At 45.9% G+C, this 71,360-nt stretch overlaps 1 protein-coding gene and 1 long non-coding RNA gene across 2 annotated transcripts; both read left to right on the top strand.

Moving 5' to 3' along the window:
* Positions 1-1,417: 1,417 nt before the first annotated feature.
* On the top strand, positions 1,418-13,153 carry LOC130277002 (uncharacterized). The gene is made up of 4 exons (XR_008845330.1): positions 1,418-1,929; positions 10,911-11,009; positions 11,981-12,079; positions 13,053-13,153. It is a non-coding gene; the product is annotated as an uncharacterized LOC130277002 (long non-coding RNA).
* A 14,600-nt stretch (positions 13,154-27,753) lies between these two features.
* Positions 27,754-69,687, top strand: PRDX5 (peroxiredoxin 5). The gene is made up of 6 exons (XM_056527153.1): positions 27,754-27,970; positions 29,109-29,243; positions 39,177-39,308; positions 64,698-64,736; positions 65,475-65,539; positions 69,453-69,687. The coding sequence occupies exons 1-6, from the start codon at positions 27,773-27,775 to the stop codon at positions 69,556-69,558; spliced, it is 675 nt and encodes a 224-aa protein (XP_056383128.1). The 5' UTR covers positions 27,754-27,772; the 3' UTR covers positions 69,559-69,687.
* The last annotated feature ends 1,673 nt before the right edge of the window (positions 69,688-71,360 follow it).

Here is a 71,360-nt window from a genome sequence, read left to right as displayed (position 1 = left end):
TCTCCAGGGGAAGATCCCCCAAAAATGTACTAACCCATTTTTTTGTGTTTTTCTTCTCGTTTCAGATATGTGAATGCGGAGGACTACGTCGGATTCGGTGGACTACGACAATGACCTGCATTTTTTCTTTTGTTTAAATAAAATGGTTAACAAGCGCTGTGCGGGAATGTGTTTTTACTAATAAAAATGTTTTAACTTGTGTGTGCTTTTTTTAAATTATTACTTTACAGGCTTAGTAGTGGAAGCCATCTTGTAGATTGAGTCCATTACTAAGTCTGAGCTTAGCGTTAGCCCCAAAAACAGCTAGTGCTAACCCCCAATTATTACCCCGGTACCCACCGCCACAGGGGTACTGGGAAGAGCCGATACCAACAGGCCCAGAGCTCCAAATATGGCGCTCTTGGGCCTAGGCAGTAACAGGCTGGTGTTATTTAGGCTGGGGAGGGCCAGTAGCGATGGTCCTCTCCCACCCTGGTATCGTCAGGCTGTTGCTGTTTGGTTGGTATTTGACTGAAAATGTTTTTAACAAAAAAGAAAAACGTGTGGTTCCCTGTCTTTTCAATTTCAGCCAAATACCAACCAAACAGCAACAGCCTGACGTTACCAGGGTGGACGAGGACCATTGTTACGGGGCCCTCCCCAGCCTAAATAATGCCAGCCTGTTACCAGCTAGGCCCAAGAGCGCCATATTTCACACTCTGGGCCCTGTTGGTATTGGCCAGTATCCCTGTGGCGGTGGGTATCGTGTGGTAATAATTGGGGGTTAGCACTAGCTGTTTTTGGGCTAACGCTAAGCCCAGACTTAGTAATGGATTCCGTCTACAAGACGGCTTTCACTACTAAGCCTGTAAAGTAATAATAAAAAAAAAAAAAAAGCACACACAAGTTAAAACATTTTTATTAGGAAAAACACCCCCCACAGCCCTCGTTAACCATTTTATCAAAACAAAAGAAAAAATGCAGGTCATGGTCGTAGTCCACCGAATCCGACGTAGTCCTCCGCATTCACGTATCTGAAACGAGAAGAAAAGCACAAAAAATGTGTTAGTACATTTTTGGGGGATCTTCCCCTGGAGAGCCTAACTTACCACCCCCGTTCCAGCTCAGTCATCTTCCTGCGATGCTACACGTCCAGTGACGGAGCAGGAACGGAGGTGGGTAAGTGGCCTTCTGATCACTGTATCCAGCCATCTATACAGAGGGCTGGATACTGCATTAACGTAGCAGAGCGCAACTGCCTCTGCTACTTTGACATACAAGGACGTACTCGCCTCTGCTACCTTAAAGTAGCAGAGCCCAATGGCCTCTGTTACTTTAATGTAGCAGAGCGCAAGTGCCTCTGCTTCTTTTGCAAAACTACAACTTCCATCCTGCCCGGACGGCCTTTGGCTCTCTAGGCATGCTGGGAGTTGTAGCCCCTTCACTTTAGAACTAAGCTACACTCTCTAAACCAGTGATTCCCAACCGCGGTGCCGCGGCACACGTGTGTGCCGTTCGCCACTGGCCGTGGTGCCGCGGGATTTTGCTGTGATTTTTATTTTTTATTTTTTTTAAATATCCCGCCCCGGCCTGCGCGCTTATGACTGGCGGCGCAGGGGGGAAGGGAAGCCTGTGTGCGCACTGCGCACACAGCGTCCCCCTCCCCACTGCGTCCACTGCGTCCCCTGTGTCCCCCTCCCCACTGCATCCCCTGCGTCCCCCTCCGCACTGCGTCCCCTGCGTTCCCCTCCCCACTGCGTTCCCTGCGTCCCCCTCCCCACTGCGTCCCCTGCGTCCCCCTCCCCACTGCGTCCCCTGCGTCCCCCTCCCCCTTCTACCTTGCAGTGCAGTGGGACGAAAATGGGTCCCTGGGGCGGAACGATCTTCACCTGCGCCGGACTCCCGTGCCTGCCATGGACCTGCAAAGCTGCGCGGACCGGCTTGCTTAAGGTATTGTACCCATTCCACCCCTCTGTTACCCCTTCTGAACCCTGTCCAACCCCCCCCCCCCCGCCATCACCGGGGTCCACCGTATACCCCCCCCTGTCACCCATGTCCGCGCCCCCTGTTACCCATGTCCACCCCCCCTGTCACCCATGTCCGCGCCCCCTGTCACCCATGTCCACCCCCCCCGTCACCCATGTCCACCCCCCCTGTCACCCATGTTCACACACCCCCTGTCACCCATGTCCACCCCCCCTGTCACCCATGTTCACACCCCCCCTGTCACCTATGTCCACCCCCCCTGTCAGCCATGTCCACCCCCCTGTCACCCATGTCCACCCCCCCTGTCACCCATGTCCACCCCCCCCTGTCAGCCATGTCCATCCCCCCTGTCACCCATGTCCACCCCCCCTGTCACCCATGTCCACCCCCCCTGTCACCCATGTTCACACCCCCCTGTCACCCATGTCCACCCCCCCTGTCACCCATGTTCGCACACCCCCTGTCACCCATGTCCACACACCCCTGTCACCCAGTCCACCCCCCCCTCCTGTCACCCATGTTCACCCTCCTGTCATCCCTTTCACTCCCGTTCACCCCCTCCTGTCACCCATGTCCACACCCCCCCTGTCACCCATGTCCACACACCCCTGTCACCCAGTCCGCCCCCCCCTCCTGTCACCCATGTTCACCCTCCTGTCATCCCTTTCACTCCCGTTCACCCCCTCCTGTCACCCATGTTCACCCCCTCCTTTCACCCATGTCCACCCCCCCCTGTCACCCATGTCCACCCCCCCCTGTCACCCATGTCCACCCCCCCCTGTCACCCATGTCCACCCCCTCCTGTCACCCATGTTCACCCCCTCCTGTCATCCATGTTCACCCCCTCCTGTCACCCATGTTCACCCCCTCCTGTCACCCATGTTCACACCCCCCTGTCACCCATGTCCACACCCCGTCACCCAGTCCGCCCCCCCTCCTGTCACCCATGTCCACCCCCCCCTGTCACCCATGTCCAACCCCCCCCTGTCACCCATGTCCACCCCCCCTGTCACCCATGTCCACCCCCCCCTGTCACCCATGTCCACCCCCCCCTGTCACCCATGTCCACCCCCCCCTGTCACCCTTGTCCACCCCCCTGTCACCCATGTCCACCCCCCCTGTCACCCATGTCCACCCCCCTGTCACCCATGTCCACCTCCCCCCTGTCACCCATGTCCCCCCCCCTGTCACCCATGTCCACCCCCCCTGTCACCCATGTCCACCCCCCCTGTCACCCATGTTCACACACCCCCTGTCACCTATGTCCACACCCCCCTGTCACCCAGTCCGCTCCCCCTCCTGTCACCCATGTTCACCCTCCTGTCATCCCTTTCACTCCCGTTCACCCCCTCCTGTCACCCATGTTCACCCCCCTCCTGTCACCCATGTTCACCCCCTCCTGTCACCCATGTTCACCCCCTCCTGTCACCCATGTTCACCCCCTCCTGTCACCCATGTTCACCCCCCCTGTCACCCATGTCAACACCCCCCTGTCACCCAGTCCGCCCCCCCTCCTGTCACCCATGTTCACACACCCCCTGTCACCCATGTCCACCCCCCCCTGTCACCCATGTCCACCCCCCCTGTCACCCATGTCCACCCCCCTGTCACCCATGTCCACCCCCTGTCACCCATGTCCACCCCCCCTGTCACCCATGTCCACCCCCCCTGTCACCCATGTCCACACCCCCCTGTCACCCATGTCCACACCCCCCCGTCACCCAGTCCGCCCCCCCCCTCCTGTCACCCATGTTCACCCTCCTGTCACCCATGTTCACCCCCTCCTGTCATCCATGTTCACCCTCCTGTCACCCATGTTCACCCTCCTGTCACCCATGTTCACCCCCTCCTGTCATCCCTTTCACTCCCATCCACCCTCCTGTCACCCATGTTCACCCTCATCCACCCTCCTGTCACCCATGTTCACCCTCCTGTCATCCCTTTCACTCCCATCCACCCTCCTGTCACCCATGTTCACCCTCCTGTCATCCCTTTCACTCCCATCCACCCTCCTGTCACCCATGTGCACCCTCATTCACCCTCCTGTCACCCATGTTCACCCTCCTGTCACCCATGTTCACCACCCTCCTGTCACCCCTGTTCACACTCATGTTCACCCTCCTGTCATCCCTTTCACTCCCGTCCACCCCCTCCTGTCACCCATGTTCACCCTCATCCACCCTCCTATCACCCCTGTCCACCACCCTCCTGTCACCCCTGTCCACCCTCCTGTCATCCCTTTCACTCCCGTCCCCCCCCCTGTCCACCCTCCTGTCACCCATGTTCACCCTCATCCACCCTCCTGTCACCCCTGTCCACAACCCTCCTGTCACCCCTGTCCACCCTCCTGTCATCCCTTTCACTCCTGTTCACACCCCCATCACCCATGTCCACCCCCGTCCACCCTCCTGTCATCCCTGTCACCCCCGTCCACCCTTCTGTAATCCCTCTGTCATCCATGTTCACCCTCCTGTCGACCCATGTCCACTCCTCTGCACCCCTGTCCACTCCTCTACACCTCTCTGTCCACTCTTCTACACCCCTGTCACCCATGTACGCTCCTCTATACCCCTCTGTCCACTCCTCTAAACCCCTCTGTACACTCCTCTACACCCCTTTGTCACCCATGTACGCTCCTCTACACCTCTCTGTCTGCTCCTCTACACCCCTGTCACCCATGTATGCTCCTCTACACCCCTCTGTCCGCTCCTCTACACCTCTCTGTCCGCTCCTCTACACCTCTCTGTCCACTCCTCTACACCCCTGTCACCCATGTACGCTCCTCTACACCCCTCTGTCTGCTCCTCTACACCCCTGTCACCCATGTACGCTTCTCTACACCCCTCTGTCCGCTCCTCTACACCTCTCTGTCCGTTCCTCTACACCTCTCTGTCCACTCCTCTACACCCCTGTCACCCATGTACGCTCCTCTACACCCCTCTGTCTGCTCCTCTACACCCCTGTCACCCATGTACGCTTCTCTACACCCCTCTGTCCGCTCCTCTACACCTCTCTGTCCGTTCCTCTACACCTCTCTGTCCACTCCTCTACACCCCTGTCACCCATGTACGCTCCTCTACACCCCTCTGTTCGCTCCTCTAAACCTCTCTGTCCACTCCTCTACACCCGTCACCCATGTACGCTCCTCTACACCCCTGTCACCCATGTACACTCCTCTACACCCGTCACCCATGTACACTCCTCTACACCCCTCTGTCCACTCCTCTACACCCCTGTCACCCATGTCTGCTTCTCTACACCCCTGTCACCCATGTACACTCCTCTACACCCCTCTGTCACCCATGTACACCCGTCACCCATGTACACTCCTCTACACCCCTCTGTCACCCATGTACACCCCTGTCACCCATGTACACTCCTCTACACCCCTCTGTCACCCATGTACACCCCTGTCACCCATGTACACTCCTCTACTCCCCTCTGTCACCCATGTACACCCCTGTCACCCATGTTCACCCCCTCCTGTCACCCATGTTCACCCCCTCCTGTCACCCATGTTCACCCCCCCTGTCACCCATGTCAACACCCCCCTGTCACCCAGTCCGCCCCCCCTCCTGTCACCCATGTTCACACACCCCCTGTCACCCATGTCCACCCCCCCCTGTCACCCATGTCCACCCCCCCTGTCACCCATGTCCACCCCCCTGTCACCCATGTCCACCCCCTGTCACCCATGTCCACCCCCCCTGTCACCCATGTCCACCCCCCCTGTCACCCATGTCCACACCCCCCCCTGTCACCCATGTCCACACCCCCCCCCGTCACCCAGTCCGCCCCCCCCTCCTGTCACCCATGTTCACCCTCCTGTCACCCATGTTCACCCCCTCCTGTCATCCATGTTCACCCTCCTGTCACCCATGTTCACCCTCCTGTCACCCATGTTCACCCCCTCCTGTCATCCCTTTCACTCCCATCCACCCTCCTGTCACCCATGTTCACCCTCATCCACCCTCCTGTCACCCATGTTCACCCTCCTGTCATCCCTTTCACTCCCATCCACCCTCCTGTCACCCATGTTCACCCTCCTGTCATCCCTTTCACTCCCATCCACCCTCCTGTCACCCATGTGCACCCTCATTCACCCTCCTGTCACCCATGTTCACCCTCCTGTCACCCATGTTCACCACCCTCCTGTCACCCCTGTTCACACTCATGTTCACCCTCCTGTCATCCCTTTCACTCCCGTCCACCCCCTCCTGTCACCCATGTTCACCCTCATCCACCCTCCTATCACCCCTGTCCACCACCCTCCTGTCACCCCTGTCCACCCTCCTGTCATCCCTTTCACTCCCGTCCCCCCCCCTGTCCACCCTCCTGTCACCCATGTTCACCCTCATCCACCCTCCTGTCACCCCTGTCCACAACCCTCCTGTCACCCCTGTCCACCCTCCTGTCATCCCTTTCACTCCTGTTCACCCCCCATCACCCATGTCCACCCCCGTCCACCCTCCTGTCATCCCTGTCACCCCCGTCCACCCTTCTGTAATCCCTCTGTCATCCATGTTCACCCTCCTGTCGACCCATGTCCACTCCTCTGCACCCCTGTCCACTCCTCTACACCTCTCTGTCCACTCTTCTACACCCCTGTCACCCATGTACGCTCCTCTATACCCCTCTGTCCACTCCTCTAAACCCCTCTGTACACTCCTCTACACCCCTTTGTCACCCATGTACGCTCCTCTACACCTCTCTGTCTGCTCCTCTACACCCCTGTCACCCATGTATGCTCCTCTACACCCCTCTGTCCGCTCCTCTACACCTCTCTGTCCGCTCCTCTACACCTCTCTGTCCACTCCTCTACACCCCTGTCACCCATGTACGCTCCTCTACACCCCTCTGTCTGCTCCTCTACACCCCTGTCACCCATGTACGCTTCTCTACACCCCTCTGTCCGCTCCTCTACACCTCTCTGTCCGTTCCTCTACACCTCTCTGTCCACTCCTCTACACCCCTGTCACCCATGTACGCTCCTCTACACCCCTCTGTCTGCTCCTCTACACCCCTGTCACCCATGTACGCTTCTCTACACCCCTCTGTCCGCTCCTCTACACCTCTCTGTCCGTTCCTCTACACCTCTCTGTCCACTCCTCTACACCCCTGTCACCCATGTACGCTCCTCTACACCCCTCTGTTCGCTCCTCTAAACCTCTCTGTCCACTCCTCTACACCCGTCACCCATGTACGCTCCTCTACACCCCTGTCACCCATGTACACTCCTCTACACCCGTCACCCATGTACACTCCTCTACACCCCTCTGTCCACTCCTCTACACCCCTGTCACCCATGTCTGCTTCTCTACACCCCTGTCACCCATGTACACTCCTCTACACCCCTCTGTCACCCATGTACACCCGTCACCCATGTACACTCCTCTACACCCCTCTGTCACCCATGTACACCCCTGTCACCCATGTACACTCCTCTACACCCCTCTGTCACCCATGTACACCCCTGTCACCCATGTACACTCCTCTACTCCCCTCTGTCACCCATGTACACCCCTGTCACCCATGTACACTCCTCTACACCCATGTACACCCCTGTCACCCATGTACACTCCTCTACACCCCTGTCACCCATGTCTGCTTCTCTACACTCCTCTACACCCCTGTCACCCATGTACGCTCCTCTACACCCCTCTGTCTGCTCCTCTACACCCCTGTCACCCATGTACGCTCCTCTACACCCCTCTGTCCACTTCTCTACACCCGTCACCCATGTCTGCTTCTCTACACCCCTCTGTACACTCCTCTACACCCCTGTCACCCATGTACGCTCCTCTACACCCCTGTCATCCATGTCCGCTCCTCTACACCCCTCTGTCCGCTCCTCTACACCCCTTTAACCCATGTACGCTCCTCTACACCTCTCTGTCCACTCCTCTACACCTCTCTGTCCACTCCTCTACACCCCTGTCACCCATGTACGCTCCTCTACATCCCTCTCTCCACTCCTCTACACCCCTCTGTACACTCCTCTACACCCCTGTCACCCATGTACGCTCCTCTACATCCCTCTCTCCACTCCTCTACACCCCTCTGTACACTCCTCTACACCCCTGTCACCCATGTACGCTCCTCTACACCCCTGTCACCCATGTACGCTCCTCTACACCCCTCTCTCCACTCCTCTACACCCCTGTTACCCATGTACGCTCCTCTGCACCCCTCTGTCTGCTCCTCTGCACCCCTCTGTCTGCTCCTCTACACCTCTCTGTCCACTCCTCTACACCCCTGTCACCCATGTACGCTCCTCTACATCCCTCTCTCCACTCCTCTACACCCCTCTGTACACTCCTCTACACCCCTGTCACCCATGTACGCTCCTCTACACCCCTGTCACCCATGTACGCTCCTCTACACCCCTCTCTCCACTCCTCTACACCCCTGTCACCCATGTACGCTCCTCTGCACCCCTCTGTCTGCTCCTCTACACCTCTCTGTCCACTCCTCTACACCCCTGTCACCCATGTACGCTCCTCTACACCCCTCTCTCCACTCCTGTAAACCCCTGTCACCCATGTACGCTCCTCTGCACCCCTCTGTCTGCTCCTCTACACCTCTCTGTCCACTCCTCTACACCCCTGTCACCCATGTACGCTCCTCTACACCCCTCTCTCCACTCCTGTACACTCCTCTACACCCCTGTCACCCATGTACACTCCTCTATACCCCTCTGTACACTCCTCTACACCCCTGTCACCCATGTACGCTCCTCTGCACCCCTCTGTCCACTCCTCTACACCTCTCTGTCCACTCCTCTACACCCCTCTGTCCACTCCTCTACACCCCTGTCACCCATGTACACTCCTCTACACCCCTGTCCACTCCTCTACACCCCTGTCACCCATGTACTCTCCTCTACACCCCTCTGTCCACTCCTCTACACCCCTCTGTCCACTCCTCTACACCCCTGTCACCCATGTCTGCTTCTCTACACCCCTGTCACCCATGTACACTCCTCTACACCCCTCTGTACACTCCTCTACACCCCCCTGTCCACTCCTCTACACCTCTGTCACCCATGTACTCTCCTCTACACCCCTCTGTCCACTCCTCTACACCCCTGTCACCCATGTCTGCTTCTCTACACCCCTGTCACCCATGTACGCTCCTCTGCACCCCTCTGTCTGCTCCTCTACACCTCTCTGTCCACTCCTCTACACCCCTGTCACCCATGTACGCTCCTCTACACCCCTCTCTCCACTCCTCTCCACCCCTCTGTACACTCCTCTACACCCGTCACCCATGTACGCTCCTCTACACCCCTGTCACCCATGTACACTCCTCTACACCCGTCACCCATGTACACTCCTCTACACCCCTCTGTCCACTCCTCTACACCCCTTTAACCCATGTACACTCCTCTACACCCATGTACACCCCTGTCACCCATGTACACTCCTCTACACCCCTGTCACCCATGTCTGCTTCTCTACACTCCTCTACACCCCTGTCACCCATGTACGCTCCTCTACACCCCTCTGTCTGCTCCTCTACACCCCTGTCACCCATGTACGCTCCTCTACACCCCTCTGTCCACTTCTCTACACCCGTCACCCATGTCTGCTTCTCTACACCCCTCTGTACACTCCTCTACACCCCTGTCACCCATGTACGCTCCTCTACACCCCTGTCATCCATGTACGCTCCTCTACACCCCTCTGTCCGCTCCTCTACACCCCTTTAACCCATGTACGCTCCTCTACACCTTTCTGTCCACTCCTCTACACCTTTCTGTCCACTCCTCTACACCTCTCTGTCCACTCCTCTACACCCCTGTCACCCATGTACGCTCCTCTACATCCCTCTCTCCACTCCTCTACACCCCTCTGTACACTCCTCTACACCCCTGTCACCCATGTACGCTCCTCTACATCCCTCTCTCCACTCCTCTACACCCCTCTGTACACTCCTCTACACCCCTGTCACCCATGTACGCTCCTCTACACCCCTGTCACCCATGTACGCTCCTCTACACCCCTCTCTCCACTCCTCTACACCCCTGTTACCCATGTACGCTCCTCTGCACCCCTCTGTCTGCTCCTCTGCACCCCTCTGTCTGCTCCTCTACACCTCTCTGTCCACTCCTCTACACCCCTGTCACCCATGTACGCTCCTCTACATCCCTCTCTCCACTCCTCTACACCCCTCTGTACACTCCTCTACACCCCTGTCACCCATGTACGCTCCTCTACACCCCTGTCACCCATGTACGCTCCTCTACACCCCTCTCTCCACTCCTCTACACCCCTGTCACCCATGTACGCTCCTCTACACCTCTCTGTCCACTCCTCTACACCCCTGTCACCCATGTACGCTCCTCTACACCCCTCTCTCCACTCCTGTAAACCCCTGTCACCCATGTACGCTCCTCTGCACCCCTCTGTCTGCTCCTCTACACCTCTCTGTCCACTCCTCTACACCCCTGTCACCCATGTACGCTCCTCTACACCCCTCTCTCCACTCCTGTACACTCCTCTACACCCCTGTCACCCATGTACACTCCTCTATACCCCTCTGTACACTCCTCTACACCCCTGTCACCCATGTACGCTCCTCTGCACCCCTCTGTCCACTCCTCTACACCCCTCTGTCCACTCCTCTACACCCCTGTCACCCATGTACACTCCTCTACACCCCTCTGTCCACTCCTCTACACCCCTGTCACCCATGTATGCTCCTCTACACCCCTCTGTCCACTCCTCTACACCCCTTTCACCCATATACGCTCCTCTACACCCCTCTGTCCACTCCTCTACACCTCTGTCACCCATGGATGCTCCTGTACACCCCTCTGTACGCTCCTCTAAACCCCTTTGTCACCCATGTCCACCCCTCTACATCCCTCTGTCACCCATGTACACTCTTCTACACCCCTCTGTCACCCATTAAAAAAAAAGCCTAATAGATTTGTTTTGCAGGTTTAACGGTGAAAAATTGTGTGTGGAAGAAATCGTGATGATGGCCCGGACAAGATGGAGAAGAGAAGACAACATTGCAAATTAGAGAAGACTTCATTGGTGAGTTGCTGTATAAAGCAGCACTTTAAACTACATACCCACTGATAAATAGATATAGTGCATTGCATTTTTTACCATTTCCCCCTTTTTTTTTTGCTCGTCAACTTCTGTAGCGGTGCCCCGCGGAATTTTTTTTTTTTCGAGGTGTGCCCCGACACGAAAAAGGTTGGGAAACACTGCTCTAAACTATGCTTTATCTGCCTGTAAAACTTAGTTAGCTGACTACACCTGCGTACAACTACGCCAACTATGCTAAAACTGCACTAACACTACGCTGCACCTACTACTCTAAGACTGCGCTAATAGTACGCTACGCTAAATACGCTAAAAAACTGTGTTAACACTAAGCTACACTAAATACGCTAAAACTGCGCCAACACTAAGCTATGCTAAAACTGCACTAACACTACGCTAAATATGCTAAACCTGCGCTAACACTAAGCTACGCTAAATACGCTAAAACTGCGCTACACCCCTTCGTCCACTCCTCTACACCCCTGTCACCCATGTACGCTCCTCTACACCCCTCTGTCCACTCCTCTACACCCCTGTCACCCATGTATGCTCCTCTACACCCCTTTGTCCACTCCTCTACTCCCCTTTGTCGCCCATGTATGCTCCTCTACACCCCTCTGTCCACTCCTCTACACCCCTGTCACCCATGTACGCTCCTCTACACCCCTCTGTCCACTCCTCTACACCCCTGTCACCCATGTATGCTCCTCTACACCCCTCTGTCCACTCCTCTACACCCCTTTCACCCATGTACGCTCCTCTACACCCCTCTGTCCACTCCTCTACACCCCTCTGTCCACTCCTCTACACCTCTGTCACCCATGTACGCTCCTGTACACCCCTCTGTACGCTCCTCTAAACCCCTTTGTCACCCATGTCCACCCCTCTAAATCCCTCTGTCACCCATGTACACTCTTCTACACCCCTCTGTCACCCATTTAAAAAAAAAGCCTAAGGTTTAACGGTGAAAAATTGTGTGTGGAAGAAATCGTGATGATGGCCCGGACAAGATGGAGAAGAGAAGACAACATTGCAAATTAGAGAAGACGTCATTGGTGAGTTGCTGTATAAAGCAGCACTTTAAACTACATACCCACTGATAAATAGATATAGTGCATTGCATTTTTTACCATTTCCCCCTTTTTTTTTTGCTCGTCAACTTCTGTAGCGGTGCCCCGCGGAATTTTTTTTTTTTCGAGGTGTGCCCCGACACGAAAAAGGTTGGGAAACACTGCTCTAAACTATGCTTTATCTGCCTGTAAAACTAAGTTAGCTGACTACACCTGCGTACAACTACGCCAACTATGCTAAAACTGCACTAACACTACGCTGCACCTACTACTCTAAGACTGCGCTAATAGTACGCTACGCTAAATACGCTACAAAACTGTGCTAACACTAAGCTACACTAAATACGCTAAAACTGCGCTAACACTAAGCTATGCTAAAACTGCACTAACACTACGCTAAATATGCTAAACCTGCGCTAACACTAAGCTACGCTAAATACGCTAAAACTGCGCTACACCCCTTCGTCCACTCCTCTACACCCCTGTCACCCATGTACGCTCCTCTACACCCCTCTGTCCACTCCTCTACACCCCTGTCACCCATGTATGCTCCTCTACACCCCTTTGTCCACTCCTCTACTCCCCTTTGTCACCCATGTATGCTCCTCTACACCCCTCTGTCCACTCCTCTACACCCCTGTCACCCATGTACGCTCCTCTACACCCCTCTGTCCACTCCTCTACACCCCTGTCACCCATGTATGCTCCTCTACACCCCTCTGTCCACTCCTCTACACCCCTTTCACCCATGTACGCTCCTCTACACCCCTCTACACCCCTCTGTCCACTCCTCTACACCTCTGTCACCCATGTACGCTCCTGTACACCCCTCTGTACGCTCCTCTAAACCCCTTTGTCACCCATGTCCACCCCTCTAAATCCCTCTGTCACCCATGTACACTCTTCTACACCCCTCTGTCACCCATTTAAAAAAAAGCCTAATAGATTTGTTTTGCAGGTTTAACGGTGAAGAATTGTGTGTGGAAGAAATCGTGAGGATGGCCCGGACAAGATGGAGAAGAGAAGACAACATTGCAAATTAGAGAAGACGTCATTGGTGAGTTGCTGTATAAAGCAGCACTTTAAACTACATACCCACTGATAAATAGATATAGTGCATTGCATTTTTTACCATTTCCCCCTTTTTTTTTTTGATCGTCAACTTCTGTAGCGGTGCACCGCGAATTTTTTTTTTTTCGAGGTGTGCCCCGACACGAAAAAGGTTGGGAAACACTGCTCTAAACTATGCTTTATCTGCCTGTAAAACTAAGTTAGCTGACTACACCTGCGTACAACTACGCCAACTATGCTAAAACTGCACTAACAATATGCTGCACCTACTACTCTAAGACTGCGCTAATAGTACGCTACGCTAAATACGCTAAAAAACTGTGCTAACACTAAGCTACACTAAATACGCTAAAACTGCGCTAACACTAAGCTATGCTAAAACTGCACTAACACTACGCTAAATATGCTAAACCTGCGCTAACACTAAGCTACGCTAAATACGCTAAAACTGCGCTAATAGTAAGCTACGCTAAATACGCTAAAACTGCACTAATACTAAACTACGCTAAAACTGCACTAACACTAGGCTACGCTAAATACGCTAAACCTGCGCTAACACTAAACTACTCTAAATACACTAAACCTGCGCTAACACTAAGCTACGCTATATATGCTAAAACTGCGCTAACAGTAAGCTACGCTAAATAAGCTAAAACTGCGCTAACACTACACTACACTAAATACGCTAAAACTGCGCTAACACTAAGCTACACTAAATATGCTAAAACTGCGCTAACAGTAAGCTACGCTAAATATGCTACAACTGCGCTAACATTACGCTACACTAAATACGCTAAAACTGCGCTAACACTAAGCTACACTAAATATGCTAAACCTGCGCTAACACTAAGCTACGCTAAATACGCTAAAACTGCGCTAACAGTAAGCTACGCTAAATACGCTAAAACTGCGCTTACACTAAACTCTGCTAAATACGCTAAACCTGCACTAACACTACGCTGCGCTAAATACGCTAAACCTGCGCTAACACTACACTACGCTAAATACGATAAAACTGCGCTAACAGTAAGCTACGCTAAATATGCTACAACTGCGCTAACATTACGCTACACTAAATACGCTAAAACTGCGCTAACACTAAGTTACACTAAATAAGCTAAAACTGCGCTGACAGAACACTACAGTAAATACGCTAAAACTGCGCTAACACTAAACTACACTAAATATGCTAAACCTGCGCTAACACTAAGCTACGCTAAATACGCTAAAACTGCGCTAACAGTAAGCTACGCTAAATACACTAAAACTGCGCTTACACTAAACTCTGCTAAATACGCTAAACCTGCACTAACACTACGCTACGCTAAATACGCTAAACCTGCGCTAACACTACACTACGCTAAATACGATAAAACTGCGCTAACACTAAGCTACACTAAATACGCTAAAACTGCGCTAACACAACACTACACTAAATACGCTAAAACTGCGCTTACACTACACTACACTAAATACGCTAAAATTGCGCTAACACTAAGCTACACTAAATACGTTAAAATTGCGCTAATGCTACACTTACTACGCTAAAATTGCGCTAACACTACGCTAACTACTCTATACCTGTGTAAAACTACAACTCCCAGCACGCCTGGAAAGCCTTTAGCTGTCTGAGCATGCTGAGAGTTGTGGTCCCTTCAATATAATATAAGCTAAACTACAACTCCCAGCATGCCTTGGCATGCTGGGAGTTGTAGTCTCTTTACTTTAAAACCTATAACCTACCTCCTTTCACTATAAAACCTAAACTATGCTAACTACGTTACAATCTAAGCTAGCTATGCTACACTAATGTTACACTACGCTAACCCTATGCTTGCTTCCCTCTCCCCGTCTTCTACACTACGCTACCTACTCTAGCTAACTTACGCTAGCCTTGCTACGCTAACTGCGTAGCGGAGGAAAGCTGCGCAGGTATTTTCCAATCTGTGAAAAACGCCATACGCATGCGTGAGTCTATGCTACAACTACTGCGCAATTAGCATAGCGTACGCTAATAGCGTGAACTCGCGCATGCGCACGGCGTTTTCCACAGATTGGAGAAAACTTTACATCACCGCAAGTGATGTAAAGTTTACCTTGATCCGTAGAAAAATTTGAGCGCATGCGCAGCACTACGCTGACAGCGTAGAGCTAACGTAGGCAGCGTTAGTAGCGTAGCCCAGCGCATGCACAGTTATCCATACCGCGCAGGGCTTTCGTTAGTAGTGATAGCGTAGCTGTAGAAAACTGAGAGCGCATGCGCAGGGCTCTAGCTTAGCAGCTGGAAACCAGCGTAGGCTTAGCTTAGTTTAAAATTTGTTACTGTAGCGTTGCTAGCTTAAATTGTAATGTAACGTAGCTTAGGTTTTATAGTGAAAGGAGGTAGGTTTTAGGTTTTAAAGTAAAGAGACTACAACTCCCAGCATGACCAGGCATGCTGGAAATTGTAGTTTTATGAATTTTACAGTGAAGGGACCACAACTCCCAGCATGCCCAGACAGCTAATGGCTGTCCAGGCAGGATGGGAGTTGTAGTTTTACACAGGTATAGATTAGTTAGCATAGTTACATAGTTACATAGTTAGTATGGTTGAAAAAAGACATACGTCCATCAAGTTCAACCAGGGAATTGAAGGGAAGGGTGTAAGGGGATAAGGGGAAGGGATGTTGTTTTATATTTCTTCATAAGCATTAATGTTATTTTGTTCCAGGAATGTATCTAACCCTGTTTTAAAGCTATTAATTGTTCCTGCTGTGACCAGTTCCTGAGGTAGACTGTTCCATAAGTTCACAGTTCTCATGGTAAAGAAGGCGTGTCGCCCCTTTAGACTAAACCTTTTCTTCTCCAGACGGAGGGAGTGCCCCCTCGTCCTTTGGGGGGTTTAACCTGGAACAGTTTTTCACCATATTTTTTGTATGGGCCATTTATATACTTATATACGTTTATCATATCCCCCCTTAAACGTCTCTTCTCAAGACTAAACAATTGTAACTCCTTTAATCGCTCCTCATAGCTAAGATGTTCCATGCCCCATATTATAGTCGCGCGTCTCTGCACCCTTTCCAGCTCCGCAGTGTCCCTTTTATGGACAGGCGACATAGCGTAGTGTTAGCACAATTTTAGCGTAGTGTAGTGTTAGCGCAGTTTTAGCTTAGTTAACGTAGTGTAGTTTTAGCGCCATTTTAGCATAGCGCAGTTTTAGTGGATTTAACGTAGTGTAGTGTTAGTGCAGTTTTAGCGTAGCGCAGTTTTAGCGTAGTTAATGTAGCGTAGTGTTAGCACAGTTTTAGTGTAGTGTTAGCACACTTATAGCTCTGTTAATGTAGTGTAGTTTTAGCGCAGTTGTAGTGTAGTGTTAGCGCAGTTTTAGGGTAGTTAGTGTAGCGTAGTTAGCGTAGCGTAATGTTAGCGCAGTTTTAGCATAGTTAGTGTAGCTTAGTTTGACACAGGTGTAGTGTAGTTAGCGTAGCGTAGTGTTCGCATAGTTTTACTCAGGTTTAGCATAGTAAGCGTAGCGTAGTGTTAGCACAGTTTTAACGGAGTTAGCGTAGTGTAGTGTTAGCGTCGTTTTATACAGGTGTAGTGTAGTAACTGTAACGTAGTGTTAGTGTAGTATTACACAGGCGTAGTGTAGTTAGCGTAGCGTAGTTTTAGTGTAGTATTACACAGGTGTAGCGTAGTTAGCGTACTGTTAGCACAGTTTTACACAGGTGTGGTGTAACTAACTTAGTTTTACAGCAGATAAAGCGTAGTTTAGAGAGTGTAGCGTGAGGTCTAGCTTAGCTTAGTTATACAGTGAAGGGACTACAACTCCCAGCATGCCCAGACAGCCTTTGGCAGGATGGGTGTTGTAGTTTTGCAAATGAAGCAGAGGCAATTGCACTCTGCTACGTTAATGTAGCAGAGGCCATTGCACCCTGCTACAATAAAGTAGCAGAGCCCATTGTGCTCTCCTAGGTTAACGTAGCAGAGGCGAGTACGTCCTTGTACGTTAATGTAGCAGAGACGAGTGCGCCCTGGGCTGCGCTAGTTAGTTCATTAGGGGTATTCAGCCATCTATATAGATGGCTGTATAAGGTGATCAGAAGGCCACTTACCCACCTCCGTTCCTGCTCCGTCACTAGACGTGGAGCAACACAGGAAGATGACGGAGCTGGAACTGGGGTGGTAAGTTAGGCTCTCCAGGGAAAGAATCCCCAAAAATGTACTGTTTTTCTTCTCTTCTCGCTTCAGATACATGAATGTGGAGGACTACGTCGGATTCGGTGGACTACGACGATGACCTGCATTTTTTCTTTTGTTTTGTTTTAAAGGACAACTGTAGTGCAATATAACTTATCCCCTATCCGAAAGGATAGGGGATAAGTTATAGATCGCGGGGGGTCCGAGCGTTGGGGCCCCCACCATCTCCTGGACGGGGCTGCGGCAGTATCCTGGAAAGGGGGTGTTCCGTCCCCGCATGACGCGGTGACCAACACGCCCCCTCCATGTACCCCATTGAGATACATGGAGGGGGCGTGTCTGCCGCGGCTTTCTGCTGGGGACGAAACTGCACTTCCTGCAGACTGCCGCTGCCCCATCCAGGAGATTGCGGGGGGCCCCAGCGCTCGGAACAACCCCAACGCCCCCCCCGCGATCTATAACTTATCCCCTATCCTTTTGATAGGGCATAAGTTATATTGCACTATGGTTGTCCTTTAATAAAATGGAGAGGGTATCTTCTCCTCGAAGGGGAGGAAATCATAGGCAAATTAGATACAATATCCCCCAAGGGCCTTAATATGAGACAGGATGACATCTTCCATTACTAGTGTGAGGTGGAGTTTCCTCTTTTTCTTTTTCTCTTTGTTCACATGACCATAAATATGTGAGCACCTGATTAATTTTATCTGCAATTATAACAAAGGCTCTTTAACCCCTTAAGGACCCAGCCCATTTTCACCTTAAGGACCAGAGCATTTTTTGCACATCTGACCACTGTCACTTTAAGCATTAATAACTCTGGGATGCTTTTACATTTCATTCTGATTCCGACACTGTTTTTTCGTGACATATTCTACTTTATATTAGTGGTTCAATTTTAGTCGATACTTGAATCATTTCTTGGTGAAAAATTAGAAAATTGGATGAAAAATTTGAAAATGTTGCATTTTTTTTTTACTTTGAAGCTCTCTGCTTGTAAGGAAAATAGACATACCAAATAATTGATATATTGATTCACATATACAATATGTCTACTTTATGTTGGCATCATAAAGTTAACATGTTTTTACTTTTGGAAGACATCAGAGGGCTTCAAAGTTTAGCAGCAATTTTCCAATTTTTCACAAAATTTTTCAAATCGGAATTTTTCTGGGACCAGTTCAGGTTTGAAGTGGATTTGAGGGGCCTTCATATTATAAATACCCCATAAATGACTCCCTTATAAAAACTGTACCCCTCAAAGTATTCAAAATGACATTCAGTAAGTATGTTAACCCTTTAGACGTTTCACAGGAATAGCAGCAAAGTGAAGCAGAAAATTCTAAATCTTCAATTGTTACACTTGCATGTTCTTGTAGACCCAGTTTTTGAATTTTTACAAGGGGTAAAAGGAGAGAAATCACCCTAACATTTGTAACCCAATTTCTCTCGAGTAAGGAAATATCTCATATGTGTATGTCAAATGCTCTGTGGTCGCACTAGAGGGCTCAGAAGGGAAGGAGCGACAATGGGATTCTGGAGAGTGAATTTTTCTGAAATGGTTTTTGGGGGCATGTCACATTTAGGAAGCCCCTATGGTGCCAGAACAGCAAAAAAAAAAGAAAAACTCATGGCATACTATTTTGCAAACTACACCCCACAAGGAACGTAACAAGGGGTACAGGGAGCCTTAACACTCCACAGGTGTTTGACGACTTTTCGTTAAAGTCGGATGTGTAAATGAATTTATTTTTTCACTAAAATGCATTTTTTTCCCCAAATTTCAAATTTTTACAAGGGGTAAAAGGAGAAAATGCCCCCCAAAATGTTTAACCCCATCTCTTCTGAGTATGGAAATACCCCATGTGTGGACATCAAGTGCTCTGCTGGCGCACTACAATGCTCAGAAGAGAAGGAGCGCCATTGAGCTTATGGAGGGAGAATTTGGTTGGTATAGAAGTCGGTGGCCATGGGTGTTTACAAAGCCCCCCGTGGTGCCAGAACAATGGACCCCCCACATGTGACCCCATTTTGGAAACTACACCCCTCACAGAATGTAATAAGGGGTGCTGTGAGCATTTACACCCCACTGGCGTTTGACAGATCTATGGAACAGTGGGCTATGCAAATGAAAAATAAAATGTTTCATTTTCAAGGACCACTTTTCCAAAAATCTGTCAGACACCTGTGGGGCATAAATGCTCACTGTACCCCTCATTACATTACGTGAGGAGTGTAGTTTCCAAAATGGGGTCACATGTGGGGGGGGGGGTCCATTGTTCTGGCACTATGGGGGCTTTGTAAACACGTGGCCTTTAATTCCAGACAAATTTTGTCTCCTTCTCTTCTGAGCATTTTAGTTCGCCCGCTGAGAACTTTACATCCACATATGGGGTATGTTCATACTCAGAAGAAATTGGGTTACAAATTTTGGGGGGCTTTTTTTCCTATTTTCCCTTGTGAAAATGAAAAATTTAGGGTAACATCAGCATTTTAGTTAAAAAATATATATTTTTTTCCATTTTCCCATCCAACTTTAATGAAAATTCGACAGACACCTGTGGCATGTTAAAAACCGCCCGTGTGATTGAACCCTCCAGCTGTTGAAAACTGCAACTTCCAGCATGCTGGGAGTTGTACTTTTGCAACAACTGGAGGCACACTGGTTGGAAAACCTTCAGTTAGGTTCTGTTACCTAAATCAGTATTTTCCAACCAGTGTGCCTACAGCTGTTGCAAAACTACAACTCCCAGCATGTACTGATCGCCGAAGGGCATGCTGGGAGATGTAGTTATGCAACAGCTGGAGATACGCAACTACAACTCCCAGCATGGTGAGACAGCCGTTTGCTGTTCGTGCATGCTGGGAGTTGTAGTTTTGCAAGATTTAGAGGGCCACGGTTTAGAAACCACCTCACAGTGATCTTAAAACTGTGGCCCTCCAGATGTTTCAAAACTACAAATCCCAGCATGCCCAGACAGCAAACAGCTGTCTGGGCATGCTGGGAGTTGTAGTTTTGCAACATCTGAAGGGCTACAATTTAGAGACCACTGTATAGTGGTCTCCAAACTGTAGCCCTCCAGATGTTGCTAGTCTCCAGCTTCATGCTGCGCCAGGGAGAGGATCACTGCCGCCGATCGCCGCTGGTAAGGGACCTCCACCGCCACCGGTGGTCACACTACAGTTCCCCAGTTCTGCCCTGACTACCATGGGTGGGCAGAATGGGGGAACCGAACTTTAACACCCCTGCCACGATCTTCTATTGGTCGGTCGCTTCTGACCTTGTTTACATGGGGGGTGCCTGCTGAATGATTTCAGCAGGCATCCCGGTCCGGTCCCCGCCCTGGGTCCTTAAGGGGTTAAAGAAATAGTTTGCTAGTCTTCCACAGGACCCTAATGTGTTTGCATATATACAGCAATACTTGGTCCTTTATGTCCAGTGCCGAGTGGTACTTATATATTATACATAACTATATTTACATGTTTCTAGTATGGCACAATATCATTACATTTCAAGTAGGTATTCATTGGTAATGGTTGCTTTCATGCCTGAGAAGATTTTATACAAGTTGGTATAAGCCTATATTCACATGAGACATTGAGTGTCACGCTTTATTTGCGGTTTTGTCTCAAAATTGTATTATAGTCCGTGTTCCCAGGTGTGGGAATAACATATGATTTAACTGGTTTTATATTATAGATTATAAATGGGTAAAATCGACATTCGGATGTTCCTAATGATGATACAATATTGTGATAAATTTTCTAGGGACATTTGAATGTCGCATATATCCCAAGTAATTGGAAACATATATATATTTATATTTTTTAAGGTCATTCCATCAATAAAGTTATGGTTATTGTTAATTTTATATTCTGTCATAATTTTTTTTGTGTTTTTATGATGGTTTTCTTTGTGAATGGACGTGGGGGAGTTAATGCGGTTGGAACGGGCACACACACCTGTCCTGCCTATGATCCTTAGTTCGTGTTCTCATTGTATGACTAAGGCCAGCAACTGGACGAAAACGCGTCACTTCCTGCCACCTACCTGTCATTCATGTAGAAGCATGTGAATAAAATCTATCATGTGGATCTGAAACCGAGCTGGAGCATCCGTGTCTTTTCATTTTTATTAGGAAAAACACTCCCCCACAGCCCTCGTTAACCATTTTATTAAAACAAAAAAGAAAAAATGCAGGTCATCATCGTAGTCCACCGAATCCGACGTAGTCCATTCACATATCTGAAACGAGAAGAGAAGAAAAACACAAAAAAAGGGTCAGTACTTTTTTGGGGGTTCTTTGCTTTACCACCCCCGTTCCAGCTCCGTCATCTTCCTGTGTTGCTCCACGTCTAGTGACGGAACAGGAACGGAGGTGGGTAAGTGGCCTTCTGATCACCGTATACAGCCATCTATATAGATGGCTGTATACCCCTAATGAACTAACTAGCGCAGCTCAGGGCGCACTCACATCTGCTACATCAACGTAGCAGAGCGCATTAGCTTCTGCTACATTAACGTAGCAGAGTGCAATTGCCTCTGCTACTTTTGCAAAACTACAACTCCCATCCTGTCTGGACAGCCTTTGGCTGTCTGGGCATGCTGGGAGTTGTAGCCCCTTCACTGTATGACTAAGCTAAGCTACACCCCACGCTACACTCGCTAAACCTGTGTAAAACTGTGCTAACACTACGCTAATAACTACGCTGCACCTGTGTAATACTACACTAACACTATGCTACGCTAACTACACTACACCTGTGTGATACTACACTAAGGGGGCATTCACACCACGTTTTTGCAATACTGTTTCCGTATCAGGTTTTTGAGGAAAAACGGATTTATCAAAACCTGACTAAACTGTAGCAAAACATGTGTACAAATTTTAACCCGTATAGGGTTTGAAAACTGACATCCGGTTGCATCCGTTTTTTAAGAAAAAAAAAACGTATACGTTTTTAACTTTTCACTCCATTTTTTAATAAAGTTTTACTTGTTTGATTGAAATTCCAAGAAAAAAAACTGTGCAAAGTCAAAAACCGTATGGTGAAAACCGGATGGAACTGTATGCACATACAGTTCTGTATGGTTCCCATGGACTCCCATGTTAAAAAAAAAACGTATACGGTTTAATACAGTTTTTCAACCGGACCTAAAACCGTGGTAGACTACGGTTTTGGGTACAGGAAAAAAACCTGACAAAACCGTACAGGATGCAAAACGGACACAACCTGATGCATCTTTTGGCATACGGTTTTCAATGGAGAGTCAATGCATAAGTTTTCCAATACAGTTCCATACGCTTTTCACATAGAAAACGTATACGGGAACTGTATTGCAAAAACGTGGTTTGAATGCAGCCTAACACTATGCTACGGTTACTACACTATGCTACGCTTACTACACTACACCTGTGTGATACTACACTAACACTATGCTACGCTAACTACACTACACCTGTGTGATACTACACTAACACTATGCTACGCTAACTACACTACACCTGTGTGATACTACACTAACACTATGCTACGATTACTACACTACACCTGTGCAAAACTACAATAACACAACGCTATGGTTACTACACTACGCCTGTGCAAAACTACGCTAACACTATGCTACACTAAAACTGCGCTAACAATACGCTACGCTAACTATGCTAAACCTGTGTATAAGTACGCTAACCCTAAGCTAACTACGCTAAAACTGCACTAACACTACGCTAGCTACGCGAAAACTGCGCTAAAACTACACTACGCTAGCTACTCTAAAACTGCGCTAACACTAAGCTACGCTAAATACGCTAAAACTGCCCTAACTGCGCTACGCTAAATACACTAAAACTGCACTTCACTATCTACTCTAAAACTGCACTAACACTACGCTACGCTAACTGGGCTAAAACTGCGCTACGCTAAAACTGCGTTAACACTACGCTAACTATGCTAAAACTGCACTAACACTACGCTACGCTAACTACTCTAACACTGCGATACGCTAAAACTGCCCTAACGCTACGCTAACTATGCTAAAACTGTGCTAACACTACAGTACGCTAACTATGCTAAAACTGCGCTAACACTACGATTCTCTAACTACGCTAAAACTGCGCTAACACTAAACTACGCTAACTACTCTATACTTATGTGAAACCACAACTCCCATACTGCCTGGACAGCCTTTAGCTGTCTGGGCATGCTGGGAGTTGTGATCCCTTCACTGTAAAAATTGCAAAACTACAACTTCCAGCATGCATGGGAGTTGTAGTCTTTTTATTTTAAAACCTATAACCTACCTCCTTTCATTATAACTTAAGCTACGCTACCTATGTTACAATGTAAGCTAGTTACGCTGTGATGTAAAGTATTTTCCAATCTGTGAAAAGTGCTATGCGCATGCGCGAGTCTACGCTATTAGCGTAGACCTGTAGCGCTAGCGTAAACCTGCGCATGCACAGTAGTAAATTTAGCTTATTGGAAAATACTTTAGATCATAGGTTTACGTTAATAGCTTATCTCTTAGCGTAGCCGTGGAAATTAGCATAGCGTAGTTAGTGGGTAGCGTAGTATATCCTTAGGCTTACCATAGGTTTATATTAGTGTAGTGTACCTAGCGTAGGTTTTAATTTAGCATAGTTTAGCATTAATAGGGAAAGGAGGTAGGGTTTTGAAGAGACTACAACTCCCAGCATGCCAAGGCATGCTGGGAGTTGTAGTTTAGCTTATATTACATTGAAGGGACCACAACTCTCAGCATGCCCAGACAGCTAAAGGTTTTCCAGGCATGCTGGGAGTTGTAGTTTTACACAGGTATAGCGTAGTTAGCGTAGTGTTAGCGCAATTTTAGTGTAGTTAGTGTAGTGTTAGCGCAGTTTTAGCATATTTAGTGTAGTGTAGCGTTAGCGCAGTTTTAGCGCATTTAGTGTAGCGTAGTGTTAGCGCAGTTTTAGCGTATTAAGTGTAGTGTAGTGTTAGCGCAGTTTTAGTGTATTTAGTGTAGTGTAGTGTTAGCGCAGTTTTAGTGTATTTAGTGTAGTGTAGTGTTAGCGCAGTTTTAGCATATTTAGTGTAGTGTAGTGTTAGGGCAGTTTAAGCGTATTTAGTGTAGCGTAGTGTTAGCGCAGTTTTAGCGTATTAAGTGTAGTGTAGTGTTAGCGCAGTTTTAGCGTATTTAGTGTAGTGTAGTGTTAGCGCAGTTTTAGCGTATTTAATGTAGTGTAAGCGCAGTTTAGCGTATTTAGTGTAGTGTAGTGTTAGTGCAGTTTTAGCGTATTTAATGTAGTGTTAGCGCAGTTTTAGCGTATTTAGTGAAGCTTAGTGTTAGCGCAGTTTTAGCGTATTTAGTGTAGTGTTAGCGCAGTTTTAGCGTATTTAGCGTAGCTTACTGTTAGCGCAGTTTTAGCGTAGCTTAGTGTTAGCGCAGGTTTAGCGTATTTAGCGTAGCATAGTGTTAGTGCAGTTTTAGTGTATTTAGTGTAGTGCAGTGTTAGCACAGTTTTAGCGTAGCTTAGTGTTAACGCAGTTTTAGCGTGTGTAGTGTAGTGTTAGTGCAGTTTTAGCGTATTTAGCGTAGCTTAATGTTAGCGCAGGTTTAGCGTATTTAGTGTAGCTTAGTGTTAGCGCAGGTTTAGCGTATTTAGCGTAGCGTAGTGTTAGTGCCATTTTAGCATAGCTCTGTGTTAGCGCAGTTCTAGTGTAGCTTAGTGTTAGCGCAGTTTTAGCGTATTTTGTGTAGCTTAGTGTTAGCACAGTTTTTTAGCGTATTTAGCGTAGCGTACTGTTAGCGCAGTCTTACAGTAGTAGGTGCAGCATAGTATTAGCGTAGTGTTAGTGCAGTTTTAGCATAGTTAGCGTAGTTGTACGCAAGTGTAGTCAGCTAACTTAGTTTTACAGGCAGATAAAGCGTAGTTTAGAGAGTGTAGCTTAGCTTAGTTCTAAAGTGAAGGGGCTACAACTCCCAGCATGCCTAGAGAGCCAAAGGCCGTCCGGGCAGGATGGAAGTTGGAGTTTTGCAAAATTAGCAGAGGCACTTGCGCTCTGCTACATTAAAGTAACAGAGGCCATTGGGCTCTGCTACGTTAACGTAGCAGAGGCGAGTATGTCCTTGTAAAGACGGGGAACCACACACATTTTTTGTTTTTTTTTAGCAAAAAAGAAAAACGTGTGGTTCCCCGTCTTTTCATTTTCAGCCAAATACCAACCAAACAGCAACAGCCTGACGTTACGAGGGTGGGTGAGGACCTTTGTTACGGGCCCTCCCCAGCCTAAATAACCCCAGCCTGTTACCGCCTAGGCCCAAGAGCGCCATATTTGGAGCTCTGGGCCTGTTGGTATCGGCTCTTTCCGGTACCCCTGTGGCGGTGGGTACCGGGGTAATAATTGGGGGTTAGCGCTAGCTGTTTTTGGGGCTAACGCTAAGCCCAGACATAGTAATGGACTCCGTCTACAAGACTGCTTCCACTACTAAGTCTGTAAAGTAATAACAAAGAAAAAAAGCACACACAAGTTAAAACATTTTTATTAGGAAAAACACTTCCCCACAGCGCTTGTTAACCATTTTATTAAAACAAAAGAAAAAATGCAGGTCATGGTCGTAGTCCACCGAATCCGACGTAGTCCTCCGAATTCATGTATCTAAAACGAGAAGAATAGCACATAAAAATGGGTTAGTACATTTTTGGGGGATCTTCCCCTGGAGAGCCTAACTTACCACCCCCGTTCCAGCTCCGTCATCTTCCTGCAATGCTACACGTCCAGTGACGGAGCAGGAACGGAGGTGGGTAAGTGGCCTTCTGATCACTGTATCCAGCCATCTATACAGAGGGCTGGATACTGCATTAACATAGCAGAGCACAACTGCCTCTGCTACTTTAACATACAAGGACGTACTCGCATCTGCTACGTTAACGTAGCAGAGCCCAATGGCCTCTGTTACTTTAATGTAGCAGCGCGCAAGTGCCTTTGCTACTTTTGTAAAACTACAACTTCCATCCTGCCCGGACGGCCTTTGGCTCTCTAGACATGCTGGGAGTTGTAGCCCCTTCACTTTAGAACTAAGCTAAGCTACACTCTCTAAACTATGCTTTATCTGCCTGTAAAACTAAGTTAGCTGACTACACCTGTGTACAACTACACCAACTATGCTAAAACTGCACTAACACAACGCTAATACTACGCTGCACCTACTACTCTAAGACTGCGCTAACAGTACGCTACGCTAAACACGCTAAAAAAGTGCGCTAACACTAAGCTACACTAAATACGCTAAAACTGCGCTAACACTAAACTACGCTAAATACGCTAAACCTGCACTAACAATAAACTACGCTAAATACGCTAAACCTGCGCTAACACTAAGCTACCCTAAATACGCTAGACCTGCGCTAACACTAAACTACGCTAAATACGCTAAACCTGCGCTAAAACTAAGCTACGCTAAATAAGCTAAAACTGCGCTAACAGTGAGCTACGCTAAATACGCTAAACCTGCACTAACACTAAGCTACGCTAAATACGCTAAAACTGCGCTAACACTAAGCTACACTACATACGCTAAAACTGCGCTAACAGTAAGCTACGCTTAATATGCTAAAACTGCGCTAACACTACACTACACTAAATACGCTAAAACTGCACTAACACTTAGTTACACTAAATACATTAAAATTGCACTAATGCTACACTAACTACACTAAAATTGCGCTAACACTACGCTAACTACTCTATGCCTGGGCATGCTGGGAGTTGTAGTCTCTTTACTTTAGAACCTATAACCTACCTCCTTTCACTATAAAACCTAAACTACGCTAACTACGTTACAATCTAAGCTAGCTACGCTACACTAATGTTACACTACGCTAACCCTACGCTTGTTTCCCTCTCCCCGTCTACGCTACCTACTCTAGCTAGCCTCGCTACGCTAACTGCGTAGCGGAGGAAAGCTGCGCATGCGCTCTTAGTTTTCTGAGAATTGGGCGCAGGTATTTCCCAATCTGGGAAAAACACCATACGCATGCGCGAGTCTACGCTATAACTACTGCGCATGCGTGACATTACGCAGACATTACGCAATGAGCGTAGCGTACGCTAATAGCGTGAACTCGCGCATGCGCATGGCGTTTTCCACAGATTGGAGAAAACTTAACATCAGCGGTGATGTAAAGTTTTTTCCAATCAGCGTAGCGTACGCTAATAGCGTAGACTCGCGCATGCACATGGCGTTTTTCACAGATTGGAAAAAACTTTACATCAGCTGCACTAAGCCTACGCTGGTTTCCAGCTTCCCTGCGCATGCGCTCTCAGATTTCTATAGCTACGCTATCACTACGCTACTAACGCAAGCCCTTCGCGGTACGGACAACTGCGCTACGCTACTAACGCTGCCTACGTTAGCCCTACGCTGTTAGCATAGTGCAGCGCATGGGCTCTAAGTTTTCTACGGATCACCAGAGCTCTTACCTAAGGTTAGGCGTGTCCTCCAGCAATGTCAGGTCGCCGCCCCCTGTAGCCCCGCCCATAGTTGTCATGGCTCTTCGGTTACCCGTATCATTCCTCCTCTTGTCACCACTGCGTAGAGCGGCGTGGAGCGGAGTCTGTTGTAGAGCCATGTCCATCAAGGTAACGTCCTGTACATTGATCTATGGGCCGAGCGCACGTGGTACTGCAATCACTGCCGTGACGTCATTAGTGTTCTCTGGCGTGATATTTTCACACACCTGGTACTGCAATCACTGCCGTGACGTCATTAGTGTTCTCTGGCGTGATATTTTCACACACGTGGTACTGCAATCACTGCCGTGACGTCATTAGTGTTCTCTGGCGGTTATGTGATATTTTCACACTTATAATGACGTCACGCATCTATGATTACAATTCACCCGCGGTAAGGTGGATGATGAGAATTCACCCGGGGTAAGGTGGATGATGAGAATTCACCCGCGGTAAGGTGGATGATGAGAATTCACCCGCGGTGAGGTGGATGATGAGAGTTCACCCGCGGTGAGGTGGATGATGAGAGTTCACCCGCGGTGAGGTGGATGATGAGAGTTCACCCGCGGTGAGGTGGATGATGAGAGTTCACCCGCGGTGAGGTGGATGATGAGAGTTCACCCGCGGTGAGGTGGATGATGAGAGTTCACCCGCGGTGAGGTGGATGACGAGAGTTCACCCGCGGTAAGGTGGATGACGAGAGTTCACCCGCGGTGAGGTGGATGACGAGAGTTCACCCGCGGTGAGGTGGATGACGAGAGTTCACCCGCGGTGGGGTGGATGACGAGAGTTCACCCGCGGTGGGGTGGATGACGAGAGTTCACCCGCGGTGAGGTGGATGACGAGAGTTCACCCGCGGTGAGGTGGATGACGAGAGTTCACCCGCGGTGAGGTGGATGACGAGAGTTCGCCCGCGGTGAGGTGGATGACGAGAGTTCACCCGTGGTAAGGTGGATGTATGAACACTCCGGTGTATACGTGCTGATGCTGCATTATACCCATATAACTCCTCACAGCTGTACCTGCTGATTCTTCAATCAGGAAATAAATTGTTTTATTAGGGATAATAAAGGGCACGTTTGGTTTTCCTAAACAATTGGGCGCTGAATGTCTTCAGAACCTTGTGTTTCTCCAGTACTTGTAAGTGTTCATGAAATCGGCCCATTGTAAATTGGACCACCATAGTAAATAGACCAACCTTCATCTGATAGGAATGAGGCCAGAAAGGGACAGATCAGTCCATGATCGCTGTGGATTTTTCTTAAAGGTTGGAGATCCTCTTCCAGACGTGCAGGTCTTTGATGGAGGTCCCGGAAACAAGACCAGCATCAAGGAGGTGTTTGGGAACAAGAAGGGTGTGCTCTTTGGCGTTCCAGGGGCTTTTACCCCAGGATGCTCTAAGGTAGGTTATTCACTATTTTTACAGCGTCCGGTGTGAAAGAGGAGGTAGATAAAACCGGAAAACAAAGCTGACAGCTATTCCTTTCACTCCTTTTATTCCTATACATATATTTGGCTCATTGGATCATGCATTTTATTTGGACAGACTGGGGTGAAAGGCTTCGAGACGCCGGATTGCGGTCTATTTTTGGAAAAGTGGGAAGGACATTACAGGACAAGACTTATAGGAAGCCTGTCACTACTAAACCCCAGCTGCATAAAGACATACTGGTGGTTTTAGGGTCTGTAAGGTGCCTATATTAATTCTGCCCCTTTTCCCCACATTTGTGAGGTTATTGACATAACATTTACTTTACTGGAGAAAAGTCCACAACTCCTGTCCAGAGACTGTAGGCAAGCGCACATTGGAAAGACAGTCATTGTAGATGCACAGGTTTGTATACACAGGTTTGTATACACAGGTTTTGATGGTGTAGCTAGTGGTCATTAAATGGTGCAGAACATGGTGTTCGTACACATTTCAGTGAAACGTCACTTCAGAGCACCACTTTGTGTGAAAATCACTTTAGCAAAAAGTTGTACACTTTTTGCACGAGTGTGACATCTGCACCAAATTTACGCCATAAAGCCTGGTAAATGTCCCTTAGTGTGCAGATGAAGCCGACGATAGTACACCTTGCTTCACTACTTGTGCAATGAAGTGAGGGGCCATCTGTGGCTTCATTTGTGCAATGCATGCATATGTGCTCAAAGCTACTGGAGATAAGTTCCTGACTCCTCTCTGATAAGGGGTTAAATTTATTAACATTACTTCAAGGACATGCGCCGTAAATATACAGCGCTGCATAGCATCACTTTGCGCAGAGCAGCGTACATTTACGACGCGGCTGTGACACTAGTGCAGGAGCTGTGATCGCTTCATTCCCGGCAGGTCCCAGTGGCTGACAGCAGCCCCGGACCTGCTGGTAATGGGGGACATCAGCGATCGTGCTGATGTCTGCCATTCACCCCTCAGATGCCGTGATCAATACAGATCACGGGATCTGCGGCAGTGCGGCACTTAAAATGGCTGATCTAATCGCCTGATCAGATCAGCCAAAATGGCGCACCGAGGTCCTCTCACCTGCCTCCGTCCGTCTCCCGGGGTCTTATGCACTGATCTGCCTTCCAGCAGACCAGAGCAGAAGATTGCCGATAATACTGATCAGAGCTATGCCCTATGCATAGCACTAAACAGTATTAGCGATCTAATGATTGCTATAGATAGTCCCTATGGGGACTATAAAAGTGTAAAAATAAATGTAAAAAAAAAAAAGGGCAAAAAATGTGACAGCCGATAAAGTTCACCCCTTTTCCCCATATTAACCCCTTAAGGACCAAGGACGTACCGGTACATCCTTGGTCCTGCTCTTCTGATATAACGCGGGGTTACACAGTAACCCAGCGTCATATCACGGCGGGCCCGGCATCATAGTGAAGCCGGGACCCGCCTCTAATAGCGCGCAGTGAAAGTGAAAGTTCCCGGCTAGCTCAGTCGGGCTGTTCGGGATAGCCGCGGCTAATCGCGGCATCCCGAACAGCTGACAGGACAGCGGGAGGGCCCCTACCTGCCTCCTCGCTGTCCGATCGCCGAATGACTGCTCAGTGCCTGAGATCCAGGCATGAGCAGTCATGCGGCAGAATCGTTGAACACTGGTTTCTTATGAGAAACCAGTGATCAATGATGATCAGCGTGTGCAGTGTTATAGGTCCCTATGGGACCTATAACACTGCAAAAAAAAGTTAAAAGTTATTAAAAGTTTGAATCACCCCCCTTTTCCAATAAAAAAAAAAAAACTGTGTAAATAAAAATAAACATATATGGTATCACCGCGTGCGGAAATGTCCGAATTATAAAAATATATCATTAATTAAACCGCTCGGTCAATGGCGTGCGCGCAAAAAAATTCCAAAGTCCAAAATAGTGCATTTTTGGTCACTTTTTATATCATTTAAAAATGAATAAAAATCAATATCAATAAGTCCTATCAATGCAAAAATGGTACCGTTAAAAACTTCAGATCACGGCGCAAAAAATGAGCCCTCATACCGCCCCATACATGGAAAAATAAAAAAGTTATAGGGGTCAGAATATGACAATTTTAAACGTATTAATTTTCCTGCATGTAGTTATGATTTTTTCCAGAAGTCCGACAAAATCAAACCTATATAAGTAGGGTATCATTTTAATCGTATGGACCTACAGAATAAATATCAGGTGTCATTTTTACCGAAAAATGTACTACGTAGAAACGGAGGCCCCCAAAAGTTACAAAACAGCGTTTTTTTCAATTTTGTCGCACAATGATTTTTTTTTCCCGTTTCACCGTAGATTTTTGGGCAAAATGACTGATGTCATTACAAAGTAGAATTGGTGGCGCAAAAAATAAGCCATCATATGGATTTTTAGGTGTAAAATTGAGAGTTATGATTTTTTAAAGGCAAGGAGCAAAAAACTAAAATGCAAAAATGGAAAAACCCCCGTTCCTTAAGGGGTTAATACGCAAAAGCATAAAAAAAATAATAAACATATTTGGTATTGTTGCGTGCGTAAATGTCCGAACTATAAAAATATAATGATCCCTACCACGAACGGCGTAAACGTTAAAAAAAAAGTCCAAAATATCTGCTCTTTTGTCACATCAAACTGCAAAAAAATTAAATAGGGATCAAAAAGTCACATGTGCAAACATGGTACTAAAACAAACTACATATCATGGCGCAAAAAATGAGCCCTCACATATCCCTGAATACGGAAAAATAAGAAAGTTAGAGGTGGTCAAAATAGGGCAATTTTTACGATATTGCGGTTAATAAACCTCTGATCACCTTTAGAAGAAGCACTAGTCTGTAAAATCTGCTAGTATCCTCGCTTTCTCCTCAAAAGCACCGAATGAAAACTGGCTTACCAGTTTCTTTGTAAAAAAAAAAAAAAAAAATTAACAGTACAATAATAGAAATACTGAGGCAGTAGAGGAAAGGTAGGTCGGCACCACTCAACGTTAATAATACAGCAAAAACAGTAGTCACAAGAGGGGAGAGTAACATCCGGAGGACAGGGGTGCGAGATGCATAAAGAGCAGCGATATCCAAACAGAATCCGGGGTAAGAAAATCACATCTGCACTCATCAAAGAACAGAAAAGCCGGCCTGGGTGGGATCGGGAAACAGAAAACGCAACAGCTGAGGCTTTGTGGGTGGCCGGCGACAAGCTGGCTTCGCGGGTTTTCCGCTTCCTCTGGCCTCGCCTGCCGTTACGTCCAGGTGTAGTTTACCATGGTGGGAGCCGTGACATCATGGTGGAGGAGGAGCGCAAAGCACTCGTGGGATGACATAAAATGCAGATCAATCAAGCCTGAAAAAACACTGATACACGAGTGGTTACTCAAAAGAAAGTAAAAATAAGAGTGGAATAATTGGAAGGGGGCAAAAATTGGGTATGAAAAAGAAATTACACAAATGCAGTTAGTTCATTGCGGTCGTTCAGACCGAGGATGCCGAGCACATCGGTGCGCATAATCCATACAGCTTCGCGTTCTCAGGACCACTTCTTTCATGTTCCCAGTCGGTGTTGCTGTTACGATGGGATCGCATGTGCTCGATGAGTCTTGCAGATCCGATGCCAGTTATCGATGATCTCTTAAGCTCTCGGAAACTGGAGAAGAGGCAGCGTTTGGTGGAGCCGATGTAGTAGTAATTGCAGGGGCATAGAAGGGCATAGATGACCCATTCTGAGCGGCAACTTATGAATTCTTTGATTTGAATTTCAGTGCCACCGAGTCTGAGGAAGGCACCTTCTAGCAGTTGGGGACAATGAATGCAAGAACCGCATTTGTAGTTACCTTTTAAATCATTTTTGGTAAGGCAGTTTTCCATTGGGTGCTTTTGAGGAGAAAGTGGAGGATACTAGCAGATTTTTCAGGCTAGGGCTTCTTCTAATGGTGATCAGAGGTTTATTAACCGCAATATCGTGCAGGACAGGGTCACGGTCAAGAAGATGCCAATTCTTATATAGTGGTGTTTTCTTGATGATGACAGATAAGGGGTTAAACTGAAAAGAGAAGACAAATCTTTTCTCTTGGGATGTCCCCTTTTTTTTTTGTGTGTGTGTGTTTTATGGATGAGTTCCGTGCGGAGGATCTGAGAGACTTTTTCAGAGGACATGAGCAGATCTCTGGGTTTTAAAACCAAGCTGAAGAACTAATTACCAGATTTACCCAGAGGGGCTATCCCAGAGATCTGCTCATGTCCTCCTTTGAAAAAGTCTCTCAGATCCCCCGTACGGAACTCATCCACAAAACACACAAAAAGAACAAAAAAAGGGACATCCCAAGAGAAAAGATTTGTCTTCTCTTTTCAGTTTAACCCCTTATCTGTCATCATCAAGAAAACACCACTATATAAGAATTGTCATCTTCTTGACCGTGACCCTGTCCTGCACGATATTGTGGTTAATAAACCTCTGATCACCATTAGAAGAAGTCTAGCCTGAAAAATCTGCGAGTATCCTCCACTTTCTCCTCAAAAGCACCCAATGAAAACTGCCTTACCAAAAATTATTTAAAAGGTAACTATCATCGAACACATGCAATCCCATCATAACCGCAACCCCGTCTTACCTTCTGCGGCATTGAAAGAATTACCACAACTGGCAACATGAAAGAAGTGGTCCTGAGACAACGCGAAGCTGTATGGATTACGCGCACCGATGCGTTCGGCTTCCTTGGTCTGAACGACCGCAATGAACTGTGTTTGTGTAATTTCTTTTTCATACCTAATTTTGGCCCCCTTCCAGAATTATTCCACTCTTATTTTTACTTTCTTTTGAGTAACCACTCGTGTATCAGTGTTTTTTCAGGCTTGATTGCTGTGCATTTTATGTCATCCCACGAGCTCTTTGCACTCCTCCTCCTGTCACGACTCCCACCATGGTAAATTACATCTGGACGTGACAGCAGGTGAGGCCAGAGGAAGCGGAATACCCACAAAACCAGCTTGTCGCCAGCCTCGGCTGTTGCGTTTTCTGTTTTCTGATCCCACCAAGGCCGGCTTTTCTGTTCTTTGATGATGATTAAATAAAGTGAAATTTTAACAGGTGAGTGCAGATGTGATTTTCTTACCCCGGACAATAATAGAAATACAGTGATCCCTCAACTTACAATGGCCTCAACATACAATGGCTTCAACATACAATGGTCGTCCTGGAACCAATTAATATTGTAACTGGAGGGACCACTGTATATGTAACCATGGGTATCATTTTAATTGTATTGACCCAGAGAACAAAGAAAACATAATTTTTACCGTAAAGTGTACACCCCCCAATTTGAAAAATTCGGATTTTCGTTTAAATATCCAAACACAAATTTATTTGTGGGGGGGGGGGGGGGGGGGGGGTGGTTACCATACATTTTAAGGTAAAATGAGTTATGTCATTACAAAGTGCAGCTGGTCACGCAAAAAACAAGCCCTCTCATGGGTCTGTGAATTGAAATGTAAGAGTGATAGAGTTTAGAAGACTAGGAGGGAAAAAACGAAAAGATGAAATTGGCTGTGTCCTTTTTAAGGTCAAAATGGTCTGTGTTTAAAAATTTGGGAACAGGTGGAATGAATGTAGGCAGCTTTGGGATCCTAAACCACAGCTGCATAAAGCCATGCTGGTATTTAGTGGCCTCAATAATTTAGTGACAAATTTTCTTTAGAGGTTTCCCCTATATCATAAAGTGATGGTATGTCACTTTATGATCAGTGGAGTTCTGACCTTTAGGACCCTTGTAGAATGGGAAATTAAAGAGGTCGTAGGGCTAGTGTAACCCCCTTCTATGTTTTTGTCTTTACAGCAGCTTTTCAAGCTACGGTTGGGCACGAAAATGCAGACATGCTTATTAAAATAAATGGGGTCATGCTGCAGTTCCTTGCACAGCCGTGTGACAGGGGATCACTATGCAGGACAAAACAGTTAAGGGGATGCATCACTGCATCTTGTTGTTCGTGGGGGTCCCAGAGGTTAGATCTTTATTGATTATAATGTAAATAATTTTATGAGATTTGGATATCCCTTTTAAAAAAAAAAAAAAACTCCAGGGTCAATCATTTCCCCTGAAAATAAAGGGCCGATTGTATCTCCCAACACTTCTGTTACAGTAAGTAGAGCTATAAAGCTGATGAGGAAATGGCTGTTTGCATCAAGTGGTTTTTATTGCCAAACATGAATTAAGAAGACTATTTTGTAATCAATGGAGTAAGCGACATCATGACGGACAACCGAGAAGAAAATATTTTACAAAATGAATCTGGCTTATTTTTGATCAATTATGAACGTAAGCAAAAGAACATTTCATGCAAATCAGAAGGCCTAGAAAGATGTGTAACACTTTAGGATGTGGAACAGGAAAAACCCTTTCTACGTGAAAAAGAGAACCAGTAATATAGTACTTGAGCCCGACTGATCCTAAGGAGTCTATAGTCCAGTGGTCTTCAACCTGCGGACCTCCAGATGTTGCAAAACTACAACTCCCAGCATGCCCAGACCGCCAACGGCTGTCCGGGCATGCTGGGAGTTGTAGTTTTGCAACATCTGGAGGTCCGCAGGTTGAAGATCACTGCTATAGTCAGTCATTAGTATATGAAGGGGGTCCTTATGCATTGTCACTTCCAATGAACAAGAAACCTACAAGTGACAGTGCTCAGCATTTAAAGGGGTACTCCATTGTAAAACATTTTTTTTTTTTTTTATCAACTGGTGCCAGAAAGTTAAACAGATTTGTAAATTATTTCTATTTAACCCCTTAAAGGGGTACTCCGCCCCTAGACATCTTATCCCCTATCCAAAGGATAGGGAATAAGATGTCAGATCACCGCGGTGCCGCTGCTGGGGAGCCCCGGGATCCCTGCTGCGGCACTGCGCTATCATTACTGGCGGGCGATACAGGGGACGGAGCCGCGTGACGTCATGGCTCCGCCCCTTGTGACATCACGGCCCGTCCCCTTAATGCAAGTCTATGGCAGGGGGCGTGACCGCCACGCCACCTCCCATAGACTTGTATTGAAAGGGGCGGAGCCGTGACGTAACGATGCTCCGGCCCCTGTATTGCGCGTCATTACGTGCAGAGCGAACTCGCTCTGTGCAGTAATGATAGCGGGGTGCTGCAGCAGGGATCCCGGGGGTCCCCAGCAGCAGCACCGCGGCGATCTGACATTTTATCCCCTATCCTTTGGATAGGGGATAAGATGTCTAGGGGCGGAGTTCCCCTTTAATGACCAAGCGTCTTTCTGTTTTGGCACCTTCTTTTTGCTCCTTACCTTATAAAAATCATAACCCTTTCAATATTGCACCAAGAAATCCATATGATGGCTTATTTTTTGTGCCACCAATTCTACTTTGTAATGACATTAGTCATTTTACCCAAAAATCTACGGCGAAGCGGTAAAAAAAAAATCATTGTGCGACAAAATTGAAGAAAAAACACCATTTTGTAAATTTTGGGGGCTTCCGTTTCTACGCAGTACATTTTTTGGTAAAAATGACACTATCTTCTGTAGGTCCATTTTGGTTAAAATGGTACCCTACTTATATAGGTTTGATTTTGTTGTACTTTTGGAAAAAATCTAAACTACATGCACGAAAATTAATACATTTTAAAATTGTGCTCTTCTGACCCTTATAACTTAATTTTTCTGCATACAGGGTGGTTTGAGGGCTCATTTTTTGCGTTGTGCGCTGAAGTTTTAATCAGTACAATTTTTGTTTTGATCGCTTTTTATTCCCTTTTTTATGGTATAAAAAGTGACCAAAAATACACTATTTTGGACTTTGGAATTTTTTTTGCATGTACGCCATTGACCGTGCAGTTTAATGTACGATATATTTTTTTATAGTTTGGACATTTACGCACGTGGCGATACCACATGTTTATTATGTTTATATATTTTTTTTATATGGAATTTGGGAAAAGGGGGGTGATTTAAACTTTTAATAAGGAAGGGTTAATGTGTGTGTTTAAACTTTTCTTTTAACTTTTTTTCTTTTAACACTTTTAGTCCCCTTAGGTGACTTTTAGGAGGAATCATTGGATTCCTCATACAGATCAATATGGTTTCATAAAACCACATTGATCTGTGTGCTCTGCGCTCGATTGATAAAGCCTGGTCCTGCCAGGCTTTATCATTCTCAGCGCAGGAGCCGCCGTGGAAGGAGAGGCAAGCCCTCAGGCTACCGCCAGCAGTGGATTGACGCAACCCCCCAGACCCCCCCCCCCCCCATCGCAATCCACCCCACTGGACCACCAGGGATGGGATACAGGCACCTTTAGACGCCGCTGTCAGGTGATCTAAAGGGCTAACACCGCCCCCAGCTACTGTAATGAGCTGGGGGCCGGCCGGTATGATGTGGGCTTGAGTCGGGAGCCCCCGTCATACCCCGTTAACGGCCATTGGACGAGTATACATGTCCATGGTCGTTAACAGGTTAAAAATCTTAATCCTTACAGTACTTATCAGCTGCTATGTGCTCCACAGGAAGTTCTTTTCATTTTTTATTTACTTTCTGTCTGAACACAGTGCTCTCTGCTGACACCTCTGTCCATATCTGGAACTGTCCAGAGTAGAAGCAAACCTCTCCTGCTCTGGACAGTTCCTGATATGGACAGAAGTGTCAGCAGAGAGCACTGTGGTCAGACAGAAAGGAAATTCAAAAAGAGAAGAACTTCCTGCGGAGCACATAGCAGCTGATAAGTACTGGAAGGATTAAGATTTTTGAATAGAAGTAATTTTCAATTCTGTTTAACTTTCTGCTACCAGTTGATTAAAAAAAATGTTTTGCAGCGGAGTACCCCTTTAAAAGTGAAGGGGAAGGCGCTCCAAAGGGTAAGTCACACCGGAGAATGGCTAAGGTGTAATTTGATCTAAGCCGCATACCCTGGGGGGGTTGTGTTCCATCAGCATATTAAATCACAGGGCCCGACTGCAGCCCTCCAGCTTGGAAAAGACACAGCATAGGCTTTAGAGTAATCGGGGGGATACACGCGGCGCTGACTGGACTAGAGCACACAGCGCAGCGAAACGCGTTGCATCTTGGTCAATAAATTAGATTTTATCTGTTCCCGCTGTGTTCTCTGTTCCCGTCAGCGCCGCGTGTATCATGCTGATTGCTCTAAAGCCTACGCCGTATGCAGTGCTCAGCCTTGACACACAAGTTATAATTTAGACAACAGTTTTTTAACACAATTATATACAATTGATCCTCACGTGATCACATAAGACGCTAGCTGACCTAACCCTTATTCTAAGCCATATAAAGATAAAAACCCCAACCTACTGATATGTAAAGTTATAGGATCATCTACTCTTAGTAGTTGTGGACACTTTGACATACGTACTCTAGCATGTAGTTGCATGTTAGAAATTCCTAATTCTCTATACCAATGAGACCAGTGGGGTGAGGTTTTAAACTTCGTAAGACTTACAATAAAAGTAACTTTTAACAATTAGTGGATGGCACGCTAGGGTCTTTGTGATCACATGATGATCAATTGTATATAAAGGGGTTAATTCACCCTTCATCCATAGGTCCTCTAGTGGTAATATAAGCCACTGATTTTACTATGTATGTGTACGATGTAGAGGGCATATTTTGTCATCTCTCCCTGTAAACTGACAGCGTGTTTTCTAAAGAATCAGAAAGTAACGAGTATAGTATAGAGCAGTGGTCTTCAACCTGCGGACCTCCAGATGTTGCAAAACTACAACTTCCAGCATGCACGGACAGCCGTTGGCTGTCCGTGCATGCTGGGAGTTGTAGTTTTGCAACATCTGGAGGTCCGCAGGTTGAAGATCACTGGTATAGAGGATCACACTGGTTATTATGTTTAGTTGTTGCCCTTTGTGTTTTTCTCAGACGCATTTGCCTGGATACGTGTCTCAAGCCGACGATCTGAAATCCCGTGGGGTGGAAGTCCTTGCTTGCATCTCTGTCAATGATGCCTTTGTCGTGAGTGAATGGGGAAAAGTTCATGGAGCTGATGGGAAGGTACAGAAGAAATTCTATTTGTTTTTTATTTAATTTAAAGAGTTTTAAAGGTATAGGCCCCCATTTTTTTTTTGGGGGGGGGGGGGGGGGTTTAAGTGTTTAATCGTACGGGGTCTGACTGCTGCAACCCCCTGTGATCTCCTGCATGGCCCTCTGGCTCGACATGCCCCCTCCATGTATCTCTATGTGAGAAAGGGGGATGAGCGCTTCACTAGTGTATCTTTGGCTTTTCCATAGAGAAGCATAGGGGGGGGGGGGCATGTCAACCCTTGCCCCATGCGCAAGGAGAGCCGGGGGGGGCCCCACAGGAGATCAAGGGGGGGGGGGGGTTGCAGCGGTCTGACCCCTTTGGATAGGGGATAAGAAGTAATATGTGGGACTACCCCTTTTAATGATGATAAAAACATGACTGTTTTAGGGATGAAATATGTGTCGATGTTGTACTTCCCTGTTTGCCAATTATGTGTCTGAATGATTCAGTATCGCATGTGATACTGTATGTGCCAGAGGGAAAACATTTACACATTTTAAGCAGCTGTTTATGAAAATTGTATTATACTGTCAGCGACTTTTATTACATACTGAACTAGAGAACCTGCCCCCACTTCAATATGTCGTGCACTGATATGTTTGTATTGGATCAGTGGGTAAATCTGCAAGGCATCCAGTGGCTGAAGGTATAGAAGGATCAGCTGATTTCTGGGGAGAACTACTTTGGAATAAATGTGGACTGTTAGGCATTGCTTCTTTTAAAGGGAATCTGTCATTAGTTTCATGCTCTCCAAACAATGGGCAGCACGAGACCCTGACAGTCTTCCTTATTACAATGATATATGATTAACCCCTTCCCGCAGAATGTCATATATAAACGCCGGGTTGTGCAGTGCGTTCGCGCATCCCGGCGTTTATAAATGACATGCAGTTAACCCGGCGATGCGCAGCATCGCACGGGTTAACTGGCAGAAGTCCCGCTGTTTCCAGCAGGGGACAACTTCTGCTTCACCCCCAGGACCATCAATTGATGGTCCTGGTCAGCGATCACTGTGATTGGTCCCTGTGGACCAATCACAGTGATCTGGGGTGAAAGTTCAGATCCCCCGCACTGCCCGCCCCTGGAAGTCGGGCAGAACGGGGGACGAAGCGCTGCAGGGGCTCGCGGGGACCTGCGGCATTCGGGGGGAACACGTGGGGACCGGCGGACTTACCTGATCCAGCGGCGGGACCGAGGAGCAGCGCGGGACCGGCCACGTGGACGAGCAGCGACGGGTAAGTATGTAGTCCTCAGAGGCAGCAGTGAAGATCTTCACTGCTGCTTCTAGGAGTCTGAAAACTACAACTCCCAGCATGCCTAGACAGCCTTTGACTGTCCGGGCATGCTGGGAGTTGTAGTTTTGCAACATCTGGAGGGCCCCAGTTTGGAGACCATTGTATAATGGTCTCCAATCTGTGCTCTTCCAGCTGTTGCAAAACTACAACTCCCAGCATGCACTGACTGTCCAGGCATGCTGGGAGTTTTAGTTCAGCAACATCTGGCCCTTCAGATGTTGCCGAACTACAACTCCCAGCATGCCATTCAGCTGTCCGGGCATGCTGGGAGTTGTAGTTTTGCAACAGCTGGAGACACACTGGTTGGGAAACATTGTTTCTAACTCAGTGTTTCCTAACCTGTGTGCCTCCAGCTGTTGCAAAACTATAACTCCCAGCATGCACTAAAAGACCATGCATGCTGGGAGTTGTAGTTTTGCAACATCTGGAGGGCCCCAGTTTAGAGACCATTGTATAATGGTCTCCAATCTGTGCTCTTCCAGCTGTTGCAAAACTACAACTCCCAGTATGCACTGACTGTCCAGGCATGCTGGGAGTTTTAGTTCAGCAACATCTGGCCCTTCAGATGTTGCCGAACTACAACTCCCAGCATGCCCTTCAGCTGTCTGGGCATGCTGGGAGTTGTAGTTTTGCAACAACTGGAGACACACTGGTTGGGAAACATTGTCTGTTTCTAACTCAGTGTTTCCTAACCTGTGTGCCTCCAGCTGTTGCAAAACTATGACTCCCAGCATGCACTACCAGACCATGCATGCTGGGAGTTGTGGTTTTGCAACAGCTGATGCAAGCCCCCCCCGCCCCGCCACCCCCGTGAATGTACAGGGTACATTCACATGGGCGAGGCTTTTACAGTGGGTTTCTCGCATCTTGAGATGCAGCAAATTTTGCGCTGGGAAACTCGCTGTAACCCCCCGCCCATGTGACTGTACCCTAAAAACACTACACTACACTAACACAAAATAAAATAAAAAGTTAAAAACACTACATATACACATACCCCTACACAGCCCCCCTCCCCCAATAAGAACGTCCGGTACACCACTGTTTCCAAAGCAGAGCCTCCAGCTGTTGAAAAACAACAACTCCCAGTATTGTCGGACAGCCGTTGACTGTCCAGGCATGCTGGGAGTTTTGCAACAGCTGGAGGCACCCTGTTTGGGAATCACTGGCGTAGAATACCCCTATGTCCACCCCTATGCAAATCCCTAATTTAGGCCTCAAATGCACATGGCGCTCTCACTTTGGAGCCCTGTCGTATTTCAGGGCAACAGTTTAGGGTCACATATGGGGTATCGCCGTACTCGGGAGAAATTGCGTTACAAGGTTTGGGGGGCTTTTTCTTCTTTAACCCTTCATGAAAAGGAAATGTTGGGGTCTACACCAGAATGTTAGTGTAAATTTTTTTTATTTTTTACACTAACATGCTGATGTTGCCCTATACTTTACATTTTCACAAGAGGTAAAAGGGAAAAAAGCCCCCCAAAATTTGTAACGCAATTTCTCCCGACTACGGAGATACCCCATATGTGGGCGCAAAGTGCTCTGGGGGCGCACAACAAGGCCCAGAAGGGAGAGCGCACCATGTACATTTGAGGTGATTTGCACAGGGGTGGCTGATTGTTACAGCGGTTTTGACAAACGCAAAAAAAAAAAAACCCCACATGTGACCCCATTTCGGAAACGACACCCCTCACGGAATGTAATGAGGGGTGCAGTGAGAATTTACCCCCCACAGGTGTCTGACGGATCTTTGGAACAGTGGTCCATGAAAATGAAAACTTGTACAGCCCACTGTTCCAAAGATCTGTCAGACACCAGTGGGGGGCAAATGCTCACTGTACCCCTTGTTACGTTCCTCAAGGGGTCTAGTTTCCAAAATGGTATGCCATGTGGGGGTTATTTTGCTGTTCTGACACCTTAGGGGCTTCCTAAATGCGACATGCTCCCCGAGCAAAATTTTCTCTCAAAAAGCCAAATATGACTCCTCTTCTGAGCATTGTAGTTCGCCCATAGTGCACTTCAGGTCAACTTATGGGGTACCTCCATACTCAGAAGAGATGGGGTTACAAATTTTGGGGGATATTTTCTGCTATTAACCCTTGCAAAAAGGTGAAATTAGGGGGGAAACACACATTTTAGTGGAAATTTTTTTTTTTTTTTTTACATATGCAAAAGTCGTGAAACACCTGTGGGGTAATAAGGCTCACTTTATTCCTTATTACATTCCTCAAGGGGTCTAGTTTCCAAAATGGTATGCCATGTGGGTATTTTTTACTGTTCTGGCACCATAGGGGCTTCCTAAATGCGACATGCCCCCCGAGCAAAATTTGCTCTCAAAAAGCCAAATATGACTCCTTCTCTTCTGAGCATTGTAGTTCGCCCATAGTGCACTTCAGGTCAACTTATGGGGTACCTCCATACTCAGAAGAGAAGGGGTTACAAATATTGGGGGGTATTTCCTGCTATTAACCCTTGGAAAAATGTGAAATTTGGGGGGAAACACACATTTTAGTGAAAAAAAAATATTTTTTTTTTACATATGCAAAAGTCGTGAAACACCTGTGGGGTATTAAGGCTCACTTTATTCCTTGTTATGTTCCTCAAGGGGTCTAGTTTCCAAAATGGTATGCCATGTGAGGGTTTTTTGCTGTTCTGGCACCATAGGGGCTTCCTAAATGCAACATGCCCCCCAAAAACCATTTCAGAAAAACGTACTCTCCAAAATCCCCTTGTCGCTCCTTCGCTTCTGAGCCCTCTACTGCGCCCGCCGAACACTTAACATAGACATATGAGGTATGTGCTTACTCGAGAGAAATCAGGCTACAAAGATAAGTATACATTTTCTCCTTTTACCCCTTGTAAAAATTTAAAAATTGGGTCTACAAGAACATGCGAGTGTAAAAAATTAAGATTGTGAATTTTCTCCTTCACTTTGCTTCTATTCCTGTGAAACACCTAAAGGGTTAAAATGATGACTGAATGTCATTTTGAATACTTTCGGGGGTGCAGTTTTTATAATGGGGTCTTTTGTGGGGTATTTCTAATAAGAAGACCCTTCAAATCCACTTCAAACCTGAACTGGTCCCTGAAAAATAGTGAGTTTGAAAATTTTGTGAAAAATTGGAAAATTGCTGCTGAACTTTGAAGCCCTCTGGTGTCTTCCAAAAGTAAAAACTCGTCACTTTTATGATGCAAACATAAAGTAGACATATTGTATATGTGAATAAAAAATTTTTTTATTTGTAATATACATTTTCCTTACAAGCAGAGAGCTTCAAAGTTAGAAAAATGCTAAATTTTCAAATTTTTCATCAAATTTTAGGATTTTTCACAAGGAAAGGATGCAAGTTACCAAAAAATGTTACCACTACGTTAAAGTAGAATATGTCACGAAAAAACAATCTCGGAATCAGAATGATAACTAAAAGCATTCCAGAGTTATTAATGTTTAAAGTGACAGTGGTCAGATGTGCAAAAAACGCTCTGGTCCTTAAGGCCAAAATGGGCTTGGTCCTGAAGGGGTTAACTCTGAAATGCTGCATTTTGTACGGTCATGGAAATTTCCATAAACAGGGCTGATTAATCGACCGCTGCCATTTTGCCCTCTTCCCCTTGGAACATTCTGCGCTGATATGCATTTTGCATTATAAAGACATGGATATAATTTCACACCAGGCCGTTGACCATGAATCTCTTGCTATTAATGGTGATAGACTGTCTGTCTGTCTTTCCTGATTTTATTTATTTTTTATTTTTTAAATCCTCATCTATACTGGGAGATGAACTCCTGTCTTCTTCTGTATGCGCCTTCTCTACAATCATGGCTGCACTCTTATAATGTGACTGTCTTTTCAGTTCATTTGTTCTCAGTGTTGCTATTACTATGTATTATTTGGGGGCGTGTATAGGGAAAGCTACCGGCCAGCGCCCTGGCTGAAGGGGTAAGAAGATCTGGCAGGGTCCTCAGCGATGTGGATCCTGCCCCTCTAGCAACGATTGGAAGCCGCAAGGTTATCGGCGAAGAAGCAAAGCCTGCAAGCAAGACAGGTGTAAAGAAGGCCCCTGCAGCTCGGAAGGGCTCCTTCAAGGGCCAGGTTGTGGGGCAAGAGTAGACCCAAGGAGTCTGTGGCAACATATGGCTCCAGACTTGCTGCCAAGTTCGGGGAGTACAAACTCCTGGTAAAGAAACTGAGAGAGCTAAGAGAGGAGCTAAAGTTTCGAAGTATCAGGCAAGCATGACAACCAAGCGGAGGAGACCTGAATACTCTGCAAGGGTTAAGTCCTTGAAGCTTGAGGTAGAGGAGGCTGAGCTGAGGAGAATGGCCATCCTGGAGGGTAGCGATTTATTTAGGGAGAAACTTCTTAATGTTGATCGCTTCTCCAGGATGAAATCCCCAGTAAAAGAGGAGGATGGGGGTGATTGCTCAGCAGATGGTGAGAGCAGTGAAGATGAGGCCCAAGAAATGGAGGCTGAAGAAGCTGAGGTCTCTGTGCTGGCAAGTGAGAAAGCTGTAAAAGCCAAGTCGCAGCCAGTGCAAGGTGTGGCCATGTCTCAAGTAAGTTTACCTGCAGGACAAGTGGCATTACTACCTTCATCGGGCGAGAGTGCTGGTGAAGATGAAGAGGGTTGTGGTGGCGCACTGCTGGCACAAATTGTAAAGTTGGAGTCCCCCATGCATTTGGATCATTTTTAGTTTCGGCGATGACCTTGGAGAGGAACAATTTAACAAAGAAGAAGAAAGGCCAGAAGAAACCATCCGAGCAAGTAAGCCTGGTTTTTGTTCCTTTTGTGCACTCTGAGCTGGCTGCAAAGTCAGTTCAGGGTGAGGACCCCGGTAATCTGCCTTTCCGCCCCTTTTGCAAGTGTGGAGCGGGGCCAGAACACCGGGAATAATACAGTAAAGATGGCGGAGAGCGCTTACCTCGCTTTTCAAAGTAGCAGGGCCAGCACCAGTAAAGATACGGCCAAGGGGCTGGACAATGTTGTGGGCAAGGTAGCATGTCCCCAGATAGGGGTTTTTGGTGCTGCAGAGCACTCCTCGGCAGGTGAGGGGGGTGTTCAAGCGCCAGGTGGCCGATCAATAGTAAAGGTAAGGGAGAGGACGGCTGCCAGAGCAGGTATGGCACTGCGGGGAACTCCTGCAGTCAAAGTGGGGAGTGTCTGGAATCGGGGCGCCATTCTTGGCAGCCTAGTCAGCGGTGTCCGGAGTTGTGGGGCTGCTGGGGGCGGAGCTGTCGATGGAGTACTGGTACCGCAGGTACGTGGACAAGATATAAACCGAGAAATGTTACTGGCAGTCAAAGAAATTGAAGCCGTGGTATTGGCAGAGGCTGAGGGCAAAGTATGTGACAAAGCAGCTTCTTCTGAAATTTCTTAAGGGAAGACTACTGCAAGGTCGAGTGTGCCCAATGAAGCCAAGGATGCAAGTGTAAAACCTGGCAGTGGCATCATAAAGCCAGCAAGATTACATCCCGGCCAGTCCAGTGCAGTTAGACAGGAGGAGACAGACGCAAATGTTTTGTCTAATGATATGTCTGATGTTACTGCCTCTACCGTTTCTGGGGGGAGTGGGGTTGGTCCGGCTGCACCTCCCCCCCCCCCCCAGTGGTGGCTGCTCCAATAAGGAGTTATGCTAATGTCCCTGCTGGGGTTCCCAGGGGATCCTCATCTCTCAAGGTAACTTGCAACAACGCCTCCTGGAGGCGTTAAGGAGAGGGGATAGAATGCTCCAGGTAGAGGGCCGGGAGGTTGACTTGTCTTTTTTAGAAAGACATGGACTTGGGGCATTCCAAGAGAATAATGGGGAGGTGGGCTGGTCCCTTCCAACAGGCAGGCAGGAGAGTGGTCGGAGAAATATGGCCCGTCTGGTATGGAGAGGCGATGATGCATGCCCTTCTAGGGGCAAAAGTTGTGGAGCTTCTTTTCCAGATGGTATTCAGGGCCAATGATATCTTTGCTCTGATCCGCCCCACCGGTACCTCTGAGTTCAACATCAGTTTTGTGAAGCCAGGAGGGCTTGAGCTCTTCTGGTCTAATCATGCGCTGGTGAAGGACGAGCCTGTCTGGCGGGATTTCGCTGTGAAGGTGGTAAGAAAGTGACCGTTTTGACACGTAACAAGTCTAAGACATCATGACCTGGCTGAGCAGGTATGGGGAGGTGACGGATGTCCCCAAGAAAAATCTGGATGAACATGGCATTTGGTCCGGAGCCTGGACATTTTCTGTCTGCCTCCGCCGTTCAGGTAACACTGACGCACACATTCCATGAGCCTCCTTCCTCGGCCGCGATCGGATCCTAGTCTTTTACCAGGGACAGCCGAAGCTGTGCCACAAGTGGGGTGATCCCACCCACTTTAGCGCAAACTGCACTAAGCAGGTGTGCGCATTGTGTGGTGTGGAGGGTCATCTGGCTGCCACCTGTGGCTGGATTCGCTGTAACCTGTGCGGTGACCTTGATCACCCGTTTAGCCGGTGTCCTCGCTCTTTCTCCAATGCTGTGACCGCCTGGGATGGGGAGAGCTGTGAGGTTGCCTCATCTGGGGTGGGGACAAGCAAGGAAGGGGCACTAGAGCCAGTGAAGGAAGTTAACTTTATAAAGCATTGGTACGGCCTCACCTGGAATATGCTGTTCAGTTTTGGTCGCCTGTACATACAAGGGACACTGTGGAGCTGGAAAGGGTGCAGAGACGCGCGACTAAACTAATATGGGGCGTGGAACATCTTAGCTATGAGGAGCGATTAAAGGAGTTACAATTGTTTAGTCTTGAGAAGAGACGTTTAAGGGGGGGATATGATAAACGTATATAAGTATATTAATGGCCCATACAAAAAATATGGAGAAAAACTGTTCCAGGTTAACCCCCCCCCAAAGGACGAGGGGGCACTCCCTCCGTCTGGAGAAGAAAAGGTTTAGTCTAAAGGGGGGACACGCCTTCTTTACCATGAGAACTGTGAACTTATGGAACAGTCTACCTCAGGAACTGGTCACAGCAGGAAAAATTAACAGCTTTAAAACAGGATTAGATACATTCCTGGAACAAAATAACATTAATGCTTATGAAGAAATATAAAATCCCATCCCTTCCCCAATATCGTGCCACACCCCTACCCTTTAATTCCCTGGTTGAACTTGATGGACATATGTCTTTTTTTCGACCGTACTATGTAACATGAGCCCCTCTAAGCTTAGGAGGGAGGAGAGGCACAGAAGGAGCAGGGATCTTGAAAGATCCCTGGTGGAAGGTGTAGTCTGTTATACTGCTCCGGACTCTGGCTCTGAGAAGAACACTGAGGCTCTAGAGGATGCTGAGTTAGATGAAGAGATGAGACTTCATGAGGACCTTTGCAGAGGCCATTTCACAAGGAAGGGTAGATGGAGCGGTGAACTTTGTCTTTTTTCCTTTCTATCTACTGGTGTCACCTTTTACTGTAATTCTGTACAGATAACCTACCAGCAGACTCTTCCTTGTTATCACAGACAGAACAGGAAGTTTCAGCTTAGTGGTGAAAATGGAAACTTTAAAGGAATTTTTTTTGGATCATCTGGTTCCAGAAAATTATACAGATTTGTAAATTACTTCTATTTAAAAATCTTAACCCTTCCAGTACTTATCAGCTGCTGTATGCTCCAGAGGAAGTTGAGTAGTTCTTTTCAGTTTGACCACAGTGCTCTATGCTGACATCTCTGTCCATGTCAGGAACTGTCCAGAGCAGGAGCAAATCCCCATAGCAAACCTCTCCTGCTCTGTAAAGTTCCTGATATGGACAGAGGTGTCAGCAGAGAGCACTGTGGTCAGACAGAAAAGAACTTCCTCTGGAGCATACAGCAGCTGATAAGTACTGGAAGGATTAAGGTTTTTATATAGAAGTAACTTACAAATCTGTATAACTTTCTGGCACTAGTTGATTTGAAAAAAAATGTCAGTTATTTTAAAATACAGATGGTAAAATGTTTGGGTGATTCTTTTTCTAAATTTCTAACATATAAACTCTGTTCATTTTCTAATGACGCATTTAGTTTAGGCTTCTGGAAATATTAGTCAGTGTGGAAGCTGCCATGAAATACTACTCTGTATCCTGTCTATACGGAGATGACCCCCCCCCCCCTCCCCCCCCCTCTGCTAGGTCTAGTGCTATCCAAGAGATTAAGAAATGAAGTGTTTGAAATTCCAAGAGTTAACTGATGTTAAGTCAGGTATTGTGTTGTGTCTTGTAATGGCTGGAATTGGCCGCCTTCCACTGTCTGGTTATGTAACATCTACCGCACACGAGAAAGCTTCTGTGTTCAGGGTTTTCCGCCTGCAAACGGTTAGTGAAATACATGTACTAAAAAAAAAAGTTTCCATTCGGGGACTTAGTATATGCTGAATTACCAAATTATTACAATACTGAACTATTTTAATATGTACAATTTACTTGTAAGAGTGGGAGACAACCTAAAAGAGTGCTAACAAAAAATGTGCTGCTTTCAGTCTACTGGGTTACTTCACTTGAAAAACTTCGGCTAGAATTCCACTGAAGCTTAAAAATAGCTTGAAAAAACACCAAAAAAATACCTGAAAAACTGCCACTTATTTTTCCTGCATTTTTGGGTTTTTTATTGGCGTTTTTTACCTTTCTGTTTCATTTGCATTTTTTTGCCATTCGGCAGTTTCCCTGCGGGTGTTTTTTAGGAATTTTGTAGGGAGTGAGCAGGGGGCAATTGTCGGGAGCAAGGCAGGGAATTCATAATTTAATTATTTATTATGTGTAATGTATGTATTTTTATGTGTAATAATGGTGGTAATAACCTTTTAACTTTTTTAGGTATAGTATATTTTACTCAGGCTGCCCTATTACCATTATGGCACAGACTCTATTCCATGATAAGAGTAGTAGTCCGGGTTCTGAGGGACCGATGGCACTGGGTCTCAGTTCTGAGACCTGCTGCCAGGGCTGCCATCAGAAATTTTGGGGCCCCGTACACAGCTTGAAGTCTGGGCCCCTCCTCTCCCTGCGGCACATGGTCTCCAAACTGTTCTCCTCCAGTTGTTGCAAAACTACAACTCCCAGCATGCCCTTTGGCTGTCTGGTCATTCTGGGAGTTGTAGTTTTGCAACAACTGGAATCACACTGGTTGGGAAACATTGTTTCCTAACTCAGTGTTTCCCAACCAGTGAGCTTCCAGTTGTTGCAAAACTACAACTCCCAGTTTGGACATCACTACTTAATAGTAGTGGCGTCCAAACTGTAGCCCTCCAGATGTTGCAAAACTTCAACTCCAAGCATGCCCAGGCATGCTGGGAGTTGTAGTTCGGCAACATCTGAAGGGCCAGATGTTACAGAACTACAACTCCCAGCATGCCTGGACTGTCTGGGCATGCTGAAAGTTTAAGTTTTTCAACAACTGGAAGAGCACAGATTGAAGACCAATGCACAGTGGTCCCCAAACTGCAGCCCTCCAAAAACTACAAATCCCAGCATGCACAGACAGACAAAGGGCATGCAGGGAGTTGTAGTTTTACAACAGTCCGAGGTTTGCCCCCCACCCCCATGTGAATGTATAGGATACAGGGTACATTCACACCGGCGGGTTTACAGCGAGTTTCATGCTGCAAGTTTGAGATGCAGCAAATTTTCCGCTGCAGCTCAAACTCCCAGCAGGAAACTCGCTGTGAACCCCTGCCCATGTAAATGTAGCCTAAAAACACTACACTACACCTACACAAAATAAAAAGTAAAACCCTACATATACACACACACACACCCGTACACAGTAACCCCCTCCCCAATAAAAATGAAAAACATCAGGTACGGCACTGTTTCCAAAACGGAGCCTCGCGCTGTTGTAAAACAAACACTCCCAGTATTGCCGGACAGCCATTAACTGTCCAGGCATGCTGGGAGTTTTGCAACGGCTGTAGGCACCCTGTTTGGGAATCACTGGTGTAGAACACCCCGATGTTTTATCAATATGCAAATCCCTAATTTTGGCGTTCTCTCATTTCAGAGCCCTGTCGTATTTCAAGGCAACAGTTAAGGGCCACATATGGGGTATTTCTGTACTCAGGAGAAATTGCCTAACAAATTTTCGGGGGCTTTTTCTCTTTTTACCCCTTTATGAAAAGGTAAGGTTGGGGTCTACTCCAGCATATTATTGTAAATAAAATTTTTTTTTACAGTAACTTGCTGGTGTTGCCCCATACTTTTGATTTTCACAAAAGGGGAAAAAAGACCCCCAAAATTTGTACGGAAATTCCCCATATGTGGACGTAAAATGCTCTGCGGGCACACAACAGAGCTCAGGAGTGAGAGCGCCACGTACATTTGAGGTGATTTGCACAGGGGTGGCTGATCATTACAGTGGTTCTGACATAAACGCAAAAAAACCCCAAAAAACACGTGACTCTCATTTTGGAAACTAAACTCCTTTTAAGGAATGTAACAAGGGGTATAGTAAGCCTTAACTACCCTCAGGTGTTTGAAGAATTTTCATTGAAAATTTAAAATCTTAATTTTTTCACTAAAATGCTGTTGGTGTTATCCCAAATTTTTCCTTTTCACAAGGAGTAATAGGAAAAAAGCCCCCCAAAATGTGCAAACCCCATTTATTCTGAGTATATAAATACCCCACATGTGGATGTAAAGTGCTCTGCGGGCGAACTACAGGGCTCAGAAGAGAAGGAGCGCCATTGGGCTTTTGGGGAAAGAATTTGGCTGGAATTGAAGGCCATGTGCATTTACAAAGCCCCCATTGTGCCAGGACAGTGGACCCCCCCCCCCCCGCATGTGACCCCATTTTGGAACTACACCCCTCACAGAATGTAATATGTTTTTGGAACAGTGGTCCATGAAAATGAAACATTTTTATTTTTCATTTGCACAGCCCACTGTTCCAAAAGTCTGTCAAACACCAGTGGGGTGTAAATGCTCACTGCACCCCTTATTAAATTCTGTGAGGGGTGTAGTTTCCAAAATGGGGTCACATGTGGTGGGGGGTCCACTGTTCTGGCACCATGGGAGGCTTTGTAAACGCACATGGCCTCAGACTTCCATTCCAAACAAATTCTCTCTCCAAAAGCCCAATGGCGCTGCTTCTCTTCTGAGAATTGTAGTGTATTTCCATACTCAGAAGAAATTGGGTTACAAATTTTGGGGGGCATTTTCTCCAATTGCCTCTTGTAAAAATGGTAAATTGGGGGGGAAAAACAGCATTTTAGTGAGAATTTTTTTTCATTTACACATCCGAATTGAACGAAAAGTTGTCAAACACCTGTGGGGTGTTAAGGCTCCCTATACCCCTTCTTACGTGCCTTGAGGGGTGTAGATTCCAAAATAGTATGCCATTGTTGCTCCTTCCCTTCTGAGCCCTCTAGTGCACACACACAGCCCTTTACGTTCTCATATGAGGCATTTCCTTACTCAAGATAAATTGAGTTACACATTTTGGGGGGCATTTTCTCTTTTTACCTCTTGCAAAAATTGAAAAACTGGGTCTACAAGAACATGTTAGTGTAACAAATGGAGATTTTGAATTTTATCCTTCAATTTGCTGCTATTCCTGTGAAAAACCTAAAGGGTTAACAAACATTCTGAATATCATTTTGTATAGTTTGATGGGTGCAGTTTCTATAATGGGGTAATTTGTGGGGTATTTCTAATATGAAGGCCCCTCAAATCCACTTCAAAACTGAACTGGTCCCTGAAAAATTCCGTTCTTGAGAATTTTGTGAAAAATTGGAAAATTGCTGCTATACTTGGAAGCCTCTGATGTCTTCCAAAAGTAAAATCATGTCAACTTTATGATGCAAATATAAAGTAGACCTATTGAATGTGTGAATCAATATATAATTTATTTGGGATGTCTATTTTCCTCAATGCTTAACGTGACAGTGGTCAGATGGGGAAAAAATGCTCTGGTCCTTAAGGCCAAAATGACCTCAGTCCTTAAGGGGTTAACATAGGGGTAAAGTTTTGTCGATACTTGCATCATTTCTTGGTGAAAAATGCCAAAATTTCATGAAAAATGTGAAAATTTTTAATTTTTCTAACTTTGAAGCTCTCTGTTTGTAAGGAAAATAGACATACCAAATAAATTCTATATTGATTCGCATATACAATATGTCTTCTTTATGTTTACATCAAAAAGTTGATGTGTTTTACTTTTGGAAGACATCGGAAGTTCAGCAGCAATTTTCCAATTTTTCACAAAATTTCCTAAATTGGAATTTTTCAGGGACCAGTTCAGTTTTGAAGTAGATTTGAGGGGGCCTTTATGTTAGAAATACCCCATTATAAAAACTGCACCCCTCAAAGTATTCAAAATGACATTCAGAAAGGTGTTTCACAGGAATAGCAGCAGAGTGAAGGAGAAAATTCTAGATCTAAATTTTTTTACACTAACATGTTCTTGTTGACCCAGTTCTTGAATTTTTACAAGTGGTAAAAGGAGAAAAAGCCCACCCAAAATGTGTAACCCAATTTCTCTCGAGTAAGGAAATACCTCATATGTGTATGTCAAGTGTTCGGCGGGCGCAGTAGAGGGCTCAGAAGTGAAGGAGCAACAATGGGATTTTGGAAGGTGAATTTTGCTGAAATGGTTTTTGGGGGGGCGTGTCACATTTAGGAAGCCCCTATGGTGCCATAACAGAAACAAAAAACTTTTCGGTAAAGTCTGATGTGTAAATGAAATGTATTATTTAATTTTTTTCACCAAATTTAACCATTTTTACAAGAGGTAATAGAAGAAATGGGATTACAGCTTTTGGGTGGCATTTTCTCCTAACTATGGAAAAACCCCATGTGTGGATGTAAAGCACTTTGTGAGCGCACTATAATGCTCAGAAGGAGCTACATTTGGCTTTTTGAAAGGAAATTTGACTGACCTGTAACTGTGTAGGGGTATACAGTGGGGATCAAAAGTTTGGGCACCCCAGATAAAAATGTTGTATTAATGTGCATAAAGAAGCCAAGGAAAGATGGAAAATCTCCAAAAGGCATCAAATTACCGATTAGACATTCTTATATTATGTCAACAAAAGTTAGATTTTATTTCCATCATTGACACTTTCAAAATTACAGAAAACAAAAAATGGCGTCTGCAAAAGTTTGCGCACCCTGCAGAATTTATAGCATGCACTGCTCCCTCTGCAAAGCTGAGACCTGCCAGTGTCATGGATTGTTCTCAATCATCATCTGAGAAGACCAGGTGATGTGAATCTCAAAGGTTTTAAATGCCCAGTCTCATCTGACGTTGCCCCAACAATCAGCACCATGGGTTCTTCTAAGCAGTTGTCTAGAAATCTGAAACTGAAAATAATTGACGCTCACAAAGTTGGAGAAGGCTATAAGAAGATAGCAAAACATTTTCAGATATCAATATCCTCTGTTCGGAATGTAATTAAGAAATAGCAGTCATCAGGTACAGTGGAACTTAAAGCAAGATCTGGAAGACCAAGAAAATATCAGACAGAACAGCTGGCAGGATTGTGAGAAAAACAATTCAAAACCCACGTTTGACTGCACAATCCCTCCAGAAAGATCTGGCAGACACTGGAGTTGTGGTACACTATTCCACTATAAAGAGATATGGTCTTCATGGAAGAGTCATCAGAAGAAAACCTCTTCTACGTCTTCACCACAAAAATCAGCGTTTGAACTTTGCAAATGAACATATAGAGAAGCCTGATGCATTTTGGAAACAAGTTCTTTGGACCGATGAGGTTAAAATTGAACTTTTTGTCCGGAATGAGCAAAGGTACGTTTGGAGAAAGGGAACAGAATTTAATGGAAAGAACCTCTGTCCAACTGTTAAGCATGGGGGTGGATCAATCATGCTTTGGGGTTGTGTTGCAGCCAGTGGCACAGGAAACATCTCACGAGTAGAAGGAAAAATGGATTCAATAAAATGTCAGCAAATTTTGGATGCTAACTTGATGCCATCTGTGAAAAAGCTGAAGTTAGAGAGGATGGCTTCTACAAATGTATAATGATCCTAAACACACCTCGAAATCCAGACAATTACATCAAGGGGCGTAAACTGAAGGTTTTGCCATGGCCTTCACAATCTCCTGACCTCAACATAATTGAAAATCTATGGCTAGACCTTTAAAGGGGTACTCCTCACCACTAGACATCTTATCCCCTATCCAAAGGATAGGGGATAAGATGTCAGATCGCCGAGGTCCCGCTGCTGTGGACCCCCGGGATCTCTGCTGCTGCACCCACCTGTACCGCTTCCACCTCACATCGGCAACGCTGGAGCCTTCGGATCCCGACCACAATGGCGGAAGAGCGTGACGTCACGACTCTGCCCTGTGTGACGTCACGCCCCGCCCCCTCAATGCAAGTCTATGGGAGGTCCGCCACGCCCCCTCCCATAGACTTGCATTGAGGGGGCCGGGCGTGACGTCACACAGGGCGGAGTTGTGACGTCACGCACGCCGCCATTGTGGTCGGGATCCGAAGCCTCCAGCGTTGCCGTTGTGGGCTGGAAGCGGTACAGGTGGGTGCAGCAGCCGAGATCCCGGGGGTCCCCAGCAGCGGGACCCCGGCGATCTGACATCTTATCCCCTATCCTTTGGATAGGGGATAAGATGTCTAGGGGTGCGGAGTACCCCTTTAAAAGAGCAGTGCATGACAGACAGCCCAGAAATCTCAAAGAACTGGAAGACTTTTGTAAGGAAGAATGGGCAAAGATACCTCAAACAAGAATTGAAAGACTCTTGGCTGGCTACAAAAAGAATTTACAAGCTGTGATACTTGCCAAAGGGGGCAGTACAAGATATTAACTCTGCAGGGTGCCCAAACTTTTGCAGACGCCATTTTTTTTGTTTTGTTATTTTGAAAGTGTAAATGATGGAAATAAAATCTTACTTTGGTTGACATATTATTATAAGAATGTCTAATCTGTAATTTGATGCCTTATGGAGATTTTTCCATCTTTCCTTGGCTTCTTTATGCACATTAAAACAAATTTTTACCTGGGGTGCCTAAACTTTTGATCCCCACTGTATGTATATGTAGTGTTTTACCCCTTTTTGTGTATTGTCGTTTTTTTTTTTTTTTTTAAGGTACATTCACATGGCGGGGGTTTACAGCGAGTTTCCTGCTGGGAGTTTGAGCTGCAGCGGAAAATTTGCTGCATCTCAAACTTGCAGTGAACAACTCGCATGGGGGGGGGGGGGGGGGGCAAACCTCTAGCTGTTGCAAAACTTCAACTCCAAGCATGCCCAGACTGTCCAAGCATGCTGGGAGTTGTAGTTCTGCAACATCTGGAAGGGCTACAGTTTGGACCCCACTGCACAGTGGTCTCCAAACTGTGGCCCTCCAGGTGTTGCCAAACTACAACTCCCAGCATTCCCAGACAGCCTTAGGCTGTCTGGGAATGCTGGGAATTGTAGTTTGGCAACTCCTAGAAGGCAGCAGTGAAGATCACTTACCACAGAACTTCACTGTTGCCTCCTTTCTACCTCCGGTCCCAACACGATTGCTGGTCCCTCGCCTTCTCTCGCTGCAGTCAGGTACTCAGGAATCGCTGAACCCCCCCCCCCCTTCCCCGCCTGTCCCAACACTATTGCTGGTCCCTCGCCTTCTCTCGCTGCAGTCAGGTACTCAGGAATCGCTGAACCCCCCCCCCCCCCTCCCCCCCAGGGGTTTTCACGGGTGACTTCAGCAGCCATCCCGGTCCAGTCCCCGCCCAGCGAGCAGGGGACCGGAATTCCCACAGGTGTACAGTTACGCCCTGTGTCCTTAAGTACCAGGACGTCAGGGCGTACCTGTACACCCTGTGTCTTTAAGTTGTTAAAGAAAAAAAATAAAATAATAAAAAGAGCATGGCTGTCTGGCTGGGCCCCCTAATCTTAGTTTTTGTCTGGGCCCCTGACAGCAGGCCCTCCATTCCTACCCTGATGACAGCCCTGCCCACTGCCATCATAACTTAAAAGCCAGAAAAGCGGGCAGCATGCTGCTCGGCTCCCCTAAGCTAAGATCACTACTATTAAATTCATATTTGCCTTTCAAAGCCCTCATTGGTTGCCTTCGATTGACCAATGAGGGCTTCTGGTGGGAAATATGAACTTGTTATAAAAGGAGCCGTATAGTTTTCTTTACAGTATCTCTGCTCCCTCCAGCCGCCTGCGCCTACAGAGCCGCTGCAGTCACCGCAACTGTCAGCCCCTTATCCCCGCTCACCTCTGCTTCACTACATGCTGCGTACAGTTAACACTACAACTCCCAGCATGTCCTCCCTGTCAGGACATGCTGGGAGTTGTAGTGTTGACTTTACGTAGCATGGAGCGATGCAGATGTGAGCAGGGATAAGTGATGATCATACTGGGCCAAAGGTTAACCTCCCAAACTTCCTAGGCATATAGGCTCGAATACAAACAAACAAACGCTCCAATGTGAAAGTTCGACGTTAAAAAAAAATCCAAGGAAACAGGGTGTAACTCATCAGAGGGAATTGTTCAATCAAGGCACAATGCTCAATGGATGATAAACCATCCCTGCCACCTCAGATCATGATAGTTCTGTCCCAGATGGCTGCTGCTCTCACTGTGTCTGCTAGAAGCGCAGGCAATTCAAATACAAGGAAGATTGCCATAATCAGAGAAGGAGTAAAATAAACTCTGCCAGGGACCAAATTGGCACAGTATACAAATAAAAATATTTATTCTTTACATGTAACACATTTCTGGGTCTATCTGACCCTTCCTCAGACATGATTAAATAATAGAAACATATATCTAACGGTAGGTAAGAAAAATGGAGCACTCACCCGGTCTGTAACTTCAGAGATTCTTCCTGATATTACTTTTAAACCTTTGCCCCTCTAATTTAAAGCTATGTCCTCTTGTAGTTTTTCTTCTTTTAAATATGCTCTCCTCCTTTACCGTGTTGCTTCCCTTTATGTATTTAAAAGTCTCTATCATATCCCCTCTGTCTCTTCTTTCTTCCAAGCTATACATGTTAAGGTCCTTTAACCTTTCCTGGTAAGTTTTTATCCTGCAATCCCTTTAACATATGATGGCAATTCGTTCCAAATAAACAATGGTTAGTTGAAACCATTGGATGTTGAGGGAACCGTGCAATGTAAAGTACCGTATATACTCGAGTATAAGCCGACCCGAGTATAAGCCGAGACCCCTAATTTCAACCCAAAATCCCAGGAAAAGTTATTGACTCGAGTATAAGCCTAGGGTGGGAAATACCTCATCCCCCCTGTCATCATCCAGACCCGTCATTAACATCCTCATCATCATCCCCTTGTCATCATCCCACACATCCCCCCTTCATCATCCTCTTATCCCACACATCCCCCCTTCATCATCCCCTTATCATCCCACACATCCCCCCTTCATCATCCCCTTGTCATCATCCCACACATCCCCCCTTCATCATCCCCTTATCATCCCGCACATCCCCCCCTTCATCATCCCCTTATCATCCCGCACATCCCCCCTTCATCATCCCCTTATCATCCCACACATCCCCCCTTCATCATCCCCTTATCATCCCACACCCCCCCCTTCATCATCCCCACACCCCCCCCTTCATCATCCTCTTCTCATCATTCGCCCTCAGTGGTCTTCAACCTGCGGACCTCCAGAGGTTTCAAAACTACAACTCCCAGCAAGCCCGGGCAGCCATCGGCTGTCCGGGCTTGCTGGGAGTTGTAGTTTTGAAACCTCCGGAGGTCCGCAGGTTGAAGACCACTGCGGCCTTCAACATCATCCAGCCCCCTCTCACCCCCCTTTAGTTCTGAGTACTCACCTCCGCTCGGCGCTGGTCCGGTCCTGCAGGGCTGTCCGGTGAGGAGGTGGTCCGGGCTGCTATCTTCACCGGGGGCGCCTCTTCTCCGCGCTTCCGGCCCGGAATAGAGGCGTTGCCTTGACAATGACGCAGGAGTACGTTGGCAATGAACGTCGTTGTCACGGCAACGTGACTATTCTGAGGCCGGGCCCGAAGCGCTTAGAAGAGGCCTCCCCGGTGAAGATAGCAGCCCGGAACCAGTATCCCACCGGACCACCTCCTCACCGGACAGTCCTGCAGGACCGGACCAGCGCCGAGCGGAGGTGAGTATTCAGAACTAAAGGGGGTGAGAGGGGGCTGGATGATGTTGAAGGCCGCAGTGGTCTTCAACCTGCGGACCTCCGGAGGTTTCAAAACTACAACTCCCAGCAAGCCCGGACAGCCGATGGCTGCCCGGGCTTGCTGGGAGTTGTAGTTTTGAAACCTCTGGAGGTCCGCAGGTTGAAGACCACTGCGGGTGGGGGAGTTCACTCGAGTATAAGCCGAGGGGGGTGTTTTCAGCACGAAAAATCGTGCTGAAAAACTCGGCCTATACTCGAGTATATACGGTATATGAAGTTATACTCCCCTGTCCCCGGCACTCCGGACCATCACCGCTGCCCTGTATGTCTCCCTCCATCGCTGTCGCCGCGTCCCTGGGGTGTCCCCGCCGCTCCGGACCATCTTGGCTTCCTGGGATCCTCGCTCTTCATCGCCGTCATAGTTACATAGTTAGTATGGTTGAAAAAAGGCATACGTCCATCAAGTCCAACCAGGGAATTGAAGGGAAGGGTGTAAGGGGATAAGGGGAAGGGATGTAGTTTTATAATTCTGCATAAGCATTAATGTTATTTTGTTCCAGGAATGTATCTAACCCTGTTTTAAAGCTATTAATTGTTCCTGCTGTGACCAGTTCCTGAGGTAGACTGTTCCATAAATTCACAGTTCTTATGGTAAAGAAGGCGTGTCGCCCCTTTAGAATAAACCTTTTCTTCTCGAGAAGGAGGGAGTGTCCCCTCGTCCTTTGGGGGGGGGGGGGTTTAACCTGGAACAGTTTTTCTCCATATTTTTCGTATATACTTATATACGTTTATCATATCCCCCTTTAAACGTCCCTTCTCAAGACTAAACAATTGTAACTCCTTTAATCGCTCCTCATAGCTAAAATGTTCCATGCCCCATATTAGTTTAGTTGCACGTCTCTGCACCCTTTCCAGCTCCGCAGTGTCCCTTTTATGGACAGGCGACCAAAACTGAACAGCATATTCCAGGTGAGGCCGTACAAATGCTTTATAAAGGGGGAGTATTATGTCCCTGTCCCTCGAGTCCATGCCTCTTTTTATACATGACAATATCTTGCCGGCTTTGGAAGCAGCAGCCTGACATTGCATGCTATTCTGTAGTCTGTGATCTACAAGTACACCCAGATCCTTCTCTACCAGTGACTCTGCCAGTTTAATCCCCCCTAAGACATACGACGCATGCATGTTATTAGTACCCAGATGCATAACTTTTCATTTATCCACATTGAACCTCATTTGCCAAGTGGATGCCCAGACACTTAGTCTATCCAAGTCATCTTGTAACTTATGCACATCCTCTATAGACTGTACCGTGCTACAAAGCTTGGTGTCATCTGCAAAGATAGAAACAGAGCTGTTAATGCCATCCTCTATATCATTGATAAATAAATTAAACAACAGCGGGCCCAGTAAAGAACCTTGGGGTACACCACTAATTACCGGGGACCAATCAGAGTACGAATCATTGACCACCACTCTCTGGGTACGATCCATGAGCCAGTGTTCAATCCAGTTACAAACTAAAGTTTCCAAACCCAAAGACCTTAACTTACCTGTCAGACATCTATGAGGGACAGTATCAAACGCTTTAGCAAAATCCAGAAACACTATATCCACAGCCATTACTCTGTCAAGGCTTCTACTCACCTCTTCATGAAAGCAAATTAGATTGGTTTGACAACTTCTATCCTTAGTAAACCCATGCTGGTTATCACTTATAATACAATTATCCCCTATGTATTTCTGTATGTAATCCCTTATAAGTCCTTCAAACAATTTACCCACAATGCACGTTAAACTTACCGGTCTATAGTTTCCTGGGAAAGACCTAGAGCCCTTCTTGAAGATTGGCACCACATTCGCCTTGCGCCAGTCCCTTGGCACAATACCAGACATCAGAGAATCTCTAAATATCATGAACAAGGGTACAGATATTACTGAACTTGCCTCTCTAAGTCCATCAGGTCCTGGAGATTTGCTTACATTTACTTTACTTAACTTACCTTGTACCATCTCTACATTAAGCCAGTTCAGTACATTACATGATGTGTTACCAGCATTGACCTGTCCAATGTCAGCTCCTCCTTCTTCCATAGTGTATACAGAACTAAAGAACCCATTCAGTAGCTCCGCCTTCTCTTGATCGCCTGTGACAACCTCCCCATTATCATTATTAAGGGGTCCTACATGCTCTGTCCTTGGTTGCTCACGTTGCTGCGCACACCGCTCCTATTGGATGATGGGACGGTGTGCGCGACAACGTGATGACAACGAAGGAGAGCGACGGCGATGCAGGGGATCCTGAAAAGGATGGTCCGGAGCGGCGGGGACAGGTGAGTGATCATCACCGAACCACACGGGGCACCGTAAACAGCTATCCTGCAGCAGCTAATGCAGTCTGCGCTGCCGGATAGCAGTTTATGTGATGGCCCCGACATACAATGTATGTTGATGCTGCCTTCAACATGCGATGGCCTCTGAGAGGCCATCGCATGTTGAAATGATCGTTTGTCAGGGCCATCGTAGGTCGGGGGTCACTGTACTGGTTTAGTAGCTCTTCTTTGAACTCTCTCTAGAGTATCTACATCCTTTTGGATAAATCCAAAGAAGCAGCAGCACACAAGGTATACGGTGCAAAAAAAGTATGTGGTTTTATTGCATCAGTGCATACAGAGCAACGTTTCTGCGACCTCCTCGTCGCCTTTCTCAAGCTTGAGAAAGGCGACGAGGAGGTCGCAGAAACGTTGCTCTGTATGCACTGATGCAATAAAACCACATACTTTTTTTGCACCGTATACCTTGTGTGCTGCTGCTTCTTTGGATTTATCTATTGGGATCCCGAACCAAGGCTCCTACACAGCGTGCACCAGCTACCTGAAGTACTATCTGGTTGTGCTGCTCTCCTGGGATATTTACATCCTTTTGGAGATATGGCCTCCAGTACTGCGCACAATACTCCAAGTGAGGTATTACCAGTGTTCTGTACAGCGGCATGAGCACTTCTCTCTTTCTACTGCTTATACCTCTCCTTATACATCCAAGCATTCTGCTAGCGTTTCCTGCTGCTCTATTACATTGTCTTCCTACCTTTATGTCTTCTGAAATAATTACTCCTAAATCCCTTTCCTCAGATACTGAGGTCAGGACTGTGTCAAATATTCTATATTCTGCCCGAGGGTTTTTACGCCCCAGGTGCATTATCTTGCACTTATCCACATTAAATTTCAGTTGCCAAAGTTCTGACCATTCTTCTAATTTGCCTAAATCCTTTTCCATTTGGCATATCCCTCCAGGAACATCAACCCTGTTACATATCTTTGTGTCATCAGCAAAAAGACATACCTTACCATCGAGACCTTTTGCAATATCACTAATGAAGATATTAAATAAGATTGGTCCCAGTACAGATCCCTGAGGTACCCCACTGGTAACAAGACCTTGCTCTGAATATTCTCCATTGACTACAACCCTCTGTTGTTTATCACTCAGCCACTGCCTAATCCACTCAACAATATGGGAGTCCAAGCTCCGTGACTGTAGTTTGACAAGTCTTCTATGTGGGACAGCGTCAAAAGCCTTACTAAAATCTAGATATGCAATGTCCGTCTACTACCATCTATTATTTTAGTCATCCAGTCAAAAGAATCAATAAGATTAGTTTGACATGATCTCCCTGAAGTAAACCCATGTTGTTTTTCATCTTGCAATCCATGGGATTTTAGATGTTCCACAATCCTATCCTTTAACAGGGTTTCCATTAATTTCCCCAATATTGATGTCAGACTTACTGGCCTATAGTTGCTTGATTCCTCCCTACTACCTTTTCTTGTGAATGGGATCGACATTTGCTCATTTCCAATTTTCCGTGACGACTCTTGTTACCAGTGATTGGTTAAATAAATCTGTTAATGGTTTTGCTAGCTCACCACTAATCTCTTTTAATAATTATTAATTATAATAATTATAATCATTTTGGGTGTATCCCATCAGGCCCCTGTGACTTATTTGTCTTCACTTTAGACAACAAATGTAGAACCTCTTCCTCTGTAAAGATACATTCATCAAATCATTCATTAGTCTTCCTCCCTAATTGAGGTCCTTTTTCTTTTTCATCTGTAAAAACTGAAGTATTCATTAAAGGGGTATTCCAGGCAAAAACTTTTTATATATATCAACTGGCTCCAGAAAGTTGAACAGATTTGTAAATTACTTCTATAAAAAAATTCTTAATCCTTTCAGTACTTATGAGCTTCTGAAGTTAAGGTTGTTCTTTTCTGTCTAAGTCCTTTCTGATGACACCTGTTTCGGCGAAATGCCCAGTTTGCAAGCAAATCCCCATAGCAAACCTCTTCTAAACTGGGCGTTTCCCGAGACAGGTGTCATCAGAGAGCACTTAGACAGAAAATAAGAACCTTAACTTCAGAAGCTCATAAGTACTGAAAGGATTAAGAATTTTTTAAGTAATTTACAAATCTGTTTAACTTTCTGGAGCCAGTTGATATATATATATATATATATATATATATATATATGTTTTTTGCCTGGAATACCCCTTTAAGGCAGTTGGCTAGCCCTTTATTCTCTTCTACATACCTTCCTTCCTTTGTTTTTAATTTAGTTATTCCTTGTTTTAATTTCCTTTTTTCATTTATATATCTGAAGAATGTCTTATCCCTTTTTTTTCACAGACTGAGCTAGTTTTTCTTCTGCCTGCGCTTTTAAAAGTTCTTAACTTGCTTGGCCTCTTTCTGCCTAGTCTTGTAGATTTCCCTATCTTCATTGCTCTGGGTTGTCTTATAATTACTAAATGCTAGCTTTTTTTTTTTTTTTTATGATTTTGGCCACTTCTGCGGAGTAAGACAGTGGTCTCTTTCTTTTTCTGCTTTTACTGACAAGTCTAATGCAATTTTCTGTTGCCTTCAATAGGACGGATCAAAAACGGATTAGAAAAAATGGGTGCAAACGGAGACATTAAAGGCACATCCATTTTCAATCCATTACTCAGACTTCAATGTTAAATATATAATATCCGTTTCTATTCCGTTATTTTTGACGAGAGAAAATACAGCATGCAGCATCTTTTCCCTGTAAAAAAGAAACTGAAGAGGAAGCAAATGGGTGATAAAGGATTGTAAAAAAAAATCCCATTGACATCAATGTGATTCTTTTACAGCTGTTTGCAACCCGTTTGAAAAATTATCAACCAGATTAATAATGGGCATTTATTAACATGGGCAGTAATGTGAACGAGCCCTAACAAAGATTTGTAACATTCTGTTTTCATGGTGTCATTATGGGTTATTGAAAGGGGGGAGTCATGGAATTTTTTCATTTATTTAATATAAGTCCGCAACATAACAAAATGTGAAAAAGTGAAAAGGTCTGAAGACTTTCCAAATGCATTGTATATGCATTTCAGTTCGTAACATACAATTCAGGCATACAGGGAGATTGTAACCGGGTACTTATACAGTTGGATCCTATTGACATTAAGGCCAGGTTCACACAGGATTGTGGAATTTCCGCAGGATATCCGGCAGACTGCGCTAGGAAAGAGTAGACTGCATTGCCGCCCCCATAGACGGCAATGCATTTCTGGGTGGCTCTTTTGAGAGATCTGCTCAGAAATGCATTGCCGTCTATGGGAATGGCAATACAGTCTGCGCGGTCCTAGTGCCACAGTCTTGATATCCAGCAGAAATTCTGCCTGGAGATTCCACAGTGTGAACCCAGCCTTAAAGTAAAACTCCTATGCACACAGTATATGTCTCTGAATATCGCAGCCTATGTTTCTTGTTTTGGTTTAGTTTTCTTAAACAACGGAGGTCATATACTACAGGAGTCAATCATCAGCCATGTTTTGTTATTGCAGCTTGTTTCTGCAGTCATTTGGAACCACATTTAAGAAAATGCCCATCTGAACAAGTAAAGCTAGAAATGTTTATGTACAGTATACTTGATCCACTGATGAATAATGTAATTCTGTTGTAGGTCCGGATGTTAGCTGACCCATGTGGAGACTTTGCCAAGGTAATTGCAATGTATCTTGAATTGCGACCTATAAATAACTAGAGCAATGTCTGTAGTTATGACTGCTATCTAACCAGTGCGTGTACAGTATATAATGGAGGCTTGAGCACTGGGAATTAAAATCAAATGACCCAGAGGAAGCGAATTGTAATGTGCTTTGCTCCCGGCCTCCATGACTACTTAGTGTTCATTAGTATACCCAATGTGGTGGATTAAAATATAGATTTTTTTCCAGTACTTAGGTCAGTTCACAAAACACAGACATGGTAGGAAAACTTATTATGATGCCTTTTATACTTGGTTTGGTTTTATGCCCTCTAAAGGGCTCGTCCTATCGGGACAACTACTGTCTGTTTGCCTTACCTTGCATGGGAACTAGATAGAAGGGGAACTCCTTCTGTAAATCAAGATGGGGGACCATTTACAAGCAGTGGCTCTTGCCCTGGTGGACTTGTTGTCTATGTACTACATGGATGGACATAAACCTGAAGTGGAATTACCTACATCTGTTAAAATGAGTAGAGAACCCACGGGTGGAATATCCCATTGGTATGCTGCTAATTGATGGACTGCCTCTTTAGCTAGATGTGCATTTTATTTGTATAATGGTGTTATGTAAATCTGTTGAATGCACATGAACCTTATGTGCATTCAGTGTTTTCTTGCATTGATCTGTTCTCTTCTGGCTAGCTGTGGCAGGAGTAGGCTAGTGGTTCACTCTTTATATTGTGTTCCCAGGCTGCTGGATTAGTGCTGGACAAGAAGGAGCTAGAAGATCTCTTTGGAAATAAGCGTTGCAAAAGGTGAGCCCGACTGGAGCTGAGAAAATACATACAGTGGTCATTCAACCTACAATGACATTTCACTGGTAAAACAACTGACTAGTTGTCTAGTAGCGCCTTCCTACAGTACAGGGAGGTACTACATATTCTGTACTACTCTTTATCTGTCAAAACCAAACACACGGATGGTGGGTATATGGTGCAGATATGGATAATACCAATGTATGCAATCAAACCCCAAGCTATGAGGGAGACAGTAACCTAGGGTGGGGAAATTAACCCCTATTGTAACCCTGTATAGACTATATAGGACCTATAAGTATGCTGCCGTCCGCAGTTATAAACACACACAACCTACAAAGAAGCACTGCAGCAGACAAAGGGTGTGCAAAAATATAAAGCCTTTAGACATGGCAAATATCACACAGTAAAAAGGATAAAATCAGGGATGAGAGCAACTGAAATGGAGATAGTACAAAGTAAATCACATGATATAGTACAATGAGTAAAGTGAATAGAGGGCATGCCAGCAGTATTGATACATCTCACATACAAATAAAGTGCATATTGGTTGTGGCATCTGCCAAACAAAAGTGCAATAATGACATAGAACAACAAAACAGCAGCAATACCCACATAAACAGCACTGGCAATAGGAAAGCGTCCACCCTACGATCATTTCAGAGCTATGTCCTTCTACCGTGGGTGGATAATAAAGGCTTATTTGTGCCAGGATTAGCTGCTCCTTTGAACTCAGGTGACGGCAGCTCTATTTAACTTTTTTGGGACACTGTGTGTACTGTACAGGACTTTTATATGTAATGACTTGTTTTATGTGTAGTAATCTACTTATACTTAAACCAATTACATGGTTACATAGTTAGTTACATAGAATTATGGTTTTAAGTTAAAATGGAACCAATTAACCCCTTAAAGGAAAACTGTCAGCCCATTCACCCACACTAAACCTTATACACTGGGTTATAGTGTGGGACAGGAGTCCAATGAGGGTTCACTTACTTAAATATGTCCAGTAGGTCCTGAGATATGTACCCCAGAAGATCCACTGCTAAATTCAGTGAATTGCGCAGTAGGAGCGGGGCTTTATGCTTAATTTACATATTCATTGTCTATGACTCCACATCCTAGTGAAGTGGAGTCACTAAGCTCCGCCCCCACTGGGCGATTCACTGAACCAGCACATCAGGACGTACATTTACATCCACTGTCGTCAAAGGAAAACTGTCAGCCTGTTCACCCACACTATAACCCAGTGTATGTGGGTGAACAAGCTGACAGTTTTCCTTTAACTACAATGGACATAAATGTACGTCCTCATTAACTGGTACTTGGCGCACCAGGACAAACATTTACGTCCTGTGCATAACCTCGAGCAATCAGCAGACGGGGACCCGTTGGTAATGGCGGACATCAGCGATTGCGCTGATTTCCGCCATTAACCCCGCAGATGCTGAGATCCATACAGATCGCGGCAGTGTGGCTATTGAAATGGATGATCTGATCCACCGTGGCACGGCCAGGGGGGAATCAGATGAGCTAAGATGGCGGCCAGAGGTACCCTCACCTGCCTCCACTGCTCTCCTGGGGTCTTCTGCTCTGGTCTGCCTCCCAGCAGACCAGAGCAGAAGATCGCTGATAATACTGATCAGTGCTATGCCTATGCATAGCACTGAACAGTATTAACAATCTAATGGTTGCTATAGATAGTCCCCCTATGGGTACATAATGAGTTAAAAATTAAAAGTAAAAAAAAAAAAATAGAAAAATCCCCTCCCCCAATAAAAATTACTAAAGTCCAAAATTGCTTTTTTTTTTTTGGTCACATCACATTCACAGAAAATTATAAAAAGCAATCAAATAGCCACATATACACAAAAGTGGTACTAAAAAATATACAGGACATGGTGCAAAAAATGAGCCCTCACACATCGCCGCATACAAAAAATGAAAAAGTTATAGGTGGTCAAAATAGAGCAATTTTAAACATACTGATTTTGCAAAAAAGTTTGAGATTTTTTAAAAGCAGTACAATAAAAGAAAAGTATATAATCATGGGTATCATTTTAATCAATACGATTAAAATGATACCCATAATTATATACTTTTCTTTTATTGTACTGCTTTGGCCCACAGAATAAAGAAAACGTGTAATTTTTACTGTAAAGTTACAGCGTGTAAAATGAAACCCTCCAATATTTTTCAAAATTGCGGTTTTAATCTTCCCTCACAAAAATTTTTTTGGGCCATACTTTTTATGGTAAAATGAGAGGCATCATTACAAAGTACAATTGGTTGCGCAAAAAACAAGCCCTCATATGGGTCTGTGGATGGAAATCTAAAAAAAAGTTATGGATTTTAGAAGGCGAAGAGGAAAAAACAAAAATGCAACAATAAAATAATAGAATTGGCCTGGTCCTTAAAGGGGTACTCCGGTGCTTAGACATCTTATCCCCTATCCAAAGGATAAGATGCCTGATCGCGAGAGTCCCGCCGCTGGGGACCCCTGTGATCTTGCACGCGGCACCCCGTTTGTAATCAGTCCACGAAGCGTGTTCGCTCCGGGACTGATAACCGGCGACTACAGGGCGGCAGCGTGTGACGTCACGCCCCCCCTCCCCCCCGTGTGATGTCACGCTCCGCCCCTCAATGCAAGCCTACGGGAGGGGGCGTGATAGCTGTCACGCCCCCTCCTGTAGGCTTGCATTGAGGGACGAAGCGAGACATGGGGCGGGGGCGTGACGTCACACGCCGCCCGCCCTGTAGTCGCCGGTAATCAGTCCCGGAGCGAACACGATCCGGGGACTGATTACAAACAGGGCGCTGCGTGCAAGATCACGGGGGTCCCCAGGGGCGGGAGACTCTCGATCAGGCATCTTATCCCCTATCCTTTGGATAGGGGATAAGATGTCTAAGCACCGGAGAACCCCTTTAAGGCCAAAATGGGCTGCGTCGTTAGTTAGTGATCGTCTAGTTAGAAACATTAAAGGGGTATTCCAGGCAAAACCTTTTTATATTTATTTATATATATAATTTATACAGAAAACAACAACTCAACTTCAGAAGCTAATAACTATTGGAAGGATTAAGATTTTTTTAATAGAAGTAATTTACAAATCTATTTAACTTTCCGGAGCCAGTTGATATAAAAAAAAAAAAAAAGTTTTGGCCTGGAATACCCCTTTAAGTTCTCCTAGACACTTATAGCAGTAGTGAGAATGTAGTTATAAGCAGCCTCTCCCCAGCTAAGGCTAGGTTCACATCAGCTCCATCGCAGACTCCATTTTTGACACAAAAGACTGAGCCGAATGGTCTGTTGCACAACGAATGGGTCCTGACTGATCCCATTGACTTTTATGGTCCCTGAACAGAGCTACAATGCAGATTTGAACCTAGCCTAAGATAAACCGTCCACCTTTACTAATAGTTGTTGTTTTTTTTTTTTTTATTTGTTCAAAGACTCTAAAATGACAGCAGTGTGATGGATAATACTAGACATTTCCCTTAGTTCTGGATCTGCAGCTCCTATGCAGACAATGGGGGAGATTTATTAACACCTGTGCAGAGAAAAAGGGGACCAGTTTCCCAAAGCAACCAATCAGATCTCTTCTTAATTTTTAATAAGGCCTCTGAAAAATAAGCAATCTGATTACTATGGAAAACTGGTCACATTTCTCTGCACAGCTTTTCTTAAAGCTACCCCATGGGCCCTAAAAAGTAAAGGGAAGGAGGAGGAGGGCAGTATGACTGCAGGATTATTGTTACCGTGAAGAGACCTAGGTCTGCAAAGGGGCTGTAGAAACAACACAACAGTAACTGTTTTTTTTTTTTTTTTTTGGATTACAACCTATTAACATTTTAATTGTTTTTGCCTAGTCTTAAAAGACCGCTTATGTTACTTTTCCTATCTCCTTAGGTTTTCTCTTATTGTTGAAGGTGGAAAGGTGAAAGCCGTTAATGTAGAAGAAGATGGGACTGGTCTGACATGCAGTCTGGCTGGGAATATAACATCTCAGTTGTAAGGTTACACATGGGGTTACTTATCTTCAGCTACTTGGGATAATACTGAGTAGCATTCTAGAATTATCAGTGTCTTTATCATTGGTGTAACAGGCCATAATACATAATAAAGACAATACTTCTACCTAAAATGTACCGCCTCTTGTGTCATTTCCATGCACCATACCTCACCAGAGCAGAGGTCTGAAATATCTCATCCACACACACAAAAAACCCTCACAAATAATCTTTACAGAAATTGGCCTTTGCTTTTATATCTGCAGCATGGTAGTTTTTGTGTTTATGCTCTGAAGATTTATTGCAGATTGTTCTCATTGATTCAGCGGGAAGCTCAAATTTTTCTATTACTCGGCCCTGTTAAAGATTTTTCAGTTTTTTTTTTTAGCTCTACCCATAGCTTTGGCTAAAATGAAAAACTGCACTTACAATGTGCCGCTTATAAGGCTGGTCTTTTCAGTGTTTTCTGTCAATCAGTTTTTTTTTAACCAAAGCCAGAAGTGGATTCAAAAGGAATAGTAAATTAAAAAGGAAGGACTGAACAAAAAGCTCTGTGTGAACCCCATAGGAAATGAATGGAGCGCTGGCCACAAGTACGCTCTATTTCTGCCCATTTTCTTGTGATTGGTGAAATTCCCAGTGGTCTGATCCCCACTGATCTGCTAGTTATCCCCTGTTTTGTGGATAACTTTGTGAAATGAAAATACCCCTTTAACGCCCTTGATATACTCCTACTACTTGATATATAGTAATGTAAAACGTTAGGTCAATATAGCGGTAGGATCAGGAGCTGATTCCACTCCATTTACGGCAAATGCCAACTGTGTTAGACAGAGAACAGGTGTCAGCAGCTGGACTTAGCTGCTAAACCCCCTGTGTGCAGGGGCCAATAAAGACTGGCATCTAGACAGTTAAAGGGGTTATCCATTTCTATATCAACTGGCTCGGGAACCTCCCAGTTTAGAAGAGGTTTGCTATGGGGATTTGCTTCTAAACTGGGCGGTTCCCGAGACACGTGTCATCAGAGAGCACTTAGACAGAAAAGAACAACATTAACTTCAGAAGCTCATAAGTACTGAAAGGATTAAGATTTTTTAGTAGAAGTAATTTACAAATCTGTTTAACTTTCTGGAGCCAGTTGATATATAAAACATTTTTTTTCCCTGGATAACCTCTTTAAATGGGGGGCCCTGTGCTGGCCCGATTGCACGTTCCCTTCCGGCCACAATGTAAGGTGTAATAGAAGAAAACGCTTTTAGATCTACAGAGCACCTGTTTTATTTTTGTATATAGGAATCCACATTAATATGTTGCAACTAAAACCCTATAGTTAACCCTATGATTTTGATATACATGGCCCAGGTTTATTAAAACCGCCTAATTCTTAAACAGCGTAAACTTAGACTGAGACACTGAAAAATTTTTGGTTACGTTTTGAAATGTCTAGACTCTTGGATAAGCTTGATGTAAGGGATATTCAGTATACATTTTTTTTTTTTATATATTGCTGGGGTTGCAATGAAAAAAAATACCCACCTCGCTCTTTAGGGCCTCCTCTAGTGATGACTTCTGTCTCTCCACTGTTTTCGCTGGCTGCTATTTCTGAGACAGACATGTCAAAATTGTAAATTAAAATACCATGTTAAATAAAGGTACGGCTGACATTTTACGTGCTCATCTGAAAATGGAGTAAGATGCCCCAGATTTATGAGAATACATCTTTGATTGTCCATGCACTACAATATACGGTAAGTGCTGTTGGAGATTTTTGCTATAATTTACAATTTTGTAACATGAATTATAGTAT

Source organism: Hyla sarda, chromosome 6 (genome assembly GCF_029499605.1).
Source record: "Hyla sarda isolate aHylSar1 chromosome 6, aHylSar1.hap1, whole genome shotgun sequence".
Taxonomy (NCBI): domain Eukaryota; kingdom Metazoa; phylum Chordata; class Amphibia; order Anura; family Hylidae; genus Hyla; species Hyla sarda.
The sequence above is the reverse complement of the archived record's forward strand: the minus strand, read 5'-3'. Positions and strand labels throughout refer to the sequence as shown.

What these genes read in the sequence shown, in the direction of transcription:
- PRDX5 (XM_056527153.1), top strand. Translation starts at nt 27,773, where the DNA reads ATGGGCTCTAAGTTTTCTACGGATCACCAGAGCTCTTACCTAAGGTTA. An exon ending in GTAGAGCCATGTCCATCAAG is followed by an intron (nt 27,971 to 29,108) that starts GTAACGTCCTGT and finishes TTTTTCTTAAAG; the next exon opens with GTTGGAGATCCTCTTCCAGA. An exon ending in GGAAATAAGCGTTGCAAAAG is followed by an intron (nt 65,540 to 69,452) that starts GTGAGCCCGACT and finishes CTATCTCCTTAG; the next exon opens with GTTTTCTCTTATTGTTGAAG.